The 72,089-nt window shown below is 35.1% G+C and overlaps 2 protein-coding genes across 4 annotated transcripts; both read left to right on the forward strand.

Annotated features, from left to right (window-relative positions):
- The first annotated feature begins 5,569 nt into the window (after positions 1-5,569).
- On the forward strand, positions 5,570-52,479 carry LOC147381887 (uncharacterized). Of its 3 annotated transcripts, none has more exons than XM_086429850.1 (7): positions 5,570-5,707; positions 6,446-6,931; positions 7,021-7,170; positions 33,009-33,146; positions 50,667-50,714; positions 50,806-51,242; positions 51,788-52,479. In XM_086429850.1, exons 1-7 carry the CDS (start codon positions 5,662-5,664, stop codon positions 52,403-52,405), a joined length of 1,923 nt encoding a protein of 640 aa, XP_086285976.1. In that variant the 5' UTR covers positions 5,570-5,661; the 3' UTR covers positions 52,406-52,479. The 3 variants fall into 3 exon arrangements, with proteins under 3 accessions (XP_086285976.1, XP_086285977.1, XP_086285978.1); XM_086429851.1 differs by lacking the exon at positions 5,570-5,707 and adding an exon at positions 5,946-6,182; XM_086429852.1 differs by lacking the exon at positions 5,570-5,707 and adding an exon at positions 5,946-6,164.
- LOC147381888 (uncharacterized) lies at positions 7,476-13,448 on the forward strand. Its single transcript, XM_086429853.1, has 4 exons — positions 7,476-11,083; positions 11,628-11,675; positions 11,774-12,210; positions 12,762-13,448. Exons 3-4 carry the CDS (start codon positions 11,809-11,811, stop codon positions 13,377-13,379), a joined length of 1,020 nt encoding a protein of 339 aa, XP_086285979.1. The 5' UTR covers positions 7,476-11,083; positions 11,628-11,675; positions 11,774-11,808; the 3' UTR covers positions 13,380-13,448.
- Positions 52,480-72,089: the final 19,610 nt, after the last annotated feature.

A 72,089-nucleotide genomic window follows, 5' to 3' on the forward strand; every position in this document is an offset into this window, starting at 1 on the left:
TTTGAACTCATGTAGTTGAAAATTATTAGTCATTTAAAAATATTGATATTGATGGTGTTTTCACCCTTTTTGGTCTTTGTGGCTTAAATTACAAACATTCTAGAGTGTTGATTGTTTAGAAACTTCTTCCTTAGATTGGTATAATTTATAGGCACAATTGAGACTTTGCTTTGTTGATTTTGCCTATTTGATGCAAATGTGTGTTCTTTTCAAATTAGAGTTCCACCCTTATTCTTATGGTTCGACCCTTACTTGCTTGAGTAAGTTTACTTTTATTGTTTTTTGAAAGGAGCCTTACAACATTAGCATTCACATTAATAATAGCATCAACAAATTAACATGATGAGCAAGCCAACATATGGTAGAATTTACTATGTATTTTCCTAGGAGGTCATTCGAATTTGACAAATACCTCCCTAATCAGGTGGTACATGGGCAGATGGAGCCCCGCAAGCAATTGTGTAGTATATATAAAAAATGGTAGTCCTTTTTAGGAATATAGTGTCATTTTTGCATTATTAAGGTTAAAGGCACTATTTTAGTGTTTTATAAAGTGAACAAATAGAATATGAAATGATAAAGGATTGTACAACAACGATTATATTCATCTTGGGTCTTATCTTTTGTTGGTACAAAGTCTATAAGGAGTTCAGGGGGATTTTCTTTGAAGATTTTATCTTCAATTGGGATGGGATTTATTGTATTTCTAGTGAGTAACGTCATACCTGTAAGGTTTTGCTAGGTTGGTCACCACGACTAGCCTAGTGTTGTTTTGAATGAAATGCTACTTATCAAAAAATAAAAAATAAAAGCAAATGAAAAAGGGTGGAGGATGAAAATAGTAGGAAATAAGAAAGCAAACTGAGAGAGAACGAAGCTAGAAGGGTAACTCAAAAGATGAGAACAAAAAAATTCGAAGATTGACGAAGTTGCAATGGTGATAATCCAAAGGTGCTTCACTGGAGAAGATAATGAGAATAAAACGTAGGAAAAGTTCTTTGTTGAAAAAGTGGTGTATTTATCGATTAGGAAAAAGTGAGGAGTCCTCCCTCGAGATAATACATGATTGTAATGAAGGGCCATTCATATGAAATACTCTAGTAGGCAAGAATTCGAATCAGTGACGATGTCATCATTACAAAGTTAGCTATGCCCTAGACATGATGAAAGGAACAATCAATAATGGATTGAGTAAGTAGCATAGAGCTCAAATGGTTTCATTGCGTAGTGCCCAAGATTTGAGGGAATCTTTTGGCCTTAGAGCATAAAGAAAGTTTCAAGTCCAAGAGGGAGCTAATGTAAGGGTAAGATAAAATATTGTCAAATCTATGTGCAATGGCAAAAATCATATGTATGCACACTTTCTCTAATGCTGAGTGGATTTTAGATTCAAATTGTTCTATTCACATGTGCTCCAAGAAAGATTATTTGATACATTTCAAGAAAGGAATACAAGTGTAGTTTCCTTGGGTGATAAATCCATTTGTAATATCACGTGGATTGGTATGATAAAGATCAAAATATTTGATGGAGTGGTAGGTAGTATGATTTGTCTTAAATATGCAAAAGAATCTGATATAACTTAGCAAGTTGGATTCCGTTGGGTTGTACGTATTTTGTATCTTTTATCCCAAGCATTGGATTAAAGTTTATTTTAATAGATAAGTTCTTGTTTTGTACACCTATAAATAGTAATATTGAGAGGTTTTCTGATCATCTTTGGGTTTTCTTCTTCTAGAATTAGAGAAAGATAGGGAAAGAAATATACAAAGATTCCAGGGCTTGCGGTTTAAGATTAAAACTTGAGTGTTTGTTTCTTGTATGATACTCCTTTGATTTCTTAATAGAGAAGATTGGATTTATCTGTTAATGTAGGCATCGTTGTCAAATCACATAACTATAAGAAAAATGATTTGTCGTGGAATACTTGAATTTAATAGTATTTGATTGCAAAATAAATACAAAAAAGCAAGGAAAATCATTTGCCACACACGTGAGATTTGCCACTTGAGGCAGAAAATCTTTTCACCCCTTGACCCTAAGAAAATGATTTGCCACATGCACCAAATTTGGGTTTCTCGTAAATACCTCACTTAACTTCTAAACTTAATGTAAGCAAGGTCATTTTGATAAAAAATCAATAAAATTTCAACTAGCAATCCTATAATTAAGGTGGCTAGTTTTCAAAACTACAAAAATATCCTTTTATGTTATATAATATTTAAAAATCCTTTAATAAATATTTTAAATTATAAATAAACCCTTTTGATGCATGTCTGTTTGCTCATACCATCTTTTAATTTAATTTAAAAAATTGAGAAATATTTTCCTTACTAACTTAGTGAGATTACAAATCTTACTAAGGAGGTGAAATATGGACTATTAAATTTGCAATGTAACACCATACTCTCTTGATTCCATGGAAAAACTCAGATAAAAAAAATCCAATTTTTTTTTTATTTGATCCAAGGTTTTGAAAGTGGACGATTACCGAACCCCTAAATTGAAAATTAAAATTTAATGTGAAAAATAACATTTTTTAAGATTTTTTTTTAAAGGTCATAGAATTTTGTCCTCCACATCCCTTTGATATAAGATCATGTTTTTGGATGCCTTAAGGTGAGTTCGGCGACCCTTGTAAGGTTTGAAATCTTACCAAGTTGGTAAGGTTAGATTTACTCCTAAAAAAATAAAAAATCAAAAAAATCTTATATGACCCAATTTAAATGATAGAGAGCAAAAGATTTTCTGCGTGATTTTCCATGATATCCTTAAACAATGGAAATGGATTTGTCAATGCATCATTTATCTGACAAATTATTTGTCAGTTAAATATTTTCCATGTAACCAAACACACGCTTAGTATTTTTTATTTGTTTATCTATTTTATTTGTTACTTTCTTCTTCATTGTATTGAACATAAATCTCCAAATGACCAAATTCATAACATACAAATAAAATTGTCAAAATCGATAAGAAATCAAAAAAATTGAGTTTTCTCTTTCGTTTTTTGAGTGTTGATATTCTAACTAGAAAGTCTTCACTCGGTCAATACTCGATTGCCGTGTTACAAACATGAAATCATAGATCTATTTCTTAGATATACACATATGCACATCTTCTATGAAGATTGCATTTTTGTATCTCGATGAAATAGATCTATGATTCTGTATCTATAACACGTGGGCCGAGTATTGATTGAGTGAAGATTTTCTACTTAGAAAATCATTATTCTTTTTTGTTTTTTCTTTCTTTTCTCTTTAGGTTCAGCTCTTTCTCTCTCCTTCTCTGTTCTTTCTTATTCTATCTTTCCTCTCTCATTCACACTTTTCCTTCTTCCCTCTTTCCGTAACTAACTTTCCCTCTTTTTCTCTACAATTTTTCTTGGTTCCCATTCACACTTCCGTACCGTAGTCATACACTATACACGACTTCTTAGCAACAGTGGGACCCACAAGCAAACCGTTCACACCTCTACACCACATCAACGACCCAACAAAATATATATAATATGGGGGGCGTTCAAGGGCCAACTTTTTAGCAAACTTTTTGGCAAAACATTTTTCAAAACATGGGTTAGAGGTTTTTGAATGGGCTGATTTTTGGTGAGGATGATCTCTACGGTGAGAAGATCATCATCACCAAAAATCAGCCCATTCCAAAACTTCTAACCCCATCAAAAACAGTTTACAAAAAATGGACGGTCCACGATTTTTCAGCTTGTAAACATGGGTTAGAAGTTTTGGAATGGGCTGATTTTTGGTGATGATGATCTCCTCACCGTAGAGATCATCCTCACCAAAAATCAGCCCATTCCAAAACCTCTAACCCATGTTTTGAAAAATGTTTTGCCAAAAAGTTTGCTAAAAAGTTTGCCATTGAACGCTACCCATATAATATATATATATATATATATATATATATATATATATATATATATATATATATATATATATATATATATAGGGTCCCGTTCGGCACCCTAAGCTTTACCACACACTTTAACAAACGTGTTTTGTCTTACATGGGTTAGAAGTTTTGGAATTAGCTGATTTTTGGTGAGGATGATCTCTATGGTGAGGAGATCATCCTCACCAAAAATCAGCTCATTCCAAAACTTCTAACCCCATCAAAAATGGTTTACAAAAAATGGACGGTCCACGATTTTTCAACATGTAAACATGGGGCTAAACATTTCGGAATGGGCTGATTTTTGGGGAGGATGATCTTCTAATCATAGAGATCATCCTCACCAAAAATCAGCCCATTCCAAAACTTCTAACTCATGTAGGACAAAAAACGTTTGTTGAAGTGTGTGGTAAAACTTAGGGTGCTGAACATTTCCCATATATATATATATATATATATATATATATATATATATATATATATATATATATATATATATATATATATAAATAGGGGGGCGTTCAATGGCCAATTTTTTGGCAAATTTTTTGACAAAATATTTTTCAAAACATGAGTTAGAGATTTTGAAATGGGCTGATTTTTGGTGAAGATGATCTCCTCACCGTAGAGATCATTCTCACAAAAATCAGCCCATTCCAAAACCTCTAACTCATGTTTTAAAAAATGTTTTGCCAAAAATTTTGCCATTGAATGATATATATATATATATATATATATTACTCTAAATCTTTCCCACTTTTTCTTTCTAGCTTAATACCTTTCACCTTTTGTTGTCTTTCCACATTGAAAAAAAAAAACTTCTTTTTTATTTTCATCATGGTTATTGATCAATATTTGATTGCTCTTTTAGTATTTAAGTAAAAATACATTTTTTTTTCATATCTTGGTATCCTCGTAGGATAGTGGGCCAGATTGTGACCAAGCAATTTTTTTTAGGTGGAGGGGTGTGAAAAAATTTGAAGTCATGACTTAGGTATAAACCAACCCACTTCTTTACCATCGCAACAAATCCTTATGGGGTAGTAAAAATACAATTGATTGAATGGTTTGAATCATCTTGACCATTACCATTTATTATTGGATTGGAATCTGAATTGGATTAAGACTTTACCATATTTTATCGGATCGGATTCATAATTTAATGTGAAAAATCCGATCAGGTTGGGATTAAGTCAAGTTCTCATAAAAGTTTTTATATCAAATTTAGTACCAATCCGAAGTGGATCCATTGCCAACTCCTTGGATACGATAGGGAGAAAAAGTTAAAAATAAAAATAAAAATAAATTCAGTATCCTTCCATCTCAACTATTTTTTTTTTTTTTTTTTTAATGGAAAGCAACGTGGTTTGAGGATAGTGTTTTTGCAAATAAGAATCATTAGTCTGTTGTGTCAACCAATTATGTAGTCAAAGTCTGAGTTCTCGGAGCATATGTTTGGGATGTGAAAGGAGGAAACTGCGGAGGTTCTTACAATTTGTCTCGACAAATCAGTTGCATCGAATTACTCGTCGAGGCACTCAGAGTCGCGTCGACTCAGATGAGTTTCAAATTGACTCGACGGGTTTAAAAACAAGAAACGAAGTCAATGCGAGTCGTTGATAACAAAGCTTAATGTGTCTATATATACATATTTCGTACTTGTGTTGAAAGCAGGGTTGCAAGTGAACGGCAAAGGCAGCTTCAACAGAGGTTCTTAGAGCTTAAAGCTTTTAAAAGTCTCTCTCCTCAACAATGGCCTCATCAACCCAATACGATCAAAGTCTGGATAACTGCACTGGTAATCAAACTTTGGTTTTTTTTTCCATCATTCGAATTTTAATTGAATTTATAAGGCAAAATTTAGAATGATTTTCAGACACATAATTGGTTACTATTTGAGGTGCCCCGTGTTGTTATACTGGTGACATGTCCTCTTTGGCCTCTGTCTCCCATGGAATATTAGTAGAAAATGACCTAAATGCCCTCGTCTTCTATCTCCAGCCAAAGCTTCTTCCTCTCTCTCTCTCTCTCTCTCTCTCTATCTCCTTCTTCTGTTCTGGGATACTTTTCCTCCCCAGTTTTCATTATATATGGGTCTACCCTTAATTGTTTGATTTCCAATTATTTAGTATTTGAATTGTAATTTAGTTGAGAGATTTTTTTCCCATTAAGATTGTTTCTTTGAGCTTATATAAGGATGTAATTGGCTCTAAGAAGTCCAAGTAATTTTATGAAATAAAGCACTTTCAAAGAAGGTACAACTACCTTATTGAGTAAGTCAACTCGTTTATTTGCTTGTTTGATCCTGAATTTATCAGAAATTTGTGTTCTTATCCCCGTCCCTTGAACATGTAATTCTCCACTTTGTCACCAACTATTTTCTTTCAATCTGGATCAAACAAGCAAATAAATGTAGTCTCCTTCAACTAATCTCTTTAGAGGGGTATGAAAAAGAAAAAAAAATGAAACAAAAAAAATTAATTTGAGGATTTTGTTTCTGCTCTTAGTTTCATTGTTTACATTTTGTCTATGGTAGATGGAAACCTCAAAGATCTCTATTCGTATTTGCCACTATACAAAGCTGCATTTGATGGTGATTGGGAAGAGGCAGTAAGGTTCTTCAAAAAGGACATTTCTGCCATGTCTGTGGGGATCTCAGGATCATTGAAGACAGCTCTCCACATTGCGGCGATATCAGGACAAACATTGTTTGTGGAAAAGCTGGTCCAGGAGATGCCTGAAGAAGCACTAGAAAAGAAAGATTCATCAGGTCATACTGCTCTTTATTATGCAGTTGTGGCTGGAAACATTAAGGCAGCAAGGGCAATGGTGGAAAAGAACCCAAGATTGCCACAAATCCAAAATAATTCAAGACATACACCAATACTTGAAGCAGCTCTACTAGGTCATAAGGAATTGTTGAGGTATCTCTGCGAAGTAACGAAAGACATAAATCCAAGTCCATATAGAGGTCAAGATGGTCTTCGCCTTCTCAATGCTGTAATGGCAGCAAATTTCTATGGTAACAAAATTCTTACTAGTTATCAATATTGTGTATGTGGTTTTTCAAAATTAGATATACAATTTTCTTTTTTGTCTTGGTACATGTAGATATAGCACTTCATCTGATCGAGCTTTACCCAGAATTAGCTACCACGAGAGATCGATATGGGAATTGTGCATTGGATGTTTTGGCTCGAAGGCCTTCTGCTTTTAGGAGTGGAAATGGACTAGGGTTTTGGCAAAATTGCATATATCCACGTTGGTGTCTCTATCAATCTTTTATTACTTATGTCCTTTTATGTGTGTTTAGACAAGTGTGAATACATTCTAGTCTAATTAAAACTTATGTTTCTTGAAGTGGTTCATGTCCAAGAACCTCCATCTCCAGACAACAAAGAAGTGGAGATGTGGAGGACCCCTGCACGGAGAACTCAAAGGACCACACAAAAATGGTCTCCTTATTCCACTTTCTCCTTTTGCCTCAAATCATTCAAGGTGAGTGAAAGTCCATAAATTTCCATTTGTTTCATTGCCCTTTTTTTTCCTTCAATTTTGCAATTTAGAAGGATGATTATATAAGAAATGACGAATAAATTGGGCCAAGTATATTAAAAAAACTGAAAACATGGGCATCTTTTTCCCATCTTTCACTTTTCAACTTCATATTAGATCAGAGAGATGCATCGAATCACTATCGATGTATCCCATCACAATATGGAAACTCGTGGTGTAATAAGGAAATTTTTGGTATGTATAGATCGATTAGGCATATTATGGATTAAGACTTTCTAATTATGTTAAGAGTAGCATCAGTTAGATATTAATTAATAATTTTCATTTAAAAAAAAGTTTAACTCAATTTTCTAAGTTTTTGATCATGTAATTTTCTATTTGTTTCGATATTGTTTTGGTTGTAGTTTTACATACATTCTAACAATTACAAGAATAACAGAATGCGGAATTAAATTGATAAAACATGATTCCCGATCACATATATATCCTCAGTTTCGTTAGACCTGAATACATACCAAGGTCCTCTCTATCATGCCAATCTAATAAAGGAATTACATAAGATTGAGTCATACCTTGGCATCAAAAATCTGGAGAACATATCAACTAATTATTGTTGTAGAAGGGAACCTAATAGACTCCTTTGTGAATTGTTATTATAGATTAGACTCACCTTTTCTCTCCCTTTCTCTTGATTGGATCAGCTAAGGTGTTCGTAAGTGATGGAATAAAATCAAAATGTTGACACTGTAATTGGGGAGCCGATCCAAATATATAGATGAGAGCAAGATGGCTTAGATTTCCTCTATTATTAGTTTCCTAATTCATCAATGTTTCTAATTCTAGTCTTTAAGAGGGTTCCCATTTGAGTTCTAATGAAGTAATGATTTGGGTTACTATGGGATCCATGTTACTAAAACAATGCAAATCATGGAGGCTATTGGGCCACACTAAACCGTAGGTCTAACACTGTTAACATTGTTACAATGTCATTGGTCATTGGACCTTAAAGAACCCTTTTAATGCTCCATTGAGTAATCACACATTTCTTAAAAGAACACAAAGATTAAAAGACCATTGCCAACTCATGTACTATTTATTTCTCTTTCTTTTACAATATATATTTTCCTTTTTTTGTTTGGAAAGTGAGATTACTGGTTAGTAATTAGTAGGTGACGATGGATTTTGAACACAACAGTCATCGACTTAAACCAACTTTGCAAGCTAGCACCTTTTTCTATCTTACCATGTATAAATGTACATCGTATAAGTTCGTGTCTCCATCGTATTTGAATATCTTTTTCAGAATCGCATGCTTGTCAAGTAAAAAAATAAAGGACACATCCCAACTCATCAACTATTTCTTCATCTCAACTCAACTATATACAGGTTTTAATCTCGCTTTTGGGGTCTATAAGTAATAAGGTCTTGGACAGTTGAAATTAATATCCAATATATCGTTCTCAACGCAAGGGAAACAATTTACCTAGCATTACTAACTAGGTAAATTTCTTACCTAAAATCATGGTTCAAATGGATTAATCTCCATTATATCAGCAATTCATTGGATGCTTGGATCATCTAACATGACCCCACAAGTGAGAGTATACCTATAGACTAGGCTATTTGAGCTTGTGATTTAGTAATAGATGGGGTTTGGAGATTAAGGACTATCTATACAAGTGGGCCAAACACTGATATGGGAATGAAATGCAATATGAGGTTTCTCCATTCGACCAAGTTTTGGAAAAGGTTTGACCTTCAAGAGAGTTCGGTAAGTGCTAGAACAGGTACAACAATAAGTGATTTAGTGAAGAAGTCAAAAGATTTAGAACCATGCTGTCCATTATACCTTCCCAAGTCTATATAAGAAGGAGATCTCATCATTTGCAACCAAACTTAGAGTGAGAAAGCTCAAGAGGTAAAGTAGTCCAAGTTTCCAAGTTCTTAGAGTGGATGAATCCCCTTAGAAGTTAAGGGAACTCCAAAGACTAATTATTTCGGCTGATTTGGAATATATAACATTATGCATAGGGATGTTAATTCAATTTAAGTGGCGTAGATTCTTGGTGTGTAGAGTAAGTATTACTGGTAGGTATTGAAACCGCTGAAGGTGTGACAGATCAAAGGAAGGGATGGTGAGACAGACACTTAAGAACAATATTTTTATATTTTGGCTAAGCAAACGACTTAGTGGTTAATAATTAGATGATGAAGGCAGGTTTTTTGAACCCACACCGGGAAATCAATACTCAAACCTGTAAAAAACATAGCGACATGGCACCACTATGTGAAAATTAGAAAATTTGACAAAAAAACTTGATGGGCTAAGGCCGACGAATTTTAGAAACCAAATTTTGATAGCCCAGGGACGTTTAAATTTTGATGTTCCCCATATTCAACGGTTTAGAGCAGTCGAATTTCTCTCGCCCTTAATTAATTTGAAGGCTTCGGCCCATTGAAAAAAAATTGACGCCTTAGTTAGACAAATTTTATGAAATTCGACGACCTTGGACCATCGAATATGGGCTTTTTTCACGTTGTGCACCTTCAAAATATTCTATAGCACTGAACCTCTTATAAAATCTTATATTTCTCACACTTATATCTTATTAACAAACTATATTTCAGCCGTGCCTACGGCATGGCATCCTCACTTTAGTTAAAGGGGTAAAAGCAAAAAATATAAAAAATAAAGTTGGAGTAGGTGGTGGCAATTTTAACATGACCCGCGAACACGGCTCGAAAACAACACAAAATTAGTGGGTTTGGGTCAAGCCTAATTAGGTTTAGGGTATCATTGAAGATTTTTAAGGTTAAAAGGGGAAAAGATTAAAAATAATAAAGTGGGTTAAAGGAGGTAAAAAAGGAAATATAGTAAAGTTGTAGGGGGTGAAGTATAAAAGAAATAAAGTGGATCTCACAAAACTATAACTTTATGGGAGGGTTAAGGGCATAAAAGTGAAAAAAACGAAATTAGAAGGGCATTATTAAATAATTTTGAGGTTAAAGGGGTAAAAAATGAAAAATAATAAAATAAGTTAAAATGGCTAAAATTGAAAATATATTTAAGTTAGAGGAGTGAAAATAAAGTTGAGTGGGTAAAGAGAAAAGGAAATAAAGTAGTTAAGGTGTGTCACACACAAAAGTTTGTGTCTTACAACTGTACCAACTCAGTTGTGTTTTATTATATAGATATACATTGTTTTATGTTAATGAAAAACCTAATGTTGGTAAATAGGGAAAAGTGAACTCAATATCATTGATCATTTGCTTGAACCCATCAAAATGGTAAGACTGTCCTATGTTTGATGGAGAAAAATATTTATATCAAACTTTGATAGTTGGGAGTGGGGCTAACCTGCATTTCTCACTTTTCCGATAAGCTAAAAGTGGATTATTCACCAGACAATCTCTTTCTCATAGGACATGGTTGGGTGCCAAGAAATGGTAAGTGAGAAGCGGATCCCCTATTGCATTCCCAAACACTACCTAATTCTTTTCATCCTTGGTAGGGTCCTTCCACTCTTTCCTATGAACTCGAGAGGATTCTTGGTGGCCACTCCGTGGGATTTATCCCAATACACCTGGTACGTGTTGAAGGGTGACATGCTTGCCTCGTGGGATTAGTCTGGTGCTCTAAGAGGCCTGGATACCCAAGGTATAACAAAAAAAAATGAATAGAAGCTTGAATTTCATCAAATATGAAGTGCCATGATCATCGATTGAAGTGCTTTAAGGTTAATTTATTTTTATTTTCTTAAAAATTTTAATCAATTTCCTTACCTAAAATTTAGGTTATTTTGCAAAAATGGTCGAATATTTTGCAAAAAGTTACTAAATCAGTCATGGTTTTTAATATTTATGAAAATGACCATATTTCTGATTTATCAATTATTTATTTTTATCGAAACGGTTACATTTACATATTGTATGTCACATTTCCTATGTACTTATTCACCCCTCCTGTTAACCTACATTAAACACCAGGGCATAATGGATTAAAGTAAGTTAATCAAATTATCCGCACATCAGATGAAAATTTTCATTAAAAAAATGTAATTACAAAATCGAGTATATGACCATTTTCATAAGTATGACAAAAAATAGTTGGTTCATTAATATTGGCAAAGTACATCCATTTTTGAAGTTTCCTATAGAATTTATCTTGAGAGTTACTAAACAAATTTCTTTTTGTATAAAAGCATCCCAGTGGCTCAACGGTCTCTTTTGGAATGTTGCAAAGCATCTAGGTAACAGTTTCTCACCTTGGTCCTTCAACTCCTCTTGTTTGCTCATTTCTTACATCACTTGAATTCACATATTTTTTGTAATTTGATTGTAATAACAGTGCCGGGTGTCAAGAAAGTCTACGATACTAAATTAATGAATGGCCAAGCCGAAAAGCTTGTCAAATGCATTTGTGATCAAGTGTCACATTTGGGTAATAACTCAAAGATCAAAGAGTTGATAAATGTCCCATTCTTGGTAGCTGCAGAGTATGGAACTGTTGATTTTATAACCATGTGCCTTCAAAATTTTCCTCCATTGATGTGGGTCCACTATAATGATTCTCGTACCATACTTCATATCGCCATCGAACATCGACAAGAAAAGGTTTTCAAACTCTTACAGAAAATGAGAGCATGTACAAATACATTAGCATCTTATAATGTTACTGGTGGGAACAACATATTGCATCTGGCAGCGAAATTGGCACCATCCCCAAAACTCAAAGCTATCTCGGGTTCAGCTCTACAAATGCAAAGGGAGCTCCAATGGTTCAAGGTGATATTACTAGATTTTTATTTTTTATTTTTATAGCTTATATATTTAAATTCCTTTACCATTATAAACCCAGTCTTTTCTCATATTTCGAAGGAAACTATTTTTGGGGGAAACTATCAACTCTTTCAAAAAATTTCCAAAAATCAAGGTAGGCAACTCTTCAAGAATCTGAATTTTGAATTTTATCCAAAAAAAAAATGTACATTAACTCTAAAAATGATACTAAAATCACAATGAATAATTGAGAGTTGAAGGGAGAAGAGAATCATTGAGAGGCTTTTATTAACACAGATATGGGACCTCCATGGTTAAAATTATCAATCTAATTTGAAGAAAATTACGTCATTTGAAGTGGACAACCTTTTCGTCATATTAAGCCTCAAGTTCCAAATTATATGTAACGAGTCATTTGAAATAGAAATAGGAAAAGAACAAGAAAAATCTCCTTCTAATCCAATCTTTCTTTCTCTAGCTTTCTTCCAATCAACTTGTTTAACTTTTTATGTAAAATTATTCTAAATAATGTTATTGTTATAAACTGTTTCGTGTAGGCTGTGGAAAAGATCACACAACCCACATACAGAGATTTACAAAACTCGGATAAAAAAACACCACAAGCTTTGTTTACAGAAGAGCACAAAGAGTTAGTTGAAAAAGGGGAGAAATGGATGAGGGATATGGCATCATCTTGCTCAGTTGTGGCCACACTAATTTCCACGGTGGTCTTTGCCGCAGCTTTTACCGTACCAGGTGGAAATCGTAATGATTCAAGCATCACTAATGAATCAGGCATCCCTATTTTTCAAGAAAGCAGATACTTCATGTTGTTTGCCTTGTCAAATGCATTAGGGCTGATCTCTTCCTTAACTTCAGTATTGATATTCTTATCTATCCTCACATCACGCTATGCAGAAGAAGACTTTCTTGAGTCCTTACCCAGGAAGTTAGCATTTGGTCTTGCCACGCTCTTCATCTCTATTGCAGGCATGGCAATAGCATTTAGTTCTGCCTATTTTATCATGTTTGACCATCGATTTACATGGATTCCAATTCTGGTAATTTCACTTGCTTGTTTCCCAGCCATCTTATTTCTATTGCTACAGTTTCCCCTCTTTATTGAGATAGTCCGCTCCACATATGGATATGACATCTTCCAACGACATAGTTGACTAATTTCATAAGTACTTCGATAGCATTGTATTAAATACATCACCTGATTTATAGAAATGAGTTTCTTATCTTACGTGTTTCTTATTTTTGCCCCAATGACAACACCAGTACCAACAACGGAACAACGGCAACCATGAAATTAAGTACATGCCTTAAATTACTAGAAAGACATTTTATAAGTCTGGAAGCCTAACCTGAATGTCGTTTATCTCTATAATGTGTATGGTGTTAATGAGAACGAAAATTATATATGCACTTCACTAATCTCTAAGGGCTCTCTAATTTCTTTGGCGAGCACTCCATTTTTTATGGCACCTCAGTTTTTTTTTTCTTCTTTTTCCCCCTCCTCCAATCTCTCTCTCTCTCTCCCCCTTTCTGTTTTTTCTTCTTCTTATTCCTCTTCTCCTCCTCTTTTGGCACAATGAATCAGAATGAGGTATGATCTATATCAAATATGCACTTTTGACATAGGTTTCACAATTCACAATGGCAAATGTGCATTTTTGATATAGATGGAAGCATGTTAGATGACCACTTTTGATATGAACAAAGATGACTACGAGGAATGAAATGGGGTTATATAACTTGGTCATATTGTTGTTGAGAAAATGATGATACACAAACACTCATGGATCAAAACATTGGAGGAAAAAAAGAAGAATAAGAAAAAATAGAAAGGGAGAGGGGAGAGATTGGAGTCAGAGTTGGATCGGGAAGAGGAGAATAATAAGAAGAAGAAGAAGAAAATTGAGGTGTCTTTAAAATGTTTTATTTTTAAGTTTCTAAAACTTTTGGAGGGCCCTTAGAGATTAATGGCGTGTAGATACAATTTTCCTAATGGGAACAAAGTTTCCATTTTCCATTCCCCCCCCCCCCCCCTCCCCCCCCCCCCCCCCCCCCCCCCAAATTGCACATCGATGGCAAGCTTATGCCTATTGAACAGGTAAGACTTCCCCTCTATTTATCTTTAAGTATTCTAGATAGGTCCCATATCCCGATTCAACCCCTAGAGGCAATCTTACTTTCTTAAATAATTATACTAAATTTGTCGCATAGATGGCTACTTTAGACCCCAAGGTTTCCTATAAGTATTTATTAACATTAGACTCAACATTATCGACTTTAGGATCTTCTTTCTTTCTCTCGAATGTAAATGTAATGCCTTAAACAAATTCAAAGGTTTTTAAGAGCGAACATATGTATGTCAAGGGGGCTTCTGTTTCATCTTGTATTATTATTTTTCTCTTTGTTCACAAAATCTTGCTCAATTAGTAAACAATAAGACCAGCAATTATTTCTAATAGTCTTGGACTTGATTGATATTAGACACATTATGTGATAAATCATTCCACTAGATTAATTTGAAGTCCACTTTAGGATTCTTTGAGACCATTTTTGACACACTAAGGGATTAGGGCACATGCCCCCAAATATCAAGTGAGTCCCAAGTTTGAATACCAATCTTGGCTTAGTAAAATCAGTATTAGTCGAAAATACCGATTTGGAATCAATGAGGACGCAAAATCAACACTTCTCGAAAAGAGTGTTTAGTACAGTACGACAATGTAGACACCCCATTTTTGCATCCGCCTGATTAATCAAGTCGTCAACCCGATCGCAAAGGTTCCCAATGATGAATGTCTATTCCAATGCTTTATTTTGTTACCAGATATGTTTCAGAAATCCGGATGAGGTATCTCGAACTGACAAAACTTATAAACCACGCTACGCTAGGAAAATACGACCCTAGAAATATAGAAATCATCATCTTGCAAACCAAAAAGAAGCTTCACGATAAAAATCACTAAAATGATTAAATTACCAAAATACCCCTAACCTCAAAACAACCCTAGAGCCTACGTTACGCTTAGGAAAACTCTCTCGAACACATAAAATAACAAATCGGAACCAAATAAATCATTTCACCAATTTTAACAGAATTTAACAAAATTACGAAAATGCCCCTCATAAAGTTCACAATAATTTCACATAAAAATTTTCATAAATGACACAAACCAACATTCTCATTGAATTCCTTACGAAAAACTGATTCTAAAACATCCTAGAACATTAAAAACCGACTTGAAACGTGAAAAGTCCTCTCCGGGGGCAAAACGGTAATTTCATAATTTTCATAATCTAAAAATTCGAAATTAATAAATAAAACATTAAATAATTAAAGTGAAACATTAATGAAATTAATTTAAAAAGTTGAACCTAAAAAATCGATTAATTGGACTCTCAGGCAAAATTGTTGACGGTTCGTGGGATATTTCTTTAAGGACCCCTCCATTTGGGGGTCCAAAGAATTAAAGATATAATAAAAAGGGGTTCTCCAAAAATTTAAAATCAATCAAGCAAGACTAAAGTCAAGATATTAAAGTCAATCAAATAAGACCAAAGTCAAAATTAAAGTCAATTAAGTAAGACTAGAGTCAAGTATTAAAGTCAATCTCATAAGACTAAAGTCAAAACCCTAAATCAAAACCCTAATCTAAACTAATCGAGTCAATCTCATAAGACTAAGGTCAAAATCCCAAATCAAAATCCTAATCTAATCAAGTCAATCTCATAAGACCAAGGTCAAAACCCTAAATCAAAACCCTAATCAAGTCAATCTCATAAGACTAAAGTCAAAACCCTAAAACCCTAAAGACTAAGTCAAAACCCTAATTGAAACCCTAAAAGAAACCCTAATCAAACCCTAATGCTTCTAAAAACTTTATAAATAAGAGCCTCCACACCCTATTTTCGAATAAAAGAAAAAACCCTAGGAAAAGTAGGTGAAGAAGCCCCCATAACCCCTCCAAAACCCTAATTTTGGAGCCCCAACTCCTTCCCTAACACCCCTACTCCGATTTTAGCCCAAAAAACACCCAAAAACCTTTCAAAAACACCCCAAAAATCCACCACAAATTCAAAGCATCCAGATCCAAGAAAGAGACACCTTGCCTCGGAGATCAGAAATCAGATCCGGAGACAAAGCGAAGTAAGGAGTACGGTACAAGAAACTGTTTTTCAGATCTGAGGGAATAGTACTTTTGCATATCGAAGGTAAGGTTTTTTATTAGTTTTTTAAATCTAGGTTTTATCATTAGCGATGTAGTTATATTTGGTATAAGTAGAGACCGGCATTGGCGGGGCGGGGTTGGTGCCTAACACCTTCCAACCCCGTAACATGATCTCCGGATTCAGATTTCTATAGTAGATTAGTTCTTTTTTATCCATTGTAGGGTCAGTTTGGTTCCTAGACCATAATAACTAGGTGGCGACTCCCAAACCTCAAGGGTCAAAAGCGGATCCGCGCACCCCGCGGATCGAGGGCGCTTTCAGACAACATCTTAAATCAAGTGAGCAACAATAAGTATGATGATATTACATTTAACAAGATGGCTCGGTATTATCCACATGAAGTCCGAACAGAGTTACTAAGGCTGACAATCAAGGTGATCAGAATAAAAGTGCAAACTGGATTTCTGATTCATACACAAATAATCTAAAATAGTCTAACAGGTCAATAAAACAACAGATCGGGTTTAATATGCACATTAGAATAAGATAAAGAACTAAATGTGATATGAACCCTTTTCAATGTCAAATCACGACATTTAATGCAATATCTAAGAGTACTTATCAAATCTGAGGGAGTGTGACATTCTTCAACTCACCCACCCGAAATAGTGAATCATACTAACTTATAATTGATTGACCTGAGATAATGTTAATAAAACTCAAGTATCATCATTAATAAGGCACAAAGTTCAAAGACAGCATAATTAGCTTTCACGTGGTAACACTTGTCCTTAGATTTAGACTATAAAACCCCTTCTCAAAGATTGAGGAAATGTTGAAAAATTACCAACCTTCACTCTCCCAAGAACACCATCTTGCATTTTCATTGTTCATCTTCTTTTACATTTTTTTGATCACGTTATTTTTACTAACTAAATCTTCAGAAGATCTTTATCAGAGCACCCTAGGGGCCCTTCTTTCCCCCTTCAACTGCCCAAAACCATTAAAGATTTGAAAAGGCAATCAATTGATCAAAATCATCACCAACATCATTACCATCAAGGTACCAATCTAATCTCGAGAAGTGGAAGGTTGAAAAAGCCTCTAGACTTTTGGCGTCGTCTATGAGAAACTCTCATTCGAACAGTATGCTAGTCATATCTTTTTGTTCAAACCAAACCTAAGTTGATCCATTTCATTTCATCCTCACGCCATAAAATCCCTACAGAGAATCCATAAACCATACATTGTGCCCCAAGAGTTTTTCATTACATCCCGGTGGATATGGTTGAACAATTAGCCTCCAATGAAGCACCAACATTTTATTGCCTTCATACCTAGTTTGTAGAGCTACAATATAACCTTGCTGGATAAGGAAACCAAATACTCGAATTCCAATGTGAGAATACCTTCCTTAGGACGTATTTAGAGACTCAAACAAAAGTTTAGACACAGGAAAGCAAGGAAGTACTATAAACACCCCATTTTGCATTCGTTGGATTGGATAATCTGTCACCTAGTTGTTGTGGATTCCTAATGATGAATGCAAAATATGTTTGTGATATGAAAACTTATGGGAGGCCTTTCCTAATCCTTTTCACTTTTTTTCCAATCCTTATCAAGTCCTTTCCAATCCTCAGAGTTCTTGGTGTTCTCAATAATTCCATTATCTCTCTTTTTGGTTTACTTAACATAACAAGTATGTACGTAAGCTTAGGAACACCATACATTTTGATAATCTTAACAAGCACACATAAAAGACATCGAATTTTTACGTGAAAAACCCCTCCAATGAGAAGAGAAAAATCACAGGACAAATCGACAGTAAATCACTATATCAAAATAGAGAGTACAAAGTTATCTAAACCCAAACTTGAGTCTTACAAGCAATTGGAGAAAATAATTGAGGGTTACCTCATAAGTATGGTTGCCAATGGGTCTAACAATATCTGCTTACTCAACTCATCTTATCCGAGATATTTGGGTACAATTTTTTTATCTGATTAAGAATTCAGGTAAATTTATCTGGAATTATTTTTATCCAAATATTTTTAGGGTCGGATATGGATATACGTCCTATCCAACTGAATATCCGTTTATCTGATTTTAGTACGTTAAATTCACAATAAAATATAGGTATGCCTAAATTTAAGGGTTTTTCATTATCTTCACAATGAGGTATATATATCCGTTTAGGATGTCCGCTTAAACTTTGGGTAAAAGTCAATTATGGATATCCTTGAAAAAAATTGATAAATAATCAGATATGGATATCCTTAGCATAAGTGGGTAAAAAATCAGATATGAATATCCAAATATAGAGTTGGATAAGGATATGGAAATAGCTTCATCCAACCTATACTTGACCCATTACCAACCCTACTCATAAGGCTTTTCATAACAACAAAGTTGCCCAATACTATATGCCACTACCACCATGCCATCTCTAGCACTACCACCACCTTTGACTATTTTTTAGTTTTAGAGTTTGTAGTTGGCAAGGCAGATGTAAAACCGACGAGTGAGAAACATCTGGTTGGTCAAATAAATAGCTAGAGTTTGTTACCTAGTGAGCACTGGGGCTATACCTACTAGCCGCGTCAGTCCGTCCAGGTTGTATGACAGATTTTGGGTTGAGTGTTAGGACTATGTTCAAGAGAGGCATTTTGTGAATCTTAAATATTACTTACTATTTCCATGCCTTGATTTATTCCCCGTTGTTCGATGTGTATTGGCTTTCATTGTTATCTTACTTTTATATATAAAAGAGATTTTGTTTACGTTTTAATAGGTTGTTGTGTGTCGTAGAATGCTAACATAATCAAAGGTGACCATATTAAAGTCTTGAGATTCCATTTAGTACCTCGGGATTTGACATGGGGATTTGTGTTAGCATTGCGAGGCGTGACAACAATAACCATGCGGATATAGCAATAAAAGAGCCAATTTGTTGTCACCTCAAACCTCTTCTTCACTTGTTTGCTTCACACCTCATGTTCTACTCCTTTTCCACATTTTTTCTAATGTCATCTTCCACTTGATTCGATTTGCCATTACATTCTCTTCCTTTTTATTTTATTTTTCTTACATAATATTTCATTTTTTTTTTTCACAAACTAACTTTTAGCTATTTTTTATTTTTGATTATCTTTTTTTTAATATTGAATATATGTATATGGTATTTTCAGCAATTTCTTTTCATTTTTCATTTCTTATGAGAATATGAATAAAATGTTTTTGGTTCTTTTCTATACATGAGACATTGTGTCATTCTTTCTGAGAAAATATTGTAGAGGGAAATAATTGCTTAGTTATCTAGACCGTACTTGTGTCCAGGTTGGTTGACTGGTACCATTTGCAGATCAGCATTCGTGGGCTACTCAACAGAAGGGCAAGTCAAAGCAGAAGAGCACCTGGTTTAGTTAGAAAGGCAGCGCAGCACGAAATAAGACTTGGTCTGCAAGCAAGACAGACCTAATCAAAGAATACTCGTATTTAAGATTGCAAAAAAAGAAAAGGCAAGAAAAGAAGATTACCTCAGCTTGAAAGAGGTAAAAATGGCAGTGGAACAGAAAGAAAGAGAATTTTTTACAAAAATTGAAGAATGAGATACAACTAGGCATCTGAAAACTAGATTTACCTTGGAAGGTCTGAGAGACTCTAAATCCCTCATGAGGAGCCCCAGGGGCGAACTCCCAGTTCTCGGAGATAATCAAGGGGTCCTTGTACCACCATTTGTCAATACTGGGGAGAGATAGAGCTAGTGCAACTTCTGCACTCTTGGAGAACAGTGAGTAATACCTAGGGCACTAGGGGATAGCTTTCAGATTGCACTTGAAGAGGAAATTATTGAGGGTTATACCCATCTTCTCCACTATCTCCACCAAACAGTAGAAGTTGCCAAACATTTGGCCTAGGGCCTAGTTTATCTTACTCAACACCTCCCTAAGGAAAGGAGAGAGAAAGAAACTAAGGCCAGCTTTGATTTGGCTAGCGTAAACCATAATTTCTCCCTGGCGACATTCATTAGGGTCTTTGGGGTCCTTGCAGATCCAAATAGACATAGAGGCAAGAATATAAAGTCCCCTCCGAAATTGGGTCATGTTGGCAGCCATTAAGAAATTAAGATTGCAAAAAAAAAAAAAGACAAGATAAGAAGATTACCTCAACCTAAAAGAGGTAAAAATGGCAATGAAGCAGAAAGAAAGAGAGAATTTGTCGCAAAATGCAATGAACAACAACACAGTAAAAGTAAAAATTAGCACAAAGTTTCCTATTTATAGAAGAACGTAAAGGAGTACGTATGTTTGGGAGGATAACTTGATCTAACCTAACTGTCGTAGCTTGGGACGAAGTGTTGATGATAGTGGGGCACGTGAACAGACACAGATGAAAGACGATTCGTCTTAGTCGTTAGAGAAAGATTTGAAACGACATAACATTAAAAACGTCGATTCATTAATAATAGAAGCAATTATAGAGGATCTTGACAGCCAATCAGGGAATGTTACGTGTCTCGAAGAGTCAGCAACACTTTGTGTCTCTTTGAAAGGGGATAATTGTAGAGGAAAATAACCGCGCAGTTATCTAAACCATACATGTGTCCTGGACGGTTGAGTGGTACTATTTGTAGAACAGCATATATGGGCTACCCAGGAGAAGGACAGGTCAAAATAGAAGGCACTTGGGTCTAGCTAGAAGGGCAGCGCAATACTAAATAAGATATGATTTATCAAGTAGGGCAGACCTGGTCAAAATATACCTATAGTCCTGATATGTGCATGTCAAGCCTAGGAATCTCGGAGGAGATCTCCTTAATATAACATATCCAATCTAGAAGCTCCCCATTCCGTTTAAGATCCAAAGAATCAGGAGATTCTCCGGGATCACTTCCCGTGAGAAGGGAAAATCCTAATTTGAAGGAAGGATTTATAAATAGCACGATTAGCACAGAGGAAATGACCTTTTGACGGATTGAAGGTCCAATCAGTTTATTAGATTATTTTTCTACTTCTCTAACTTGAGCGTCAAAGAGTTTTTGACAGGTACCACACTTATACTAGTGAGGAGGTGGAAGAAGTGACTTCGAATCCGTTAAGCAGAGTCCATTAGCACCGTTCACCAAAATCTAACCCATATATATATATATATATATATATATATATATATATATATATATATATGGGTCCCTATCTGTGGCCAACAGTTTAGCAAACATTTTGGCAAACACTTTTTCAAAACATGGGTTAGAGGTCTTGGAATGGGCTGATTTTTGGTGAGGATGATCTCTACGGTGAGGAGATCATCCTCACCAAAAATCAGCTTATTCCAAAACTTCTAGCCCCATTTTACAAGTTGAAAAATCGTGAACCGTCCATTTTTTGTAAACCATTTTTGATGAGGTTAGAAGTTTTGGAATGGGCTGATTTTTGGTGATGATGATCTCCTCACCATAGAGATCATCCTCACCAAAAATCAGCCCATTCCAAGACCTCTAACCCATGTTTTGAAAAATGTGTTTGCCAAAATGTTTGCCAAACTGTTGGCCATTGAACGCTACTCTATATATATATATGGGTCACGTTCCTAAGACTCATATTGAGACTCACATTGCGACACACCGTTTTGTCTTATATGGGCAAAAATGTTTGGAATGAGCTGATTTTTTGTGAGGATGATCTCTGTGATGAGGGGATCATCCTGGCAAAAAATCATCCCATTCCAAAACTTCTAACCCCATCAAAATTGATTTACAAAAATTGGACGGTCTATAATTTTTCAACAAAAATTGGACGGTCTAGAAGTTTCATAATGAGCTGATTTTTGGCAAGGATGATCTCCTCACCATAGAGATCATCCTCACAAAAAATCAGCCCATTCCAAATATTTTTGCCCATATAAGACAAAACGGTGTGTCGCAATGTGAGTCCCAATATGAGTCTTAGGAACGCTGTTCTATATATATATATATATATATATATGGGAAATGTTCAGCACCCTAAGTTTTACCACACTTTAACAAACGTTTTTTGTCCTACATGGGTTAGAAGTTTTGGAATGAGCTGATTTTTGGTGAGGATGATCTCTATGATTAGAAGATCATCCTCCCCAAAAATCAGCCAATTCCGAAATGTTTAGCCCCATGTTTACACGTTGAAAAATCGTGGACCGTCCATTTTTTGTAAATCAATTTTGATGGGGTTAGAAGTTTTGGAATGAGCTGATTTTTGGTGAGGATGATCTCCTCACCATAGAGATCATCCTCACCAAAAATCAGCTCATTCCGAAACTTCTAACCCATGTAAGACAAAACGCGTTTGTTAAAGTGTGTGGTAAAACTAAGGGTGGCGAACGGGACCCTATATATATATATATAGGGAAATGTTCATCACCCTAAGCTTTACCCTACACTTTAACAAACATGTTTTGTCCTACATGGGTTAGAAGTTTTGAAATGGGCTGATTTTTGGTGAGGATGATCTCTATGATTAGAAGATCATCCTCACCAAAAATCATCCAATTCCGAAATTTTTAGCCCCATGTTTATATGTTGAAAAATCGTGGACTGTCCATTTGTTGTAAATCATTTTTGATGGGGTTAGAAGTTTTGGAATGAGCTGATTTTTGGTGAGGATGATCTCCTCACCATAGAGATCATCCTCACCAAAAATCAGCCCATTCCAAAACTTCTAACACATGTAGGACAAAACACGTTTGTTAAAGTGTAGGGTAAAGCTTAGGGTGGGGAACGGGACCCATATATATATATAGGGTCCCGTTCGGCACCTCTCTCTTTAACATACGCTTTAACAAATGGATTCAAACCGTTGGATATGACGGTTACAGACGCTTGAGATTGAAAGTTGAGGTTAAGTTATAACTTAACCAATATTTACAGAGCCATCTTCATCTTTACAATAATTAGTGTTGCCTCCCTGTCCTCAATTAAAACCCGATCGAAACTTAACGACAGGGAGTTCTGTCGAACCCTTTCTCTCACTGATCCGATCGATCACTCTCTCATTCTATCTCTCTCTCTCTCTCTCATTCTCGTTCTCGCCTGAAACACTCTCGATAAAACCCTCTTTCTCACTCTTTCATTCTCTCTCGTTCTCGCCTAGCTGCAACTCCATCTCCTTCGCACGAACGAGGATTTTAGCGTGGGATCTTCTTGTACTCTTAGACGAAGGTGAAGAAGTAGTGTGTCTGGTACTTTAGATGTAGATGGAGGAGTCCATCATACATGTAAAATAAGGTTGAATTAGACTCTTTTAGATCTTTATAGCAAAACCCGATATTTGAAATAAGCTATCAACTCTTCTGTTTGTAATATGGATGTTAAAGTTTTTTTTTATGAAAATTTTATTGTTAAAATAAAAATATATGGATGTTAAGTAACTTTCAGACCATGTTCACTTTCAATTTAGTTTAAATGAATTTTAGCTGGTTTTCTATGTACAAAGTTCAATTTTCAGTCTTCTGTTTGTTTTGTTCCTTTGGGAGTGAACTTGAATGTGGGAGCATATCAAAAAAGGTTTCGAGGAGAGGAGAGAACACTTGGATGTGAGATATGAGGTTTGAATCCGTTTGTTAAAGAGTAAAAAGAACAGAGAGTTCTCGTATTGCTGGGAAAATAAATACTCATTTCCCCATCTAACACTTGTTCCTTGTTTAAAGAGATGGGTTAATGGACCTTTCTTTTTACCACCCACGGACAAATTTTGAAGACTAATATGAATTACAGAGAACACTTGAGTTGAACAATCAGTTTGTGAGTTGAGAGTTGAGAGAGAGAGAGAGGTTTCAGACAAGAACTCTCTGTTCTTTTTACTCTCAGGTTGTAATTGTGCCAGGGAAGTGGCACTAATAATCCCAAAAATGAGGGATGACACTATAAAAATAGCATAAATCTATAAGTTAAATGTATATGCCGATTAATTCAATCTCGACCGTCCAAATCAGCTCAATCCTACGATAGAGTTTCTTTTGTTAAAATGATTGTTAAAACAATTGGCTCCGAACGCCTCCCATATATATATATGGGAAATGTTCAGCAACAAACATTTTGGCAAAACATTTTTCAAAAGATGGGTTAGAGGTTTTGGAATGGGCTGATTTTTGGTGAGGATGATCTCTACGGTGAGGAGATCATCATCACCAAAAATCAGCCCATTCCAAAACTTCTAACCCCATCAAAAATGATTTACAAAAAATGACGATCCACGATTTTCAACTTGTAAACTGGGGCTAGAAGTTTTGGAATGGGCTGATTTTTGGTGAGGATGATCTCCTCACCATAGAGATCATCCTCACCAAAAATCAGCCCATTCCAAAACCTCTAACCCATGTTTTGAAAAATGTTTTGCCAAAATGTTTGTTGCTGAATGGGACCCTATATATATATATATATAGGGTGGCGTTCAAGGGCCAACTTTTTGGCAAAACATTTTTCAAAACATGAGTTAGAAGTTTTGGAATGGGCTCATTTTTGGTGAGGATGATCTCTACGGTGACGAGATCATCCTCACCACCCATTCCAAAACTTCTAACCCCATCAAAAATAGTTTACAAAAAATGGACGGTCCACGATTTTTCAACTTGTAAACACGGGTTAGAAGTTTTGGAATGGGCCTCACCGTAGAGATCATCCTCACCAAAAATCAGCCCATTCCAAAACTTCTAACTCATGTTTTGTCAAAAAGTTTGCCAAAAAGTTGGCCCTTGAGCGTGACCCATATATATATATATTCATATTCTCTTTTTAGATAATTCATTCCATGATTCTTATTGCATTTTATTGATGGATTTCTCCAATGATTTAATTGGTTTTATTTTATTTTGATCTCCAATTTTGGATTGTGATTATGTAATACCCGATGATAGATTGGCTATTGAATGACGCCCCATATTTTTCTTTGAAAAATATTTTATATATCCCTTAGGTGCGTTATGCTACCTAGATTTCTAAAAAATAATAGTTTCAAAATGGAAGATTAAGTTGAGTAATACCCTATATTTACCTACGAAAAAATACTTTTACGCATCAATGTGGGGTATTATACTGTCCAATTTTTTCCAACCATTTTGCATTTCCATATTCTTTTTGTTTGTTTCTAAAAAATTCTGAATATTTAGATTATATACAACTTTTTGTTGAAATATCATCATTATCTTCGATCGTCTTTCTATAATTTGCATGTTGTCTTTATTATGGCCTATTCAATGTCTTTGAAATATTTGGATTGTTTCTTAGACCAATTATTGCACAATATGTCACTATTTTGTTGTACAATATACTGATATGACTGCTCAATATTTGTGGAATGTTCCGATTATTGCTCTAAGTCATTTTTGCAAGATGTGTTTTAACATGTTTCTATCTTAATGATCAAACTTATGATGTTTTCATAATTGTGTCGTTTCTTTCTAATAATTTTTCAAATGAACAACAAAATATGTGAATTTTGAATTTTTAAAAAATAATTAAAAAAATGTGAATTTTCAATTTTTTTTTTCCTTTTTGGAAAAAATGTTGGAACACCTCAGCTTTACCAATTTTTGTTGCATAATGATTCTGTAGTCATGTTGCAACAAATTTTGGTGAAAAGTTGTTTTACTAATAGATTTTCTAGTTTTCTTTTCTTGTCCCATCAGGGGGCTTTTTCTATATAAAAAAATGACAAATTCAAATTAAAGTAAAAAAAGTGTTTTTCAAATGTTTCTTTTTCCCCAAAAAACATATATTTTCCCCATTAGATGATTTTAAAAAATATGAAAAAAAAAATTGAATTTCTTTCATTTTCATAAAAAGAATTGCATGATTTTCAAAATGTCTCAACTGAAAATGTTTCAAATAAAAAAAATTGCAAAATGATTTTTAATCATTCTTGTAAAAAAAATTGCATATGTTTTTTAAAATATTTCAAAAATTAATTATTGATCATTTGTTGCATATCGTATTATTCTAGTTTGTTCAATATCTTTGGAATGTTTGAAATATTAATTAAGTTGTTTTATGTAAAATGAAATTAAAAAATATATATTTTTTAAAATAAAATTTTAGAAAAAAATGTTTCAAAATGATTGTTGATGTCTACAATATTCAGGGTATCTGTTTCAAAATGATTTCGATGATTCGTGCACCCCAAATGTGCTGAAATAGTTAGATGCATCTGCACTATATAAGATGCTAATACCTGCAATATATAGGGTATTCCAATAATTGAGTAGTGACTCTGAAGATGCCTCCAAATAAAAATGTTTTGACACGATTGGATGTATCTGTAATATATAAGATGTTGGTACCTGCAATGTACAGGATATTTTGTGGTTTGCCAACTTCGCTAGTGGTGTTCAAAATGTTTGTTGAATTTCTAAAATGATTTTCCAAAAAAATGCCAATTTTTCGATGAAATTTCAAAAAAAAAAAAAAAAATGAAACTAATTTCACAAAAAAAAAAAATTATGTTGAGAAAATATTTTGTTCTTGTCTTTTATTAATTTTTCAAAACAAAATGAAATTTGATTTGTTTTATTCTCTATTGTTATTTCAAAATGAAAAATATTTGTTTCTTTTAAATAATCACCCATTTTTTTTTTCTTTTAATGGATAAATTTATCAATTTTGTTGTTCAATTATCTTCTTTCTTCGCCAATTTTGAATTTGAAATGTCGATGTCATTGGGGGTTGTATGATCTTTCTATTTTCTTTGACATGGGGACTTCGTGTTCAGTCCTAATAATGAATATTTTTTTCTTTTATTTCTTGAGAAGGATCTATCCCAATCCCTTTAATGGCAATCTCAAGGCATTGATATTTCTCAATTGACAATTTAAAAAAAAAATCTTTTGTTAAGTGAAAATGACGTATGCATATTATGTTATAAGTCTTGATCATTTCAATTCCTTGGTAGTGGTGGTATTAAAGAGTGTTACTAGTCTTAAATTTAATTTATTTTTACCACTTGAGGCCTTGACTGACCTCTTTGTTCCTTAGGAATAAGGTAATTATTTTTTCATTTTTTTTTAATAAATAATAATAATAATAATAAGAAAATCATCATTCATTGCGACCGGTTTGATCAACTTATCCTAACTGATAAGTAAGAGTTAATCGTGATTTTTGGCTAAGGATTTATTAGGGGATTAAATCGATATTTTTCGTGAATTAATTTTTACGTATCATATTTTTAAAAGAAAATTTTCCCAAAATAATTGAGTCAACTTGCTAGGTTAGCACATGTATTAGGCATGAATTTTTTTAGTGAGTTAACTCATTGATTCTTAGTACTTGAATCGATTATTTTTTTGTTATAAAATCAGTCAATGAATTGGTTCATTGATTTTTATATGCATGTTAAGAAATAGATTTTTTATAAAATGTGGCATCAACTTGTAATATTGATGCTACAAGAGAAATCTTTATCTACTTTTCCACTTTCTTCATAATGGGAATTTTATGTCTCAGTCTCCATTTTTCCATTATTTAGTTCACGGAAAGAAAATAGTTTCTAATTCTTTATATAGCAATTGCAAGACATTGACGATTTCCTATTGATAACTCATTTCTATACAATTTTGACAAATGAGATTGAGGCGCATTTTTAAGTTTCATTCATTATGTTTCCATTGGTAATGAGGATATGAGAATGCGTTATTGTGTTTAACCTCTTTTGAATTATCTATTTGAGACATAAATTTTCAGTCCCGTTTTATGAATCCTCATTACTATTTGATACAATGAATTTTTCCCCTACCTTTTTTTACCCTTATCTCTTATTCATGTATATTTTGAGTTAGAAAGACGAACTTCAGTATTAGCTTGCATAATTGCATTATAATGATTGTGTGTTTATATTTTGATCCATGGTTCTTTTTCATACATCATTTTTAAAATCTATTGAACGAATAACAATCTTACCTCAATTTGTATTGAAGCTCTACTTTCTTTTTGTTTTGGCATTTCTTAATTTTTCCACCCCAGTATTATATTCTTTTGAAAGTAAATGTATGCATTTTGTATGATTTTATTGCATATTAATTTTTTTAACTCAATTGAATTTTCTCATTTTTCCCAAGAGCCCGAGGTGTTGATACTACAAAAGGTTCTATGATTCTATCTTCACCTTTTTCTTTAAAGAGCTTGGTGTTTTATGTCTAATTTTTGTTCTTTTAGTCTTTGAGGAAAAATCTATCCCTCCCCTTTAATGTAGTAACCTCGAGACATTAAGAACTTTCCTATGGGAAACACATTATTTTTTTCTTTTTTATTTGAGTAATCTTACTCATTTGACACCTTTGAGTGATAAAAACATTCGATTGCGTTATCGGCTTAGAAACATTTCTCACACATTTGACGCATAGCTTTCTCTCATATGTTAGAAAGTATTTATCATCTGTGTTCCAATATTTTCGATAGTCACTGGGTTTGTTCTAATGAAGATTGTGTTCATGATAACTATATTTCATTTTGACGGTGATGCCACCTCTTGAGCTACTCTCTAACAGAGCAGCATCAAGGGGACTTTTTTGTTATAGGGCCGAAATGATACTTAACGAGCTTTATTAGTCTGTTTGAGAAGCACAGATAAAGTTGATCTAATTGAAAATGCTATAGTGAGATTTTTGTGAAGATGATGATTCTATGATGATTAAGACACAAAAAAAATTGATCTAACTTGGGGATGTTGCAATGAGATTTTTGTGAAAAGGATGATTCTATGATGATAATTTCTTCAATGCTGGTCCTTGAGTTTCACTTTGACAGGCCAACATTGAGGGGTTTTTATTTTTATAGGGTAAAATTGGCATATGCATATTTGATATGTAATTAGGGTGATTTTATATTTTTCTTAATTGTGTTTGGAGATTATTTGTAAATAAAGGGTAATTATGTAATTTTTCTTATATTTTTGGGTATTTTTTTATAGAATAATTGTAATTACAAGTGAAATGATTTATTTTACAATAATTGTAATTGAAAAAGAGAGACTATTTTGTAATAATTATAGAAGAAGTATAGAGGGAATATTCTCTAATATGTGAAAATTGTAAGTGAGAGATGGAGTACTCTCTAATAATTATAAATTGTAAGTGAAAGAGTTAATTGTAATTTCAAGACTCTCTTTCTATAAAGAGGTGATGGGTCTTAGAAAATATGCATAATTTTATGAAAATAATTTATCTCCATAATTCTTAGATTAGAGAGAGAATGAATATGAAGAGAGAGAAATCTAAAAGATTTAGAGGTGAGAAAATGTAGATTTAAAGGGGAAAAGTGAGAAGAAGATGAAAAAAACTCTAGTAATAAAGTTTTAAATCTCTCCAATTCTCTAAATTCTTACTTTTCTTTTTATTTTTATTAATGAAACTCATATTTGAATTGCATTTTCCTTCTAATTTCATGTGTTATATATATATATATATATTCCTTTAATTGTATTCATAAAGAAAATTTAAAATCAGATCAACAATATAAATTGGAACCGATCACCTTACCGTATTGCGAGGTTGGATTCTCGATTCTCTTCCTTGCAGTGAGGATGAGATCAACTAAGAACTCATTAATGTTTTTTTTCAATCATTTTAGATCTTTGAAAAATCCCAAGAAATTGAGCTCAAAGAATGATTCTAGATCCGAAAATCTGAATTGCGAGAGAGAGCTACGAGAAGGGGAAACATTTCCATCTCAACCATTGTTTGATGGAACGTAAGCCAAAATTCAATAACATTTTTAAAGGAGATATTTTAGGCATTACTTCCTTGAGTTATGGTTTATGTGGCTTGTATTGAGGTGTGAGATGATGGTTTCCTATCCTCCACCCTGGGTGCATATGATCCTCACTCTTTTGCAAATAAAAATCATTAGTTCCGAACATGAGATGTTGATCACGTAAGTAATAAGAGAGAAATTTTTTTCTCTACCGTCCACACATCCACTGCCCATAAATCTAAAAAAGTATTGTGGGATCCACATGGATTATCATATTGCGAATCAAATATCATAGTTTTCTATATTTAATTAAAAAACTCATGCTTAAAAAATAGGTTTTTTTTTACATTGATCAAAGGTGCTAAAAATGAATAGTTACCGAACACTCAAATTAAAAATAAAATTCAATGCGGAAAATAATTTTTATTTTTATTTATTTATAGAATTTCATCCTTTACGACACTATAAGACTATGGTATTGGATCATGTTTTTAAAAGTTATGAGGTGATCAAATAAGAAAATTTCGTTATTTCAGTGTGAGTAGGTCGGGAGAAATTTTTTTCTTCTTATTACTTATGTAATCAGTGGCACATGTAAAAATGGCGTTGGGCTGTGAGCAAACAATCACTCATAATAATGTAGTCAAAATTGAACTAACGGTGCAAATGTTTGGCCAGTGAAAGAGGTTCTTAGAATTTGACTCGACAGGTCACATCAACTTTACATCTTTGTATTCCGAGTCCCTTTTAGCCGAGTCGAGTCGAGTCGAGTCGAGTCCGCTGAGTTTCAAATTGACTCGACGGGTTTTAAAACAATAAACGAAGTCAATGCGGGTCGTTGGGAAGAAATGTAAACGAAGTCACTGATTTCTGCTGTGGTTATCGAAGCAGGGTTGCAAGTTAAGGGCAGCTTGAAGTGGTTCTTAGAGCATTTCGATCTCTCTCATCAACAATGGCCTCATCATCCCAACATGCTCAACATCATGATGACTGCGCTGGTAATGAAACTTCGGTTTTTTCCATAATTATACACTTTCCGTCATTCAAAGTTTAATTGAATTTATAAATAAATATAGTAAACAATTAGATTGATTTTCAGACACATTTTGGTTAGTATTTGAGGTACACGTGTTCTTAAACTGATGTCATGTCATCTTGACCTCCATCTCCGCTGGAATGCTATAGAAATTACCTAAATACCGTCGTCTTCAACCTACAGCCAAAGCCCCTTTTATTTTATTTGATTTTTTCTTTTATTTATTTTTTTGGGTAATTGTGAAAATGGGTTCAATGGGTTTTGAACCCATCTCGTTGGATCAACACTCCATCGTCTTCAAAGAAAAGAAAAGAAAAGAGAGAAGAAATTCAGTTTCTTTATATCTTGTTTGGTTTAATCATGGAAAACTAAAGTTTGGAGAGAAAAAAAAATATGATAAAGTCGTAATTTTTAATATTTTTATTATTAGTCATGAGGATTTCTTTTCTTTATTTTTCCATTTTTATCTTTTTTGGAGAGAGAGAAATAACTGACCCTTTTTTCTATTCGTTATTTTTCTTTTCTCTCCTCACTTAACAATCTAAATAAGAGAAATGGAGAAAAACTCACCTCTTTTTCTTTTCTTTCCTCTCCATTTCTCTGAATCCAAACACATTGCTAGGATACATTTTTTTCCCGGTTAAGAAACATTAGATTATATAAGCAGGTAATTGAGTCTAAGAAGTCCAAATAATTTTATGAAATAAAGAATTTTCTAATGAGGTGAACCCATTAATTTTTGCTTCTTTGATCCTGAATTTACCAGAGTTTTTGTTTCTTATCCCCATCCCTCGATCATGTAATTCTCCACTTCACCTGGCTAGCCTCCTTCAACTAATCTCTTTAGAGGGGCATGCCATCTGTTTGAAAACATAGGGGGTTATCTAAATATTCATCGACACATGGAGGGGTATGTCTAAATCCCCCGCCCCTCACTCACCCAAAAAAAAAAAAAAAATAATTGATTTTGAGAATTTTGTTTCTTTATGCTCTTAATTTCAATGTTTACATCTTGTCTATGGTAGATGGAAACCGGAAAGACCTCTCTTGTTATTTGCCACTATACAAAGCTGCATCTGATGGTGATTGGGAAGAGGCACAAAGGTTCTTCAAAGATGACAATTCTGCCATGACTGTAGGGATCTCAGGATCATCCAAGACCGCTCTCCACATTGCGGCAATCTCCGGACAAATATTGTTTGTGGAAAAGCTGGTCCAAGAGATGCCTGAAGAAGCACTAGAAAAGAAAGATTCATCAGGTCATACTGCTCTTTATTATGCAGTTGTGGCTGGAAACATTAAGGCAGCAAAGGCAATGGTGGAAAAGAACCCAAGATTGCCACAAATCCAAAATAATTCAAGTATTATGCCAATACTTGAAGCAGCTCTACTAGGTCATAAGGAGTTGTTGAGGTATCTCTGCGAAGTAACGAAAGACAAAAACGCAAGTCCATATAGAGGTCAAGACATAAATCCAAGTCCATATAGAGGTCAAGATGGTCTTCGCCTTCTCAATGCTGTAATAGCAGCAAATTTCTATGGTAACAAAATTCTTACTAGTTATCAATGTGTATGTACTTTTTCTAAATTAGATATACAATTTTATTTTTTGTCTCGGTACATGTAGATATAGCACTTGATTTGATCGAGCTTTACCCAGAATTAGCTACTACGAGAGATCGATCTGGGAAATGTGCATTGCATGTTTTGGCTCAAAGGTCTTAGGAGTGGAAATGGACTGGGATTTTGGCAAAATTGCATATATCCACGTTGGTGTCTCTATCAATCTTCTATTAGTTATGTCCTTTTATATGTGTTTACAGAAGTGTGAATACATGCTAGTCTAATTAGAACTTATGTTTCTTGAAGTGGTTCATGTCCAAGAAACCTCCATCTCCAAACAACAAGGAAGAGGAGATGTGGAAGACCACTGCACGGAGAGCTCAAAGGACCACACAAGAATGGTGTCCTCATTCCACTTTCTCTTTTTGCGTCAAATCCTTCAAGGTGAGTGAAAGTCCATTAGTTTCCATTTGTTTCGTTGTCCTTTTTTCCTTCAATTTTGCAATTTAGAAGGATGATTATATAAGAAATGACAAATAAATTGGGCCAAGTATATTAAAAAAAACTGAAAACATGGACGTCTTTTTCCCATCTTTCACTTTTCCCCTTCATATTAGATCAGAGAGATGCATCGAATCACTATCGATGTATCCCATCACAATATGGAAACTCGTGATGTAATAAGGAAATTTTTGGAATGTCTAGATCGATTAGGTATTGTGGTGTCAGATTCCAGTTGATGGTGCTGATGGACTCTGCCTCATAGGTCCGAAGTCACTCCTACCACCTCCTCGCTAGTGCTAGAGTGGTACTTGTCAAAAACTCTTTGACGCTCAAGTTAGAGAAAAAAATGAATAATCAAACGTACTAGTTAGACCTCTAATCTGTCAAAAAGATCTATTTCTCTGTACTAAATGTGCTATTTATAGATCCTTCTTTCAATCAGGGTTTCTCTTTCTCACGAGGGGTGATCTCGGAGAATCCCCTGATTCTTTGGATCCTAAACGGAATGGGGATCTTCTGGATTGGATATGCTATACTGGGAAAATCTCCTCCGAGATCTTTGGGCTTGACGTGCGTATATCAGGATTACGGGCATCTTTTGATCAGGTCTACCCTGTTTGGTAGACCAGGTCTTATTCAATGTTGGGTTACCCTTCTAGTCAGACCAGGTGCTCTTTGCTTTGACCTGCCCTTCTATTGGGTAGCGCCTGTATGCTGATATGCGCATGGTACCACTTAATCGGCTTGGACACGTGTACGGTCTAGATAACTGAGTGGTTATTTTCCTCTACAATTACCCTCTCTCGAGGAGACGCGAAGTCTCGCCATCTTCTCGAGACACATAACATCTTTCTCATTGGCTGTCTTGATTCTCTATAATACTTCTACTTTTAATGAATTGACGTATTTAATGCAATGTCGTTTTAAAAGCATTTTTGACAACTAAGACGAATCATCTTTCATCTGTGTCCGTCCACATGCCCCACTATCAACGACACTACGCCCTAAATTACGACGTTTATGATGGATTAGGTTGTCCTCTCAGATGTTCATATTCCTTTACGTTCTCCTATAAATAAGAGACTTTGTGCAAACTCTTTTCTCTTACTGTGCTGCTGCTTTCTGTGATCTCGTTTTTGTTCATTTTGCAAAAAATTCTTTCTCTTTTTCTTTCTGTTTCACTGTCATTTTTATCTTTTTCAGGTTGAGCTAATTTTTTTTTTTTTTTTTGCCTTTTCTTTTCTGCAATCTTAATTTCTCAATGGCTCCCAACATGACTCAACTTTGGAAGGGGTTCTATATCTTTGCCTTTGTATTTATTTTGGTTTGCAAAGACCCTAAGAACCCTGAAAAATGTCGTCAGGGGGAGATAATGGTCTATACCGATCAGATCAAGGCTGACCTTAGTTTCCCTTTCTCTCCCTTCCTCAGGGAGGTGTTGAGTAAGATAAACCAGGCTCTAGGCAAATGTCTAGCAACTTTTATCATCTGGTGGAGATAGTGGAGAAGATGGGTATAACTCCCAATGACTTCCTCTCTAAGTACAATTTGAAAGCTATCCCCCAACGCCCTAGGTAATATTCGTTGTCCTCTAAGAGTGCAGCAGTTGCACTGGCTTCGTCTCTCCTCCGTACTGACAAATGGTGATACAAGGACCCCCTGATTGTCTCTGGGAACTGGGAGTTCACCCCTAGCGCTCTTTTCAAACCTTCCAGGATAAGACTAGTTTCTAGGTGCTTAACTGCGTCTAACTCTCCAATTCTATCTGTAGTTGAACTTAATTTTGATCTTACTCTCTTTTTCTCCACAGATTCTTCTGCCCTTTCCGCTGCTGTGGCTAGGAAAGAACAACGTAGAGCATCCAAAAATAAGAGGTTAGTGGTAGTGGGCCTCCAAACCAGGGCTGCTGAAGAAGTGGTGGAGGGAGATTAAATCTATCCTTCCCCTTCTGTTTTACTTTGGCCACCTGCACGACGGGCTTCCTTTAATCAGGCCAAACAGATCTCGGAAGATTTTCCCTCTCCCTTTGCCTCTATTTCTGCCTTTCCTTCTCCTCCAACCCCCTTAGGGTCCTCCGATGCCATGAACATCGACCTCTCGGAGTTTTCTCTCTCCCTCACTCTGTCGTCAGGGCTACTTCTTCCTCTGACCAGGGTAGGAAGAAGAAAAAGAAGAATGTGGCCCCTCGTGCCTCCACTCACACTAGAAAGGCAGGCCAACTGGTCTTAGTGCGTGGAGAGTAGGCTGCTCATACTTTTGCTTCTGTTTCTACTGTTGATGTTGCTCTTGTTGAGCTTCTTGAGGAGATTCATGCTCAGGTAGTGCAGAGCTCAAATACCATCAAGGAACACAACCCTGCTTCTGAACTTCAACAGCGCAAGAGGAGCAGGCTGAGCTTCCTTCCCCTTCAGGGGGGTCTGATCAAGAGGGTCCCAGTGACCTTTTGACTCCCTCGGAAGAAACTACATTCCCTTGGAAGAGTCGCGGGGTCCTCCTCCAGGATGGAAATGAAAACAATGACTTTCGGCCCCGTTTTGATCATGTCTACAATAGGAGCTGTGGGGTGAGGAACCCTGTCATTGATGCCTCTCTGCTCTCCTACTCTATTTTTCCCAAGGACTGGGATGTTGCTGATCGAGCCAATGCTGACCAAGGCTTTGGTCGATTTGTTCATGGCCTTTATGAGGTAATTCTCTGCTCTTCCCACATTATTCATTTCTCTTCATGTTTTACTCACTTAACTACTTTATTCTTCTTGCAGGCCAACACCTATGGTACTTTGACCTTCTTGAAATGATGTGAGGCTGAGAAACAGGCTACTGCTCTGACTAGAGAGTATGAGGAGAAAATCACTTTACTCCAAGCTAAGCTGGCCTACTCTAGCCAATTTTTCCAGGAGGCTAATTTGGCCCAATTTTCCAAGGCTAACTTAGACTTGGAGGCTAATAATAATAGATTGGCAGATTTCTAGGGTATTATCCAATTGGAACTGGCTAGCTACAAGGAGAAATGTAGAGTTGGCGGATCTCCAAGAGCGGATACAGCAGCAAGAGCTTGAGTTAGGCTCCCTTAGGGTTGGTCTTGAAACAGCTAAGGCAGTGTAGGCCAAGGAAGATGAGGTTAAGACCAAGAAATTGCTGGGGCAATTACAGGCCTAATACTCTTGGTTGGTAAATGAAGTTTCTATCAAGGCTTATCACGAAGGTTTGAGGCTGCTTGGCTCTAGTATGAGGAGGAGGATGAAGAAGACAAGGAGGATTATGATGGCCCTAAAGGTCCCCTTTTTAAAGAGATTTTGAATTGGTCTGGTGACTATGGGTAAGCCCCACCCTTCCAATTAGATGAGGAGGGGAACCTTGTTGCTATCCTTGATAGAGTCCCAGGTGAACTCATAAAGGCTAGGCAAACCATAGATTTGGATCAAGCCAGAATGACTGGTTCGCCTACCCTGCTAGTGATTTGCCTCTTGTCCCTGTTATTAATGTCAATCTGGACGAGGCAGTTGATCCTCCGAATCCCAATCCTGCTGAGGTCTCATCTCCTACCCACCAGCCATCTATCGTCGAATGAAGACTTGTTTTTTGTTTTTAGCTGTACTCGTCTTCTTACTTTGTTTTCGCTGTTGTTTTCTATACTCTCTAATTTTTGGGATATCTCGTACTCCTTATGTCATTAATGGAAAATCTTATTTTCATACCAACTGTTGTTTTGCTTTTAACATAAACTTTATTTTTTCGCATTGTTTGCGCTACATACTCAACTGCTAGTCTGCTATTTTAACTTAACATGGACTTTAACAATCTGCTTTACTTGCGCTTTCTGTGCTGCAACTGCTATACTTCCTTTAACATAAGTTTTACTTTTTCGCAATATTTGAACTGTACACTCAACTGTTAGTTTGCTCTTTTAACTTAACATGAACTTTAACATTCTGTTTTACTTACCTTTTCCCCCCAGATTCTACCTTAAGTTTCTCTTACTCAGGTGGAACCTTTTTCGTAAAAAGGTACCTTAATGAGTTACTGTTGTAATACCCCAAATTTTAATTAGTATCTCGAAAAAATAAAATAGTAAAATTTGGAGAAATTCTAACAAAGGGGTAAAATACTCAGGTTTTGTTTTGTCCATCTTTAACGAAATTTGAATTTGTCATTGGATTCAAACTGATCGAAAAACATACTTTACCCTGTAAGCACGCTCGAATTCGAGTTTCGGACGGTAAAGTTACAAAATCCTCGAGTTTCACATTAGATATTTACTAAATAGGTAAATGACACTTTAAAAAAATAATTTGAGAAATCTGATCATACCATTAGATTCGTATCGAAAATTACTCGAAATAGAGTATAAGATTATCTAAATCGGCATTCGGGAAAAACAACTCCCGAAATGACGCTTACGTCCCATTTAAGTCATAAATATCTAAATTCTATTAGAAAAATCTGATTTTTTCTTATTCTTCTCTCCAAACAAAACTCATCCCTTTTTTCTCAAAATTTGCATTTCAAATCTACACCGAACTAGAACGATTCAAGCTTTGCCACAATAAGGAAAGTTGTGCACGTCGCCAAGGACTACGCGTGGACGCAAAGAAATTCGATTTTCGTCGGAGGAAAAATTTAGAGATTGGCCGGAGGCGATCTTAAACTCTGTTCAACCGTCGAATATAGCTTAAGGTAGGTTGCCTTCCCTTCTACCTTCTAATTATGCAATAATTTCATAGAAAATCCATGCGATCTTCGATAGATCGATTTTTTCATCACATTTATACATATTTGAACGTATTAGATCATGTTTGCATGGCTATTTTATTTATTTATTTTAGTTCATTTGATTTATTTGATGCATTTTATGAGTAGTATAAGGTTTGCATAGATGTTGGTCGAGTTTCGATGAAAAAATCAGCAATTTGAAAAGTATCCGAATGTTGAGTTTGGTTCCAATTTTTTTGTGTTACTTTCAATAGTATGTATACCTTTCCTACCTTTATTTCATTAAAAACAGTTAAGTATTACTTTAAGTTCTTTAATAAAATGAAAATTTTACCCCTCTCACTTCAAAACGTTGGGAATGGTTGTATAAAAAAAAAAAAAAAACCGTTTCAATTTCTACTTTGAAAAATCATTTTTTCAACACTTTGCCAAATTTTCACAGATTTCCAACTTTTACGTTTTATGGTTTTATCTTTGTTTCTATGTCTTTCGACTCAATCAAAACCATCAAATGGAATTGGTTGATTCTCTATGGATTTTATATTACTTTAAAGGTGAAATTACTTTAATAGATATATAGGAAATTAGATGATAGATTGATCGATTTAATTGGTGGATGGATAGAGAGAACATATGTTCTCGACTGATTGATAAGACACTGCCTCCATTTCTACGTAGTGGCCATGTCACGTAAAATGTGATAGATAGATAGAGCGATGAGATGGTTGATGGATGGAAATGACAGATAACTGTCACTGGAGGGCACTACCAGACTTTGTATTTTCGATTAAAAGAAATGATATACTATATACAAAATAAACTATTTTGTTTACCAGAAAAGGTTCGTAGAAAACCCATAAAGAGTGAAGCATTGCTGTGTATCCGGAAGCGGTGAGTCAATCTAGGATAGCACTAGATGTCATATGCTCTTTGGTAGTATGGGATACCTTAGAGCATATTACAGCTTATGAGATCCGGAAATTTCTCCTACTTATTTCCTGGGGAACGTTGTATGTAAAGGCGGCCTCTGTATAGTGTAGAACTAGGCGGGATTCACATGCATTGCCTCTTGATAGGCTTCGACGTGAGGGGTCTCCTGGACTAGTTAGTGATCACTGTTAGTCTGTAATCGTCAAACGGTCGACCTCACCGTTAGTTGAACTTAGTATTGGGTTCTTGGTCAACGGTCAGTCTGAGCCGGATAAATGGTCATCCAACTGTGGTATGCTAGGCCGGTCACAAAATTAGATTATAACGATAGGATTCCACATCGGATTGAAAGTCTAGAATAACGAATTGCCATAGCCGAGGCGGTTATATCGGCGTGTTCCTTTGCTCTCTTATCGACTATACTGCCGTGTTCTTATTATGTATGTTTTCCTTATTTTTGTGATGTTTGATAGATGTTTTTATTTTAAAGATGCATAGGTTACTTTAAATGATATAAATGATAGGTTGAAATTATTTAACTGTTTATTGAGTATGCTTAGACATTTATCGTATGTTACATTATGAAAAACTTTGCATTATTTAACTATTCAAGATTACTCGTGCATGTATGACTCGTTGTTAGAACGGTGTTCATCCTGCTGAGTAACATTCCCCTGTTACTCACCTTATCATTTCCCTTTCAAATTATTCAGCTTTTGAAAAGCCGTTCTTTGAGGAGTCTTTTGAGGAGGTCCTCGAGGAGGATCAAATTGATGTCTTGCCACCACCGTGTCTTTGAGGATTAGTAGAGAATCCTAGCGGTTTTTGCTTGTAGATAAGAAATATGTTAGTTTAGAAATTTTTGTAACCTGATGTATTATGAGATTGAAGATCTTAACTTATATCAGTGTTTGTTGATTTCTTCCGCTTACTCTAGACTCTCGTATAGATGTTAGTCAAATGTTTATTTCGCTGTGTATATTTTCTTTTCCATAAGTATTATTACTTGTGAATGTTTTAATAGGTTGTGTGATTGATTACCTCATACCTCGAGATTCTGACTGATGAATTATAAGGATTCGTGTTAGGATTTTGGGGCGTGACAACTGTCCTTCGATAAAGCTCTAACTCAATGTTACGCAGGATATTACTTAATTCTTTCATGGCACAGTTGCATAATACTCTTATCATTCTTAGACAAACTGCAATTGTATAGCACTCCTCTTTTCCACTATAGGTAGTGGAAGGCTAAGTGGGTCTACTTCTCAGCTGTCCAAATCTTTGTGCTCTGTCACCCAGGACAGAGCATGGCCGTCAAACTCTTTACTCTACTAGTTTAAGTAGAGGAGAGCTGCGAGGACCGAACTCTTGTACGTGCCAAACTCAGTGCTATTGTTACTCGTGCCATAGTGGGCCCCAACCAGCTTCTTACTCTGCCAGTTAAGGCAGAAAAGACCTACGTAGGTCCTAACCTAGGTGGGGTCTATTTTTAGTGTTATTGTACTCATGGCAGAGTAGGGCCCTGACTAGGTTCTTGTCCTGCCAATTAAGGCAGAGAAGATCCACGTAAACCCGGATCCAGGTGGGATCCATCTTAAGTATTGTTGGACTCGTGATAGAGTAGGACTCCGATCAGCTTCTTACTCTATCAACTAAGGCAGAGAAGACCCACGTAAGCCCGAATTCAGGTAGGATCCATCTTTAGTGCTATAATACTCGTATCAGAGTAGGGCCTCGACCAACTTCTTATTCTGCCAACTAAGGCAGAGAAGACCCCCGTAGGCCCGGATTCAAGCGGGATCCATCTTTAGTGCTATTTTACTCTTGACAGAGTAAGGACATAATCAATTTCATACCCTGCCAATTAAGGCAGAGCAGAACTACGTAGGCCTGGAGTCAGGTGGGGCCCAATTTGGCTCTTTCCGCACACAAGCTATCAACATTCAAAGGAATTTTTTATTTATTGATAAAATCTTTTAAGGTTACAAGTGTTCCACGGTCTAGGCAGCTCTTGATCGGTCATTGTCACCAAATAACATACTCCTTTCTGGCTTACTTTTGCTACTCTGTATAACCCTTCCCAGTTGGGACCTAGTTTTCCGCTATTCTGCTCTTCTTTATTCTAGAATACTCTACGCAGCACTAGGTCTCCTTCTTTGAATTGCTTGTGGCAGGCTCTCTTATTGAAGTAGTTTTGTAGCCTCTGATGATAACTTTCTAACCTTACTAGCGCTGTTTCTCATTTTTCTTCTAGCAAGTCCAATTCCGCGATTATTTGTTTGTCGTTCTGGTTTGTCTGTACTATTCTTGACCTTATTGTGGGGAAGTTATTCTCTGTTAGTATCACTGCCTCCATTCCATAGCAAATAGAGACATCCCTATGAAGGTTCTAGCAGTTGTTCTGTAGGCCCATAGTACGCAGTGCAAGACCGTTGTCCATCTTCCCTTCGTTTCTCCCAATCTCTTGTTTAACATGTCTAATAGTACTTTGTTTGTGGCTTTAGCCTGTCCATTGCCTTGCGGATACTGTGACGTGGAGAATAACTGCGTTATCCCATGTTTTTTGCAAAAATCTTTGATCTGCTCTCCTGCAAATTATTTCCCATTGTCTAAGACTATAGTGCGTGGTAGACCAAATCGGTAGATTATGTTTTCCCCACTTCTGGACCTCCTGTTAGCGAATTCTGGCTAGAGGGAGTGTTTTCACCCTTTTGGTAAAGTAGTCTGTCGCCACCAGCAAGAAGGTTAGGTTACCTGGTACCCTGGGTAACGGACCTACTAGATCAATCCCCCATTGTGCAAATGGCCAATGGCTAATGAGGGAGTTGAGTTGCACTGCTGGCGGACGGATTATTCTCCCATGTCTTTGGCAATTATCGTAATGCTTGACGTATAGAGCTGTGTCCTTCTGCAAGTATGGCCAGAAATACCCCTAGGAGAGTACTTTATGGGCTAGAGATCTTTCCCCTGAATGATTTCTGTAATCTCCTTCATGGATCTCGCTCAGTACGTCATTCGCTTCTCATGGTGTTAGGCAACGTGGGAGTGGTCCTCCTGCTAACTTCCCGTACAACTTCCCATCTAAGATGGCGTACCTCTCAGCTCTGCTCTTCGCTCATTTTTCTTCCTTTGGATCGTCAGGCAACATTCTTAACTGCAGGAAAGCGAAGATCGGGCTCATCTACCCTTAATCTTTGATCGTAGCTCCCATACTGATCATGTCTGGTCCGTCTATTGTAGGTTTTTCTTGGTAGCTTAGTGGCAATTCTCGTTTGTCTTTCCCTGCTAACATTGAGGGTATGAAGGATGGAGCGTCTGCATGTCTATTGTTTGTCCTTGGTATGTGTTTTACTCTCACTTCTCTAGCCTGAAGCATGGCAGACCTGCTTTTCTCCAAGTAGAGCTGCATCCTAGGATCTCGTGCTTCAAACGTCCCGTTGACGTGGTTGACTATTAGCTGTGAGTCACTGTAGACCATAGCCCCTGTTACCCCCAGTCCTGCCAATGAATTGAGGCCGAGCAACATTGCCTCATATTCCACGTCATTGTTTGATGCTCTGAATCCCAGTCTGACTGTCTTTTCTATCCTGGAGCCGTCAGGAGTGATCAATATCACCTCTATTCCTGACCGTTCCATATTTGAAAACCCATCCACGTAGACTCTCCATCCTGGATGGTTGTTTACTTTTTGTCCTTCTTTCGCATTTTATAGTTCTTCTACTAGCAGATCTTCTCTTTCATCTACCGGAAAGTCTACCACTCCTTGGCCTTTTAGCAAAATTCTAGGCTTGTATTCAAGTTCAAATTCTGTTAACTGCACAACCCATTTTGTCATTCTGCCCGATCCTTCTGTTTTTCCCAAGACAGACTTCAGGGGGTTGTGATGACCTATACTCGGTGCGCCTGGAAATACTGTTTTAAGCGCAAAGCAATGTAAACCAAAGCTAATCCCCTCTTCTTGATTCTGGAATAACGTGTTTCTGTATCAATGAAAGTCTTGCTCAGGAAGTAGATGGGCTGCTCTGCTGCTGCGCCAGCCCTGACCAAGATTGAATTGAGTGCGCATTCAGAAATCGTTAAGTACAACCCAAGTTTCTCTCCAACTTTTGATTTGAAGAGTATAGGTGATTGGCCTAGGTACTTCTTCAGCTCTGTGAATGCTTACTCACATTCCTCTGTCCACTCGAACTTGGAGTTTTTCCGCAATAGTTGGTACAGAGGCCTGTATTTATCTAAAGGTCTGGATATGAATCTATTAAGGGCTGCAACCCTTCTTGCTAACTTCTGGACTTGCTTCTTCGTTTTTGGGGATGACATCTCTAGTAGTGCTCTAATTTGGTTCGGATTAGCTTCTATGCCTCTCTTCATAACCAAGTAGCCCAAGAACTTCCCCGAAGTTAATGCAAAAGTGCATTTCTCCTGGTTAAACTTCATCCCCACTTTCTTTACGTAAAGACCTCTTCCAGATTAATTATAAAAAAAAAAACCTCTTCCAGATCAGCGACATGATCTTCTTTCTTCTTGCTCTTCACCAACAAGTCATCAATGTAAACCTCCGCGGTCTTCTCCAGCAGATCTCTGAAGAGCTCTGTCACCAATCATTGATAAGTTGCTCCTGCATTCTTCAACCGGAAAGGCATAACTTTGTAGCAATAAAGCCCTTGCTCTATGATGAATGTTGTTTTCTCTTGGTCTGCTGGATTTAGTTGTATCTGATTGTAGCCTGAATAGCCATCCATAAAGGACAATCTTTCGTGACCTGAAGTCGCAACTACTAATTGGTCTATTCTCGGCATAGGAAAGCTATTCTTAGGGCAGGCCTTATTTAGGTTCGTAAAGCCAATACAAATCCTAACTTTCCCATTCTTTTTCGGCACTACCACAATATTTGCTATCCAATCAGGGAATTGCACTTCCCTGATAAATCCTGCTCTAATCAACTTATTCACCTCTTTGTTTACTGCTTCTCTGAAATGAGGTGCTAATCTCTTTAGCTTTTGTTTTACTGGCTTGACAGTTGGCTCAACGTTCAAATGGTGGCAGATTACCTTGGGGCTGATCCCTGATATTTCTTTTATGGACCAAGCAAAAACATTCCGGTTCCTCTTCAAGCAATCTATTAGCTCTTTCAGTTCTTCTGATGCCAATTCTGCTCCTACCCCAATCTGCCTATCTTCCCCTATATCCACCATCTAGATGTTTTCCAGGTATGGGGGTTCTACAGGCTCGTTTTCCCCCCACTGTAATTGTTATTGCTAAACATTCTCTTCGGAGAGCTTTTCCTTATCTAGAGTATACACCTAGGCTGCTACCTGATCTCCTTTTATATCCCACATCCCTTGCGGCGTTGGGAATTTCAGGACTTGGTAGTAAGTTGAAGGTACTGCCCTCATCTCATGGGTCCACCATCTGTTCAGTATGGCGTTGTATGGGGAACTTGCTGCGACAACCATAAATCTGGTTGTCAAGGTTATCGGTCCTGCTTGCACAGGCAAAACTATATCTCCCCATGGTTGGCTTGTCCTTCCATTAAACCTATTCAAAGGGGCTCCTGCCTGGGTGAGCGCACTCCTACTAAGACCCATTTTCAGAAAAATTGAGGCGTACAAAATGTCGACTGAACTGCCGTTATCAATCAACACCCTCTTGAGAGTAAAAGTGCCCACCTGAAGGGTTACCACCAAGACATTATAATGCGGTCTTGTTACCCCCTCCAAATCTTTATTCGTGTAAGTCATGGTCTGCTCTCCGTAAAGCTTCGTCTGCTCTATGGGCCGCTTCTTATTGTATAGACCTGAGCAAGGTGCTTTGCTCACCGCCTCTTGTTTCTTTCCTCAACCCTATTCAGGCTTGATTTTCTAGTCTTGTGTTTAAGGACAATGTGTATAACTGCTGCCCTTCTATCCTACCCTTCAACAGGTGGCTAATCAGGCCTCTGATTCTTGTTTCGAGATGGATTCTCTCTCTGTCTTCTAGGCAGGTCCATCAATCTGCCCTGTTCTACCAATCTCTACAGAAACCTTCTCAAGACATGGCACCTATTGGTGGTATGTGCCCGTACCTTGTGATACTCATAGTATCGCTCATATCGATTTATCTGATCTCGAGGAAGTGGCGCTGGCCACACAAAGTAAGGCTCATTCGCGATGAGTGGTAAGATTTCGTTAGGGGGCATAGAAAAATACATCCCCTATCTTCTCCGCTTCTTGTCCTACTTGAGCGGTCTCTTTCTGCTCTGCTGCTGTAGTTAATACTACTTGTTGGGCTTTATCACAGCGTGTATTACCTTGCTCTTCCCAGCTGAGTTCCGGGGATCATCTTCCAATCTGATGCACTTTTTTGCTCTTTTAAATAGATCACTTAATGTCTCTGGTCTTCTCTTCACGAGATACCTATATAACCCTGAGCTAGATGGCAAAGAGTTTCTAAATGCTACTACGGCCATTCTCTCATCGCAACTCTCCAAGGACATTGCTTCTTCACTGAACTTTCTTGTGAAATCTCTGAGACTTTCCCTAGACTGCATTCTCATGTTGAACAGAGTATTCACGTCTCTGCCACTTTTCTTGTTGCCAATGTATCATGTTACAAAGGCAATACAAAGCTCCTCAAAAGAAGCTATTGATCCACATGGCAATTTATGGAACCAGGTTAATGCGTTTCCCTGCAAATTAGAAGGGAACAACCTACACAATAAGCCCTCATTCCCTTCCTACAGTGTAAGCATCTATCGGAAGTGGAATAAATGCTTTACTGGGTCCTTTATCCCAGAGTAAGGGGTGAAACGCGGTGGCACGAACTTCTTCGAGATATCTTCCGCCACGATCTCTGTTGTAAATGGAGATTTCTGAATTCTCCTGCAGCTTGCGCTGCCTCCGTGCCAATATCCTCACTCTTCATCATCCCTTTCTCCTTTTAGATCATCTCTCTGATCTCTTCTCGAGTCAGACCCATTGTGGGCTCTGCTCGAGTAGTTGCAGTGGCAACTTCTATTTCTCCTTCTCCTGTTGGATCAATGGTTAAAAACTTCCTTTTGTATTTGTAGCACGATTATCTCTTGCAGGAGGCTGAGGATCTCTCAGAGGAGATCTTGTCAAGCTAACTGTTGGTTCTTAAGACACTGACTCAAGTTCCGATTATGTTCGGCCAAGTCATCCATCTTCTTTTGCATTTCCTCCTACTGCTTCTTCATGGCTTCTAACATTGCCAAAAGTTGGGCATCTACTATTGGCACCATGGATGGAGATACATTGACTTCGGTAGTTCTAGTGGATCTCCCCATTGTTTCGACTGAAATCAATAAGCTATTGGGTTCCCATGAATGGCGCCAGATTTGTGGTGTCAGATTCCGGTTGATGGTGCTAATGGACTTTGCCTCACAGGTCTGAAGTCACTCCTGACACCTCCTCGTTAGTGTCGGCGTGGTACCTTCCAAAAACTCTCCAACGCTCAAGTTAGAGAAGAAGATGAATGATCAAACGTACTGGTTAAACCTCCAATCCGCCAAAAAGATCCATTCCTCTGTGCTAAATGTGTTATTTATAGATCCTTCCTTCGAATCAAGGTTTCCCCTTCTCACGGGGGAGATCCCGAAGAATCCCCTGATTCCTTGGATCCTAAACGGAATGGGGGTCTTCTGGATTGGATATGCTATACTGGGAAGATCTCCTCCGAGATCTCTGGGTTGACATGCGCATATCAGGATTACGGGCATCTTTTGACCAGGTCTGCCTTGCTTGGCAAACCATGTCTTATTCAGTGCTGGGCTACCCTTCTAGCCAGATCAGATGCTCTCTGCTTTAACCTGCCCTTCTACTGGGTAGCGCACATATGCTGATCAGCATGGTACTACTCAACCGGCCTGGACACGTGTACGGTCTAGATAACTGAGCGGTTATTTCCCTGTACAGGTATATTATAGATCAGTTAGATATTAATTAATAATTTTCATTTAAAAAAAAGTTGACTCAATTTTCTAAGTTTTTGATCATGTAATTTTCTATTTGTTTTGATATTCTTTTGGTTGTAGTTTTACATACATTGTAACAATTACAAGAATAACAGAATGCAGAATCAAATTGAAAAAACGTGATTCCTAATCACATATATATCCTCAGTTTCGTTAGAATTGAATACATACCATGGTCCTCTCTATCATGCCAATCTAATAAAGGAATTACATAAGATTGAGTCATACCTTGGCATCAAAAATCTGGAGAATATATCAACTAATTATTGTTGTAGAAGGGAACCTGATAGACCCCTTTGTGAGTTGTTGTTATTATAGATTAGACTCACCTTCTCCCTCCCTTTCTCTTGATTGGATCAGCTAAGGTGTTCAAAAGTGATGGAATAAAATCAACAAAGTAGACACTGTAATTGGGGAGCCGATCCAAATATATAGATGAGAGCAAGATGGTTTAGATTTTCTCTCTTATTAGTTTCCTAATCCATCAATGTTACTAATTCTAGTCTTTAAGAGGGTTCCCATCCGAGTTCTAATGAAGTAATGATTTGGTTACTATGGGATCCATGTTACTAAAACATGCAAATCATGGAGGCTATTGGGCCACACTAAACCGTAGGTCTATTACTTTTAACATTGTTACAATGTCATTGGTCATTGGACCTTAAAGAACCCTTTTAATTCTCCATCGAGTAATCACACATTTCTTAAAAGAACACAAAGATTAAAAGACCATTGCCAACTCATATACTATTTATTTCTCTCTTTTACAATATATATTTTCCTTTTTTTTTGTTTTGTTCAGAAAGTGAGATTACTGGTTAGTAATTAGTAGGTGAAGATGGATTTTGAACACAACAGTCATCAACTTTAACCAACTTTGCAAGCTAGCACCTTTTTCTATCTTACCATGTATAAATGTACATAGTATAAGTTTGTGTCTCCATTGTATTTGAATATCTTTTTCAGAATTACATGCTTGTCAAGTAAAAAATAAAGGACACATCCCAACTCATAAACTATTTCTTCAACTATACACAGATTTTAATCTCGCTTTTGGGGTCTAGAAGTAATAAGGTTTAAGACAGTTGAAATTAATATCCAATGAATCGTTCTCAATGCAAGAGAAACAATTTACCTAGCAATACTAACTAGGTAAATTTCTTTCCTAAAATAATGGTTCAAATGGATTAATCTCCATTACATCAGCTATTCATTGGATGGCTGGATCATCTAACATTACCCCAAAAGTGAGAGTATACCTACAGAGTAGGCTATTTGAGTTTGTGATTTAGTAATAGATGGGGTTTGGAGATTAAGGACTACATATACAAGTGGGCCAAATTCTATAAACATGGGAATGAAATGCAATATGAGGTTTCTCCATTTGACCAAGTTTTGGAAAAGGTTTGACCTTCAAGAAAGCTCAATAAGTGCTAGAATAGGTACAACAAGAAGTGATTTAGTGAAGAAGTCAAAAGATCTAGAACCATACTGTCCATTATACCTTCCCAAGTCTATATAAGAAGGAGATCTCATCATTTGCAACCAAACTTAGAGTGAGAAAAGCTCAAGAGGTAAGGTAATCCAAGTTTTCTAAGTTCTTAGAATGGATGAATGCCTTTAGAAGTTAAGGGAACTCCAAATACTCATCATTGAGGCTGATTTGGAATATATGACATTATGCATAGGGATGTTAATTCAATTGAAGTGACGTAGATTCTTGGTGTGTAGAGTAAGTATTACTGTTACATATTGAAACAGCTGAAGGTGTGACAGATCAAAGGAAGGGATGGTGAGAAAGACACTTAAGAACAATATTTTTATACTTTTGCTAAGCAAACGACTTAGTGGCTAATAATTAGATGATGAAGGCAAGTTTTTTTAACCCACGCCGGGGAGTCAATACTCAAATCTGTTAAAAAAAACACAGTGAGATGGCACCACTACGTGAAAATTGGAAAATTTGACAAAAAAAAACTTGACGGGCCAAGGCCGACGAATTTTAGAAACCAAATTTTGATGGCCCAGGGAAGTTTAAATTTTGATGTTCCCCAAATTCAATGGTTTAGAGCCGTCAAATTTCTCCCACCCTCCATTAATTTGATGGCTTCGGCCCGTTGAAAAAAACATTTGACGCCTTAGTCCGTCAAATTTTATGAAATTCGACGGCCTTAGACCATCAAATATGGGCTTTTTTCACATTGTGCACCTTCAAAATATGCTATAGTACCAAACCTCTTATAAAATCTTATATTTCTCACACTTATATCTTATTAACAAACTAGAGTTCACCCATGCCTACAGCATGGCATCCTCACTTGAGTTAAGGGGGTAAAAGCGAAAAAAATAAAAAATAAAGTTGGAGTAGTTGGTGGCAAGTTTAACACGACCCGCGAACACGGTTCGAAAACGACACGAAATTAGTGGGTTTGGGTCAAGCCTAATTGGGTTTGGGGTATCATTGAAGATTTTAAGGTTAAAGGGGTAAAAGATTAAAAACAATAAAGTGGGTTAAAGGGGTAAAAGAGGAAATATAGTAAAATTATAGGGGGTGAAGTATAAAAGAAATAAAGTGGGTCTCACAAAACTATACCTTGATGGGAGGGTTAAAGGCATAAAAGTGAAAAAAAAAACAAAGTTGGAAGGGAATTATTAAAGAATTTTGAGGTTAAAGGGGTAAAAAATGAAAAATAATAAAATAGGTTAAAAGGGATAAAATTCAAAATATATTTAAGTTAGAGGAGTGAAAATAAAGTTAAGTGGGTAAAAAAAAAAGAAATAATGTGGGCCACACACAAAAGTTTGTATCTCACAACTGTACCAACTCAGTTTTGTTTTATTACATAGATATGCATTGTTTTATGTTAATGGAAAACCTAATGTTGGTAAATAGGGAAAAGTGAACTCAATATCATTGATCATTTGCTTGAATCCATCAAAATGGTAAGACTGTCCTATGTTTGATGGAGAAAAATATTTCTATCAAACTTTGAAAGTTGGAATTGGGGCTAACCAGCGCTTCTCACTTTTGCGATAAGCTAAAAGTGGATTATTCACCAGACAATCTCTTCCTCATAGAATATGGTTGGGTGCCAAGAAGTGGTAAGTGAGAAGCGGGTCCCCTATTGCCTTCCCAAACACTACCTAATTCTTTTTATCCTTGGTAGAGTCCTTCCACTCTTTCCTATGAACTCAAGAGGATTCTTGGTGGCCTCCCCTTGGGATTTATCCCAATACACCTGGTATGTGTTGAAGGGTGACATACTTGTCTCGTGGATTAGTCTAGTACTCTAAGAGGCCTGGATACCCAAGGTATAAAAAAAAAAGTGAATGGAAGCTTGAATTTCATCAAATATGCATTGCCATGATCATCGATTGAAGTGCTTTAAGGTTAATTTATTTTTATTTTCTTAAAATTTTTAATCAATTTCCTTACCTAAAATTTAGGTTATTTTATAAAAATGGTTGAATATTTTGCAAAAAGTTACTAAATCAGTCATGGTTTTTAATATTTATGAAAATGACCATATATCTGATTTTGCAATTATTTATTTTTATCGAAACGGTTACACATTGTATGTCACATTTCCTATTTACTTATTCACCCCTCCTGTTAACCTACATTAAACACCACGGCATAATGGATTAAAGTAAGTTAATCAAATTATCTGCACATCAGATGGAAATTTTCATTAAAAAAATGTAATTACAAAATCGAGCATATGACCATTTTCATAAGTATGACAAAAAATGGCTGGTTCATTAATTTTGGCAAAATACATCCATTTTTGTAGTTTCCTATAGAATTTATCTTGAGAGTTACTAAACAAATTTCATTTTGTATAAAAGCATCCCAGTGGCTCAACGGTCTCTTTTGGAATGTTGCAAAGCATTTAGGTAACGGTTTCTCACCTTGTACTCCTCTTGTTTGCTCATTTCTTACATCACTTGAATTCACATATTTTTTGTAATTTGATTCTAATAACAGTGCCGGGTGTCAAGAAAGTATACGATACTAAATTAATGAATGAGCAAGCCGAAAAACTTGTCAAATGCATTTGTGATCAAGTGTCACATTTGGGTAATCACTCAAAGATAACAGAGTTGATAAATGTCCCATTCTTGGTAGCTGCAGAGTATGGAACCGTTGATTTTATAACCACGTGTCTTCAAATTTTTCCTCAATTGAAGTGGGTCCGCAATAAGGATTCTCATACCATACTTCATATCGCCATCGAACATCGACAAGAAAAGGTTTTCAAACTCTTACAGCTAATGAGAGCATGTACAAATACATTAGCATCTTATAATGTTACTGGTAGGAACAACATCTTGCACCTGGCAGCGAAATTGGCACCATCCCCAAAACTCAAAGCTATCTCGGGTTCAGCTCTACAAATGCAGAGGGAGCTCCAATGGTTCAAGGTGATATTACTAGGTTTTTATTATTTATTTTTATAGTTTATATCTTTAAATTCCTTTACCATTATAAAGCTAGTCTTTTCTCATATGTCGAAGGAAACTATTTTTGGGGGAAACGATCAACTCTTTCAAAAAATTTCCAAAAATCAAGGTAGGCAACGCTTCAAGAATCTGAATTTTGAATTTTATCCACAAAAAAAAATATACATTAACTCTAATACTAAAATCACAATGAATAATTGAGAGTTGAAGGGAGAAGAGAGTCATTGAGAGCCATTTAGTAACACAGATATGGGGCCTCAATGGTTAAAATTATCAATCTAATTTGAAGAAAATTACGTCATTTAAAGTGGACAACCTTTTCCTCATACTAAGCCACAAGTTCCAAATAATATGTAATGAGTCGTTTGAAATAGAAATAGAAAAAGAACAAGAAAAATCTCCTTCTAGTCCAATCTTTCTTTCTCAAGCTTTCTTCCAACCAACTTGTTTAACTTTTTATGTAAATTATTCTAAATACTGTTATTGTTATATACTGTTTTGTGTAGGCTGTGGAAAAGATCTCAAAACCCACGTACAGAGATTTACAAAACTCGGATAAAAAAACACCTCAAGCTTTGTTTACAGAAGAGCACAAAGAGTTAGTTGGAAAGGGGGAGAAGTGGATGAGGGATATGGCATCATCTTGCTCAGTTGTGGCCACGCTAATTTCCACGGTGGTCTTTGCCGCAGCTTTTACCGTACCAGGTGGAAATCGTAATGATTCAAGCATCACTAATGAATCAGGCATCCCTATTTTTCAAGAAAGCAGATACTTCATGTTGTTTGCCTTGTCAAATGCACTAGGGCTGATCTCTTCCTTAACTTCAGTATTGATATTCTTATCTATCCTCACATCACGCTATGCGGAAGAAGACTTTCTTGAGTCCTTACCTAGGAAGTTGGCATTTGGTCTTGCCACACTCTTCATCTCTATTGCAGGCATGGCAATAGCATTTAGTTCTGCCTATTTTATCATGTTTGACCATCGATTTGCATGGATTCCGATTCTGGTAATTTCACTTGCTTGTTTCCCAGCCATCTTATTTCTATTGCTACACTTTCCCCTCTTTATTGAGATAGTCCGCTCCACATATGGATATGACATCTTCCAACGACATAGTTGACTAACTTCATAAGTACTTCGATAGCATTGTATTAAATACATCACCTGATTTATAGAAATGAGTTTCTTATCTTACGTGTTTCTTATTTTATAAGCCCCAATGACAGCACCAGTGCCAACGACAACCATGAAATAAAGTGCATGCCTTAAATTACTAGAAAGACATTTTATAAGTCTGGAAGCCTAACCTGAATGTCATTTATCTCTATAATGTTTATGGTGTTAATGAGAACGAAAATTATATATGCACTTCACTAATCTCTAAGGGCTCTCTAATTTCTTTGGCACTTCTAATATTTAACTGTTTTGTTAAGAGCACTCCATCTTTGATGGCACCTCATTTTTTTTTTTTTTTTTTCTTCTTCTACTTCCCCTCCAATCCCTCTCTCCCCTTTTTTGTTTTTTCTTCTTCTTATTCTTCTCCTCCTCTTTTGGCACAATGAATCAGAATGAGGTATGATCTATATATGCACTTTTGACATAGGTTTCACAATTCACAATGTCAAATGTGCATTTTTGATATAGATGGAAGCATGTTAGATGACCACTTTTGACATGAATTTAAATATGTCAGACATTCGATTTTGACACAATCAACAAAGATAATCACGAGGAATGAAATGGGGTTATAGAACTTGGTCATATTGCTGCTGAGAAAATGATGAGACACAAACACTCGATCAAAACATTGGAGGAAAAAAAGAAGAATAAGAAAAAATAGAAAGGGAGAGGGGGAGAGGTCGGAGTCGGATCAAGAAGAGGAGAATAATAATAATAATAAGAAGAAAAAAATTGAGGTGCCTTTAAAATTTTTTATTTTTAAGTTTTTAAAAACTTTTGGAGGGCCCTTAGAAATTAATGGCGTGTAGATAAAAATTTTCCTAATGGGAACAAAGTTTCCATTTCTCTCTCTTGCTACCCCTCCCCCCTCAAATTGCACATCGATGGAAAGCTTATGCCTATTGAACAGGTAAGACTTCCCCTCTATTTATCTTTAAGTATTCTAGATAGGTACCATATCTCGATACAACCCCTAGAGGCAATCATACTTTCTTAAATAATTTTGCTAAATTTGTCGCATAGATGGCTACTTTAGACCCCAAGGTTTCCTGTAAGTATTTATTAATATTAGACTCAACATTATCGACTTTAGGATCTTCTTTCCTGCTCTCGAATGTAAATGTAATGCCTTAAACAAATTAGAAGGTTTTTAGGAGTGAACGTATGTATGTCAAGGGCGCTTCTGTTTCATCTTGTATTGTTATGTTTCTCTTTGTTCATAAAATCTTGCTCAATTAGTAAACAATAAGACTAGCAATTATTTCTAATAGTCTTGCACTTGATTGATATTAGACACATTATGTGATAAAATCATTCCACTAGATTAATTTGAAGTCCACTTTAGGATTCTTTGAGACCATTTTTGACACACTAAGAGATTAGGGCACATGTCCCCAAATATCAAGTGGGTCCCAAGTTAGAATGCCAATCTTGGCTTAATAAAATTAGTATTAGTCGAAAATACCGATTTGGAATCAATGAGGACGCAAAATCAATACTTCTCGAAAATAGTGTTTAGTATCGTGGGACAACATCTTAAACCAAGTGAGCAATAATAAGTATGATGATATTACATTTAACAAGATGGCTCGGTATTATCCACATGGAGTCCGAACAAAGTTACTAAGGCTGACAATCAAGGTGATCAAAATAAAAGTGCAAGCTGGATTTCTGATTCATACACAAATAATGTAAAATAGTCTAACATGTCAGTAAAACAATAGATCAAGTTTAATATGCACATTAAAATAAGATAAAGAACTAAATGTGATATGAACCCTCTTCAGTGTAAAATCATGCCATTTAATGTAATATCTAAAAGTACTTATCAAATCTAAGGGAGTGTGACATTCTTTGACTCACCCACCCGAAATAATGAATTATACTAACTTATAATTGATTGACCTGAGATAATGTTAATAAAACTCAAGTATCATCATTAATAAGGGATGGGCACAAAGTTCAAAGACAGCATAATTAGCTTTCACGTGGTAACACTTGTCCTTAGATTTAGATTATAAAACCCATTCTCAAAGATTGAGGAAATGTTGAAAAATTACCAACCTTCACTCTCCCAAGAACACCATCTTGCATTTTCATTGTTCATCTTCTTTTACATTTTCTTGATAACGTTATTTTTATTAACTAAATCTTCAGAAGATCTTTAGTAGACCTTTTTTCCCCCTTCAACTGCCCAGAACCATTAAAGATTTGAAAAGACAATCAACTGATCAAAATCATCACCAACGTCATTATCATCAAGGTACCAATCTAATCTTGAGGACTGGAAAGTTGAAAAAGCTTCTAGACTTTTGGCGCCGTCTATGGGAAACTCTCATTCGAACTGTATGCCAGTTATATCTTTTTGTTCAAACCAAACCTAAGTTGATCCATTTCATTTCATCCTCACGCCATAAAATCCCTATAGAGAATCCATGAACCATAGACCTCACACCCCAAGAGTTTTTCACTACATCCCGGTGGATATGGCTGAACAATTAGCCTCCACTGGTACCCAATTTGTAGAGCTACAACATAACCTTGCTGGATAAGGAGACCAAATACTCGAACTCTAATGTAAGAATGCCTTCCTTAGGGCGTATTTAGAGACTCAAACAAAAGTTCAGACATAGGAAAGCAAGGAAGTACTATAAACACCCCATTTTGCATTCGTTGGATCAGACAATCTGTCACCTAGTTGCTGTGGATTCCTAATGATGAATGCAGAATATGTTTGTAAATATGAGAACCTATGGGAGGCCTTTTCCTTTCCAATCTTCAGAGTTCTTGGTGTTCTCAATAATTCCATTCTCTCTCTTTTTTGGTTTACTTAACATACAGTGTGTACATAAGCTTAGGAACACCATACATTTTGATAATCTTAACAAGCACACATAAGAGACATTGAATTTTAACGAGAAAAACCCCTTGAATGAGAAGAGAAAAAATCACAGGGCAAATCGACAATAAATCACTATATCAAAATAGAGAGTACAAAGTTATCCAATCCTGAACTTGAGTCTTACAAGCAATTGGAGAAAATAATTGAGGGTTACCTCATAAGTAGGGATGCCAATGGGTCTAATAATATCCGCTTACTCAACTCATCTTATCCGAGATATTTGGGTATGGGTACAAATTTTTTATTAGATTAAGAATTCAGGTAAATTTATCTGGAATTATTTTTATCTAAATATTTTTAGGGTCGGATATGGATATACATCCTATCCAACTTAATATCCGTTTATCCTAGTTTAGTACGTTAAATTCACAATAAAATATATGTATGCCTAAATTTAAGGGTTTTCCATTATCTTCACAATGAGGTATATATATTCGTTTAGGATGTCCACTTGAACTTTGGGTAAAAGTCAAATATGGATATTTTTTAAAAAGTTGATAAATAATCTGATATCGATATCCTTAGCATAAGTGGGTTAAAAATCGGATATGAATATCCAGATATAGGGTTGAATAAGGATATGGAAATAACTTCATCCAACCTATACTCGACCCATTACCAACTCTACTCATAAGACTTTTCATAACAATAAAGTTGCCCAATACTATATGCCACTACCACCATGCCATCTCTAGCACTACCACCACCTTGACTATCACTACCACGGCCCCCACCACGATCAATCAACACCACATGTCACGATCACCACCACCACAACCACCGCCACCCTCCTAAAAAAATCAAAGACCTTCTAGAATAACATGAAAAATGTGTTCAACTAAATATTGAGGATATAGATTCGGTTAATCTCGACACTAAAGATGACCCACGTGTTGTAAAAGTTGGAGTCTTGTTAACTCCTCATCAGAAATAAGAAATGATTGAACTATTGTGTAACTATCAAGATATCTTCGCCTGGTCCTACAGAGATATGCCTGGCACCCTCACCATGAACAATAACACCACTATCACCACAACCACCACGACCACTATCACCACCACCATGCCAGCACAAAGAAGATCTCCTCCTTAGCATGACTACCACCATCACCACATTAAAATAAGTACAAGTTTTTACAACTATTAATAATCAATGGACAATATACTATTGTAAGAGAATGAGTCTAGACTTTGTATAGCTTTTGGAGATATCATATCTCATAGTTGTCAAATCTGAATTACCTCTTTAACCTTTTTGATGTATTCTCTTCGGACCACATGAATGCCTTCTTGATTATATGTCTTCTTCTTATCTCTATTGAACTAAAATATGTATTATAAATCATTAGAAATTTAAACAAGTGTACTGATCATTAAAGGTTAAAATTAATAAAGTTTATCATATATTACTTTAATGAAGATATTCTTTGTGTTTCTTTCTGAACTTTCAATGAGTTCTTTCATATATCTCATTACAAAGTACCCACAACTTGTATTGTTTGTTTGTCTAGGACATTACATCATTTGATAAGGTATAACAATGTAATCAATGTATTTAAGTATAAATATAACTAGTGATAATCAAATTTGGATTCTAAATAAATGGTTCAATTTTTATCATTATATTTTTTCTAATATTTAATAAGAAACATACCTTAAAATAAATATTTCCGTATGTGGCGAAACATATTCTCCTACTGGAACAAAATTATAAATCTTCCATTTTGACATGTCTATGATAATTAAGATTCAATGCCAATTACCATTAAATATTTAACATATCTCAGTAATGAAATCAATTATCATTTATATTTAGCATTACAAATAGTGATATCTTAAATAAAAATATATACCCAATGCATATTAGAATAAGAACTAACTTCTGTCATCATTTTAATAACTTATATCCAAGGTACTCATACGCTGGCTCCTTGTCAACATTTTATAGTAGAGAACTGATGTAATTGATGAATTCAAACCAATCATGATTTAGCATAATATTGTGTTTTTACTAGTAACTGAAAAAAATAGGAAAAATTAAAATATAATATGGAAAACTAAATTAAATAACAATTACATGTATGTTACCTTTTATATAATATTACATTGTTGATCTTCAATTCTTCTACTTGACAAACGACCAACATATATTTGATTGAGTGAAATAACTAGAAACTTTCACCATAAACTCTTTGATTAAAAATTATTTTATTAGTTTTATTCTTTGATCTTTTTTATATAAGCACAATAAATATCACAATATTATCATCGTCGTCGTCATCATTTGAATGACTCTTTTCCTAATTTATTAAATATTTAAATGAAATGCATGTTTAATGTTTCATTTTGTCAATTAGAATTGTATAAAAGAAAATATTATATTATGAGTACTGTCGATTATTGTAATATGAACTTTTAACTATTTAGTTGCCATCCCTAACTATATGTACTAATTAATCATAGTTTATCGTGTAAACTTTTGCATATATTGAAATAATTCATTATGTTTACTCGTTCATGTTAGGAAAGATTATTAATAGAAATTGTTTGTGGACTTACTAGATAACCATTGTTACTCACCATTTCCTTTTTATTTTTTAGTTTTAGAGCTTGTAGTTGGCAAGACAGGCGTAAAATCGACTAGTGAGGATGTGGTGCCCCGCCAAACACTAACACAAAGTCCCATGTCAGATCTCGAGACACTAGGTGGCGCTTCAAAATTTCGGCATGATCTCATCTGTTTATGTTAGCATTCTAAGGCATTTAACCTGCACCTAATAAACGACATACATTATCCTACACATATACATACAAAATATAATACTAATAGAAGCCTATATACATCTAATGACGTACGATAAATCAAAGTGCTGAAGGATAAATAAACTACAGGATTATATAAATATTCCTCACTCTAACAAAAGTCCTAACACTTAATATAAGACCCATAATATTACTTGAACGAACTAATACTACTAGGGGGTATAGCACCAATACTCACCAGGTAACGAACTCTGATCGTCTATCCGACCTAGTAAATAGTCCTCACTCGTTTTATACATCTGCCTCGCCAGGCTTCGGATCTGAAACTAGAAAATGGAGAAGGAAAGGGTGAGTAACAATGGTTACCCAATAGGGAAGCAAACAATTTCTACCAATAACTTCTCCTAACATGAATGGATAAACATACTGAATCATTTTTAAATATACAAAGTTTTATAGAAGAAACTACGATTAACTGGTATATACAGCTAGGGATGAGCAACTAAACATTTTAAAACTCACATTACATCAATCAATAGTACCCACTATATCATTTTCTTTTTATACAAATCTAATTGATCAAATGGAAATATTTTTCTTCTTATACAAATCTAATTGATCAAATGGAAACATTAAACATGCATTTCATTTTATATATCAAAATAAGATAACAGATATATAATACACAATAGTGGAGTAGCGGAATTAGAAAGTTGGGATTCACGACTGGATCGCTCCCAGTCAGGATTTGATGTTTAATAATAAAGTATTAGTTCCTGATTTTGTGGATGGTCGTTGTTTACCACACTTGCAGGACCATTTATTTGACTTAGACTAGTTGTTACCGTAAGCAATTGATTTTTTTTCGATGTGTCAGAACGTTTGACTGCTATAGATTGTTAATGATGACTAACTAATCATCTTCGTCTATGCCTATCAGGCGTGCATATGATTCCCAAATATACAAACTATTCGTATATGACCATCTTTACGTTACAAGTTCACTAGTAAAAATAAGGAAGAGTAAACACGGATTCTAGTTGTGACTCCATTCTCATACGTGACGCATACCACGTATGAGTTTGGTTGTCCCTACCGTATATCCTAAAATAATATATCACTACGGATAATATGACAAATTATCCCTTCAGGTATTCGTAAGCTCTTTATATATATATATCATTTCCTTTCTTTGAAAACAAATAAGAAATTTTCTTTAAAAATAAATGAGAAATTAACATCACAAAGTTAAGAATGGATATCTAGTTTCCTACCATGCAACTGTGGCCACCCGACCTAAAATAAATAATAGAACTTGGAGCCTTTACGCCAACATAATTTAAATAAACAGGCAACCAATCATTATCCCTGGATATCCCCTCACTAACCTACACACAACATTACAATGTAAAATGCAGACATCACCCCTTGGGTGTGATTCTTACACTTTGTCGTTTCATTCTCCTTTTTTTTTTATTTAATTTTTGCAGTTTTCAATCTATTGAACAAAATATTTACTTTCTGATATTCATTAACTCAATATGAGTTCATTGAATATTAAATCATTTGTTTTCTAATTATGAAATTTATTTTTATCAATAACATTGAAAAATTATAAAAATCAAAATAAGGTCTGAGCAGTGCATAGAACCCAACTAGTAGAAATAATCCGGTGAAATATCCTACTCACGTATAATTTGTTATAAAATGCAATTTAACATATCAAATATGCAAGTTCTGATATGAATTTGAAATAACAAAAAGAATTCTATATTTTTAAAAACCCATTACAAGTTTTCGTTAAAATCCTAAATGCAATTTCACAACTATAACTACCAATAGAAATTAAGAGTCCTTACAATCTCTGTGTGAAAGAATTGAAGCGTGTACATAAAAATCGAGACGATTGGCATAGAAATTGAGATGAACCAAACTTTGAGGAATTGATTTTTGAATCTGGCCCGGTGGTTTCGAAAATCACGATGCCGTCGTCCTTTCTCCCTTCTACGGTGGAAGACAATTTGACCTCAAAATTGATGAAATTCGAGGATGAAGTTACGAAACTCTCATCTATATATACGACTGATTTTTGATGATACGAGGTAAAAGAAAAGATGAAATGAAGAAATATTGAGTGAGTTTTGTAGATGTTGAAGTTGCAGACATTTTCTCCTTTTGCGTTGGAAGTCGACGGCGACTCTATCGTGATGAATCTGAGGTTGAAAATCGAGAGAAAAATCAATTTTTTTCGTCAAATATGTTAGTTGGTTTTTGGATGAATTGAGATGATGAATAGTATTTTGAATTTTAAAAAATTTATTTATGTAAGTATGGGACAAAATCGATATTTTACCTATTATTTCGTTTGATGATAATTTAACCGTCCGGACTCCAAAAATGATGAATGAATACTCTATTTTGTCTAATGTTTCATTCCGGATCTAATGGTATGGTCAATTTTTATAAATTCTATCTCTAAAAAAATTTACATTTATGGCCCGATGGGACCCTAAAATTGACATCATTTTCGTTTTTTTACGATAATTCAACTTTTTGAGCTCCGAAAATGACAAGTAAATAGTTTATTTTCTATAATTTTTTATTATGAATCTAATGGTATAATCGAATCTTTACAATTCTTACTCTATCAAAAATCATTATTTTAGCCTATTTCGACTCGATAATCAAGAATTTAGTAATTTTTCTATTCGGACTCGCATTTGAACGTATTTAAGGACTAAAGTATGTTTTTAGATCATTTTGAATCCAATGGTCAGGTCAGATTCCATTAAAAATGATCAAAAACATCTTAAAGTTTTACCTCAAAGTCTCACTTTCAGGATTTTCTTAAAATTTCATTATTTATTTTTCCTCAAGATATGAATCGAAAACTCGGGATTTTACAGAGGAGCATCTGGTTGGTCAAATAGATGGCTAGAGTTTGTTACCTAGTGAGCACTGGGGCTATATCTACTGGCCGAGTAATTCTGTCCAGGTTGTATGACAAATTTTGAGTTGAGTATTAGGACTATGTTCGAAAGAGGGATTTTGTAAATCCTGTATATTACTTACTATTTCCACGCCCTAATTTATTCTCCGTTGTTTGATGTGTATTGACTTTCATTGTTATCTTACTTTTGTATATAAAAGAGATTTTGTTTACGTTTTAGCAGGTTGTTGTGTGTCGTGGAATGCTAAAATAATCAAAGGAGACCATATTAAAGTCTCAAGGCTCCACCTAGTACTTAGGGATTTTACATGGGGATTTTTGTTAGCATTGCGAGGTGCGACAACAATAGCCATGTGGCTATAGCAATAATATAACCAATTTCTTACCACTTCACATCTCATGTTCCACTCATTTTCCACCTTTTTGCTAATGTCATCTTCTACTTGATTCGATTTGCCATTACATTCCCTCCCTTTTTATTTTATTTTTCTTACATAATATTTCATTTTTTTTCACAAACAAAATTTTAGCTATTTTTTGTTTTTGGTTATCTTTTTTTTTTAATATTGAATATGTGTATATGGTATTTTCAGCAATTTCTTTCATTTTTCTTTTCTTATGAGAATGTGAATAAGATATTTTTGGTTCTTTTCTATACATGAGACATTGTGTCATTCTTTTTGAGAAAATATTGTAGAGAAAAATAATTACACAGTTATCTAGACCGTACTCATGTCTAGGTCGGTTGAGTGGTACCATGTGCAGATCAACATACTTGGGCTACCCAACAGAAGGGTAGGTCAAAGCAGAAGAACATATGGTTTAGCTAGGAAGGCAGCACAACACTAAATAAGACTTGGTCTGCCAAATAGGGCAGACTTAGTCAAAGAATACTCGTAATTAAGATTGTAAAAAAAGAAAAGGCAAGAAAAGAAGATTACCTCAGCCTCAAAGAGGTAAAAATGGCAGTGGAGTAGAAAAAAATAGAGAATTTTTTGCAAAATGTAGAAAGACGAGATCATAGAAAATAATAGCACAGTAAAAGGGAAAATTAGTCAAATTTAGCTATAAACAAAAATTGATGAATGAGACACAACTAGGCATTTGAAAACTAGACATACCTTGGAAAGTCTGAGGGACTCTAAATCCTTCATGAGGAGCACCAGGGACGAACTCCCAGTTTTTGAAGATAATCAAGGGGTCCTTGTACCACCATTGTTAGTACTAGGGAGAGATGGAGCTAGTGCAACTTCTGTACTCTTGGAGAGCAGTGAGTAATACCCAGGGCGTTAGGGGATAACTTTCAGATTGTACTTGAAGAGGAAATTATTGGGGATTATGCCTATCTTCTTCACTATCTCCACCAAATGGTAGAAGTTGCTAGACATTTGGCCTAGGGCCTAGTTTATCTTACTCAACACTTCCCTAAGGAAAGGAGAGAGAGAGAAAAATTAAGGCCAGCCTTGATTTGGTTAGCGTAGACCATAATTTTCCCTTGACGACATTCATTAGGGTCCTGGGGGTCCTTGCAGATCCGAATAGACATAGAGGCAAGAGTATAAAGTCCCATCTAAAATTGGGTCATGTTGACAGTCATTAAGAAATTAAGATTGTAAAAAAAGAAAAGGCAAGAGAAGAAGATTACCTCAACCTGAAAGAAGTAAAAATGGAAATGAAGGAGAAAGAAAAGATAGAAAAAGAGAATTTGTCGCAAAATACAAAGAGCAATAACATAAAATTAGCACAAAGTTTCCTATTTATAGAAGAACGTAAAGGAGTACATATGTTTGGGAGGATAGCCTGATCTAACTTAACCGTTGTAGCTTGGGACGAAGTGTTAATGATAATGGGGCACATGAATGGACACAGATGAAAGACGATTCGTCTTAGTCGTAAAAGAAAGATTCGAAATGGCATAACATTAAATACATCGATTCATTAATAATAGAACCAATTATAGAGGATCTTGACAACCAATCAGGGAAGGTTACGTGTCTTGAAAAGTCAGCAAGACTTCGTGTCTTCTTGAAAAGGGGTAATTGTAGAGGAAAATAACCGAGCAGTTATCTAGACCATACATGTGTCCAGGCTGGTTGAGTCGTACCATTCGTAGAGCAGCATACGGGGGTTACCCAGGAGAAGAACATGTCAAAATAGAAGGCATCTGGTCTAGCTAGAAGGGCAATGCAACACTGAATAAGACCTGGTCTACCAAGTAGGGTAGACTTGGTGAAAAGATACCTATAGTCCTAATATGCTCACGTAAAGCCTAGAGATCTTGGAGGAGATCTCCTTAGTATAGTATATCCAATCTAGAAGATTCCCATTCCATTTAAGATCTAAAGAATCAGAGGTCTCCGGGATCACTTTCCGTGAGAAGAAAAAATCCTAATTCGAAGGAAGGATTTATAAATATCATGATTAGCACAGAGGAAAGGATCTTTTGGTAGATTCAAGGTCTAACCAGTTTATTAGATTATTCCTCTACTTCTCTAACTTGAGCGTCCGACATTTTTTGGCAGGTACCACACCGGCATTAGCGAGGAAGTGGAATAAGTGACTTCGGACCCGTTAAGTAGAGTCCACTAGCATTGTTCACCGAAATCTGACCCCACAATATATATATATATATATATATAAGGATCGGTATACACATAAAGCTACTCAAAAAGTACAACGTGTTGCCTTATATGGGAAAAAAGGTTCGGAATGGGCAGATTTTTTGTGAGGATGATCGTTATGGTGAAAAGATCATCCTTGCCAAAAATCAGCCCATTCTGAAACTTCTAGCCCCATGTTTACAAGTTGAAGAATTTTGGATCGTCCATTTTTTGTAAATCACTTTTTATGAGAAGTTTTGGAATGGGCTCCTTTTTTGCAAGGATTATCCTCTCACCATAGAGATCATGCTCACAAAACATCAGTCCATTCTGAACATTTTTGCCCATATAAGACAAAAACGTTGTAGCTTTATGAGTAGCTTTATGTGTTTACGGATCCTTATATATATATATATATATATATATATATATATATATATATATATATATATATATATATATATATATATTCTTTTAGATGATTCATTCCATGATTCTTATTGCATTTTATTGATGGATTTCTCCAATGATTTCATTGGTTTTATTATATTTTGATCTTCAATTTTGGATTGAGATTATGTAATACCCAATGATAGAATGGATATTAAATAGCACTCCATATTTTTCTTCGAAAAATATTTTATATATCCCTTAGGTGCATTATGCTACCCAAATTTCTAAAAAAAATATTTTCAAAATGGAAGATTGAGTTTGAGCAATATCCTACATTTATCTTCGAAAAAATACTTTTACACATCAATGTGAGATATTATACTATCCAATTTTTTCCAACCATTTTGCATTTCCATATTTTTTTGTTTTCAATATTTGTTTGTTTCTAAAAAATAATGAATATTTAGATTATATACAACTTTTTGTTGAAATATTATCATTATCTTCGATCGTCTCTTTATAATTTGCATGTTGTCTTTATTATGGCCTATTCAATGTCTTCGAAATATTTGGATTGTTTCTGTAGACACATGATTTCGCCATTACGATGACCACATCTACAATGGTTTGGAGTCGCCACCATTCATATTATAAGTGGGTGTGAATGGTCACCCGATGTGCATTTTTTGAAAAAGTGACATTTTTGACGTTTTAGTGACTCTCGATGGATAGGAACTAATCAAACAATGAGATTCGGGGTAAATGGCTCGATTGGAGAAAAGGGAAGGTGTTAGGCACCATTTTCTCCCCACTAAAGAGTGGTAACCTCAACTCAACTCGGTCATTTTTTATTTAAAAAAGTGTGAAAGACAACGTGCCACGTGGGTGCATTTGTACCCTAGATAGGGGTTCATTTTCGACTTGATCATAGGGTCATTCCATTGATGGAAATGACCCTTATAGACCTTTAGCCTTGGGGTCCATTCATCCTAAAAACTAAAATGAAGGGGAGAGGGGTGATAGAAGAGGGAGGAGGAGAGGGTGTAGAAGAGAGAGGGGGGATTGCCTTGAACCCACCTTGTATCTTCTTTCTTCTTTTCTTCTTCTTCTTTGAGTTTTCTTGAGTCCTTAATATTTTAAGCAAATACAACTCTTTTTTGGTTGAAGGAGTAGAGAAGAGATGATGAGAGAGATGGGTGTAGTATGTGATTTTTTTTTATGAGACTTGGGGAGGATTAGTGTGAGGGAATTGATGAGATTTTTCTTAGTGAGAGGGGTGATAGTTGTTAGTAGAGAGAGAGTTGGGGAGAAATTTTGTAGTGAAAGTTTGGGGGCCACTTTTGAGAAGAGGATGAGGGTATTTATAGATGTTGAGGAGTTATTTTAGGGATATAATGGGGTGAAGTGAAGAAAAAGGATAGAATGATTATGAGTTTGAGAGAGAAGTAGGTGTAATTTAGAGGAGATTGGAGGGTATTTAGGTAAGGGGGGTTAAATGGGTGAGTTTTGACCCAAATGGTTTGGATCCTACCCAACCCATTTGGATGAAGTGTTTGGTAAGGTGAGTTTAAGATGGTGGTTATGATTAAATAGTATTTGATTTAAGAGAATGGAGGATTTAAAGAGGTGGTTGATGATATTTTGGGAGGGTGAGGGAGATGATGCCATGTGTCAAAGTGGGTGAAAATGAAGGGTTGAGATAGGTTGATAGGAGAGGTTGAGTGTTTGACTTGAGAGGATGGTGTAGGTTTAGGTTGTAGATGTGGGTTTTGTAGGGAATGATGAGGGTAGATTAGGGGAGGTATAGGTTAGGGGTGTGGGTAGATGTGTTTGATTTGAGAGAAAAGGTGATGGGTTGATGTGTGGGTAGATGGGATTTAAAGCAAATTAATGGCATAGGTAGTTGGGTGAGGGAGGTGAGATGGGGTGATGACATTTGTCATCTTTGATTATCAAGATGGTGATTGGTTGATGTGGGTAGTGGTTGATGGGTTAGGGTTGTGGGTTGGATATGAATTGGATATGGATTTGGGCTTAGGGACTTTGGAATGTTTTGGGCTTGGGTTATGAAATGGTTTTGGATTTTAAGAATTGGTTGGAGGTTATTTTAGAATGAATTTTGAGGGTGTAGGTTGATTTTAGATTTTAGGTGATATGGGATTGATTTTAGGTTAGGAGTAAGGTGAGAAATTGATTTAGGAAAGTGTTGAGGGCTTGTGGGCCTTAGGTGGGTTTAGATTTTTTTGGATTCAGAGATGGAGCGGTGGAAGGTATAGGAGGTGGTAAGCATCCCAAGTCTCGTTTTTTTAGTTTTATTTATTTTTTTGAGATTTTTGAAATCATTGATTTGATCGAGATGCCACGTGTTGGCAAATCGGGCCTTTTAGGCCCGTTGGAGAATTTCATCGAACATTCGGGTATTCTTAGATACAAAGGCGGAGCGGTGATGGTTTAGAAAAAATAGAGGATAGGTCAAACCCTTTGGTGGGTCCTTTAGACCATTGAGAGGTCTCAGGGGCCTCGATTTAATTAAAACATCACTTTTTAGTGATTTGGGCTTTTGAAGTCCGTTGGCCAATTTTGTTGAAAAATCGATGTTTTGAGTAGAGCGGGGTAGATGGGAGCATGCCAAATCTTTTTGGTGGACCTACTAACCCATTGAGAGGTGTTAGAGGCTTTGATTTGTCAAAAAAAGTTATATTTCGATTGGTTTGGGCTTTTGAAGCCCGTTGGCAATTTTTATTGAAAAGTCTGTATTTTTGGGCCCTTTCGAGTTTGGGCCCGTTCAAATTGGGGTGTCTACAGTTTCTTAGGCTAATCATTGCATAATATGTCACTATTTTTTTATAATTGAAAGCGCCCCCGATCCACGAGGTACACGGATCCACTTTTGACCTTTGAGGTTTGGGAGTCGCCACCTAGTTATTACGGTCTAGGAACCGAATATAGACTCTAAAAGGCAAATAAACTAATCTACGAAAGAAAAACTGAATCCGGGGATTACATTACGGGGTTGGAAGGTGTTAGGCACCAACCCCTCCCGGCCAATGCCGGTCTCTACTTATCCCAAATAAGACTACATTGCTAAAAAAAACATAGATAGAAAAAAAATAAAAGAAATTTTACCTTCGAACACAACGATTATATTCCCTCAGATCTGATAAAATCGCTCCTTGTACCATACTCCTTACTTTATTCTATCTCCGGATCTGATTTCTGATCTTCGAGGTAAGGTATCTCTTTCTTAGATCTGAATTCTTCGAATTTGTTATGAATTTTGGGGTGTTTTTGTAGGGCTTCTAGGTGTTTTTCAAGCTAAAATCAAAGTATGGGTGTTAGGTAAGGAGTTGGGGCTTCATTATGGGAGGCTAGGGAAGCTTTTTGACCTACTTCTCTTAGGATTTATTCTTTGATATGAAAATAGGGTGTGAGGACCCCTATTTATAGATTTTTTTAAGGGTTGATTTAGACAGAATTAGTGTTTAATTAGAATTCTTTTAGTTAGAGTTATATTTTAGTTAGAATTATTTTAGGTAGAGTTGTATTTTAATTAGAATTGTTTTAGGTAAAGTTATATTTTACTTAGAATTCTATTAAATAGAGTTATTATTTAATTAGAACTCTATTAGGGTTTTGACATTTGGTTTTATTTGATTGACTTTAAGATTTTGACTTTAGTCTTACTTGATTGACTTTAATATCTTGACTTTAATTTTACTTAATTGACTTTAATTTTGACTTTAGTCTTACTTGATTGACTTTAATACATTAACTTTAGTCTTGATTGATTGACTTTAATTTTTTAGAGAACCCCCCTTTTTTATATCTTTAATTCTTTGGACCACCAAATGGAGGGGTTCTTGAAGAAATATCTTGGCAACCCTCAACAATTTTGCCTGAGAGTCTGATTGATCGATTTTTTTAGTTTAAATTTTTAAATTAATTTTATTAATGTTTCACTTTAATTATTTAATATTTTATTTATTAATTTCAAAAATTTTAATTATAAAAATTATGAAATTATCGTTTTGCCATCGGAGATGACTTTTCGCGTTTTAAGTCGGTTTTTTATATTCTAGGATGTTTTAGAATCGATTTTTCGTAAGGAATTCAATGAAAATATTGGTTTGTGTCATTTATGAAATTTTGTGTGTGGAATGGTCGTGAACTTTATGAAGCATTTTGGTAATTTTGTCAAATTTTGTGAAAATTGGTGAAATGATTTATTTAGTTTCGATTTATTATTTATGTGTTTGAATGGATTTTCCTAAGCGTAACGTAGGCTCTAGGGTTGTTTAAAGGTTATGGGTATTTTGATAATTTGATCATTTTTTAGTGATTTTTATCGTGAAGCTTTTTTTTGTCTGAAAAATGATGATTTCTAAGCTTTTGGGGTTATATTTTCCTAGCGTAGCGTGGTTTCTACAGTTTTGTCAGTTCGAGATACCTCATCCGGATTTCTGAAACATATCTGGTAACAAAATAAAGTATTGGAATGATCATCCATCATTGGGAATCGTTGCGATCGGGTTGACGAGTTGATTAATCAGGTGAGTGCAAAAATGGGGTGTCTACAATAATATACTAATATGACTGCTCAATATTTGTGAAATGTTCGGATTATCGCTCTAAGTCATTTTTGCAAGATGTGTTGTAACATGTTTCTATCTTAATGATCAAGCTTATGATGTTTTCATAATTGTGTCATTTCTTTCTAATAATTTTTTAAATGAACAACAAAATATGTGGATTTTGGATTTTCAAAAAATAATTTAAAAAATGTGAAGTTTCAATTTTCTTTTTCTTTTTGGAAAAAATGTTGGAACACCTTAGCTTTGCCAATTTTTGTTGCATAATGATTCTATAGTCATGTTGCAACAACTTTTGGTGAAAAGTTGTTTTACTAATAAATTTTCTTATTTTTTTTTCTTGTCCCATCAGGGAGTTTTTTCTATAAAAAAAATGACCAATTCAAATTAAATTAAAAAAAAGTGTTTTTCAAATGTTTCTTTTTCCCAAAAAAACATATATTTTCCCCTTTATATGATTTAAAAAAAAATGAAATAAAACAAAAATGAATTTCTTTCATTCTCATAAAAAGAATTGCATGATTTCAAAATGTTTCAAATAAAAAAATTGCAAAATGATTTTTAATCATTCTTGTAAAAAAAAATTGCATATATTATTTAAAATATTTCAAAAATTAATTATTGATCATTTATTGCATATTGTATTATTCTAGTTTGTTCAATATCTTTGGAATGTTTGAAATATTAATTAAGTTGTTTTATGTAAAATGAAATTAAAAAAAAAATTCAAAATAAAGTTTTAGAAAAAGTGTTTCAAAATGATTGTTGATGTTTGCAATATTCAGTGTATTTGTTTTAAAATGATTTCGAGGATTTGTACACCCAAAATGTCCTTACATAGTTAGATGCATTTGCAATATATAAGATATTGATACCTGTAATATGCAGGGTATTCCAATAATTGAGTAGTGACTTCGGAAATGCCTCAAAATAAAAAATGTTTTGACACGATTGAATGTATCTGTAATATATAAGATGTTGGTACCCGCAATATACATGATATTCTTGTGGTTTGTTACTTCACTAGTGGTGCTCAAAATGTTTGTTGAATATTTTTAAAAAAAAATTGTTTGTTGAATTTCCAAAATGATTTTCCAAAAATGCTAATTTTCCGATGAAATTTCAAAAAGAAAAAATGAAAAAATGAAAATAATTTCACAAAAAAAAAAATTATGTTGAGAAAATATTTTGTTCTTGTCTTGTATTAATTTTTCAAAACAAAATGAAATTTGATTTGTTTTATTCTGTATTGTTATTTCAAAATGAAAAATATTATCACCCCCCCCCCTTTTTTTTTCTTTTAATGGGTAAATTTATCAATTTTGTTGCCTCAATTATCGTCTTTCTTCACCAATTTTGAATTTGAAATGTCGATGCCATTGGGGGTTGTATGATCTTTCTATTTTCTTTGACATGGGACTTCGTGCTCAGTCCTAATAATGAATAATTTTTTCTTTCATTTCTTGAGAAAGATCTATCACAATCCCTTTAATGACAATTTCAAGGTATTGATATTTCTCAATTGGCAATTAAAAAAAATCTTTTGTTAAGTGAAATTGAGGCATGCATATTATGTTATAAGTCTTAATCATTTCAATTCTTTGGCAATGGTGGTATTAAAGTGTGTTATTAGTCTTAAATTTAATTTATTTTTACCACTTGAGGCCTTGAGTGACCACTTTATTTCTTAGGAATAAGTTAATTATTTTTCCATTTTTCTTTTTTAAATAATAATAATAATAATAATAATAATAATAATAATAATAATAATAAAATCTTCATTTATTGCGACCGGTTTGATCAACTTATCCTAACTGATAACTAAGAGTTAATCGTGATTTTTGGCTAAAGATTTATTAGGGGATTAAATCGATATTTTTCATGAATTAATTTTTATGTGTCACATTTTTAAAAGAAAAATTTTCCAAAATAATCGAGTCAACTTGCTAGGTTTTGCGCATGTATTAGATATGAATATTTTTATTGAGTTAACTCATTGATTCTTAGCATTTAAGTCAATTATTTTTTGTTATAAAATCGGTCAATGAATTGGTTCATTGATTTTTATATGCATGCTAAGAAACAGATTTTTTTTATAAAATGTGGCATCAACTTGTAATATTGATGCTACGAGAGAAATCTTTATCTTCTTTTTCACTTTCTTTATAATGGGGATTTTATGTCTCAATCTCCATTTTTCCATTATTTAGTTTATGGAAAGAATATAGTTTCTAATTCTTTTTATAGCAATTGCAAGACATTAACGCTTCCTTATTGATAATTCATTTCTGTACAATTTTGACAAATGAGATTGAGGTGCATTTTTAAGTTTCATTCATTATATTTCCATTGGTAATGAGGATATTAGAATGCGTTATTATGTTAAATCTCTTTTGAATTCCCTATTTGAGACATAAATTTTCAGTCCCATTTTAGGAATCCTCATTACTATTTGATACAATGAACTTTTTCCCTATATATTTTACCCTTATCTCCTATTCTTTTATATTTTGAGCCAGAAAGATGAACTTCAATATTAGCTTGCATAATTGTATTATAATGATTGTGTGTTCATATTTTTCATATTTTGATCCATGGTTCTATTTGATACAATGAACTTTTTCCCTATATATTTTACCCTTATCTCCTATACTTGTATATTTTGAGCTAGAAAGACGAACTTCAATATTGGCTTGCATAATTGTATTATAATGATTGTGTGTTCATATTTTGATCCATGGTTCTTTTTCATACATCATTTTTAAAATCTATTGAACGAATAACAATATTACCTCAGTTTGTATTGAAGCTTTATCTTATTTTTGTTTTGGTATTCCTTAATTTTTCCACCCTAGTATCATATTTTTTTTTTTGAAAGTAAATGTATGCATTTTGTATGATTTTATTGCATATTATCCTATATTTTTTTCTAGTCAATTGAATTTTCTCATTTTTCCCAAGAGCCCAAGGTGTTGATACTACAAAGGGTTCTATGATTCTATCTTCACCTTTTTCTTTAAAAAGCTTGGTGTTTTAGGTCTAATTTTTGTTTATTTCATTCCTTGAAGAAAAATCTATCCCTCCCCTGTAATGTAGTAACCTAGAGACATTAAGAACCTCCCTATTGGAAACCAAATATATATATATGGGAGCGGTTCAGTGGCCCTAAAGTTTGACAAGTTCGGTGCCAAGTTTTTATGATCGTGCGATCGTAACAGATCCAACGGTTCTGCGGCTGTTTTGGCGGTTTTAAATGAAAAATCAGTTTAATTAAAACCGGCTCCCTCCACTTTTTGGTTTTTTTGTTTTAAATCCCTAAACATTAAAAACCCCTCTTCTCTTCTTCTCTTCGAAGGTTGCTGTAACCTAAACCCATCTTCTCTACACCTCTCTCCTCTCTCTCTCTCTCTACAGCTCGAAAGACCACT

This window comes from Akebia trifoliata, unplaced genomic scaffold, assembly GCF_017979445.1.
Source record: "Akebia trifoliata isolate Shusen 1 unplaced genomic scaffold, ASM1797944v1 Contig00199_ERROPOS100000, whole genome shotgun sequence".
Taxonomy (NCBI): Eukaryota; Viridiplantae; Streptophyta; class Magnoliopsida; order Ranunculales; family Lardizabalaceae; genus Akebia; species Akebia trifoliata.

What these genes read in the sequence shown, in the direction of transcription:
- LOC147381888 (XM_086429853.1), top strand. Translation starts at nt 11,809, where the DNA reads ATGAATGGCCAAGCCGAAAAGCTTGTCAAATGCATTTGTGATCAAGTG. An exon ending in GGGAGCTCCAATGGTTCAAG is followed by an intron (nt 12,211 to 12,761) that starts GTGATATTACTA and finishes TGTTTCGTGTAG; the next exon opens with GCTGTGGAAAAGATCACACA.
- LOC147381887 (XM_086429850.1), top strand. Translation starts at nt 5,662, where the DNA reads ATGGCCTCATCAACCCAATACGATCAAAGTCTGGATAACTGCACTG. An exon ending in GCAAAATTGCATATATCCAC is followed by an intron (nt 7,171 to 33,008) that starts GTTGGTGTCTCT and finishes TGTTTCTTGAAG; the next exon opens with TGGTTCATGTCCAAGAAACC. An exon ending in GAATGTTGCAAAGCATTTAG is followed by an intron (nt 50,715 to 50,805) that starts GTAACGGTTTCT and finishes TTCTAATAACAG; the next exon opens with TGCCGGGTGTCAAGAAAGTA.